We start from the raw sequence: 72,089 nt of genomic DNA, 5'->3' as shown, positions 1-72,089 counted from the left end.
TGCACTCAATCCAATTTCTCTCTTTGAAGAGAGTGTTGCAATCCAGAGATTTGGGTGGCTGTGGAGGGAGATGTTCATGGAAAAAGCACTATTTCTCTTCCTCCGTCTCACTCTTTCCTTCTCTCATTGTCAGCCAGTGGTCTCTCTGGAGATCCCCCCGAAACAAAGGGAGGAATAAAACAGTATTTTTAGACCCTTTCATTTTTCATTACCATAATGATTTGGGCTTTGTAGAATCTTTTCATGTATATTTGACTGCGTGTGTGTTTATGTTTGTGTGTGTTCAACAGGGTGTGCAGGGTGTTTCTTTTGCCGCACTGCCGCTCTCCCCACTCGGGAGCCCAGAGGTTGAAAAAGAGAGCACACACACACACCCTGCAAATCAGTCATACTCATCCCCAGCCGTGCCTCCTGTCTATTTATTCCTCGATTCATCCGATTCTTTATTTATTTTACACGCTGCTTCCTAATGCAAATAGGTTTGTCTGCTCCCTGCCGAACTGTGGGAGCAGCATGGGACCCGGAGTGTGTGTTTATGTGTGCGCGCAGGCGAGTAAGTGAATCCGTGTGCATGTGGGAGGACGGGTGAGAGTTTATATGTGTGTGTGTTTGTGTGTGTCTGTGGGACCCAGTGAGTAATAGAGCCAAAGTCCTTATCTGTCACCAGAGAGCTGCCTGGCTCTCTCTCAGCTGTCAATCATCCAGCCCTAGAGACAAACACTCTGCTTCAAACACTATGAGAGGCAGAGAGAGAGAGAGGATGAGGGATGGATGAGGTAAAGAAGAGAGCAGGGAGGGAGGTGGGGAGCGAAGGAGCAGGGAAGAGAAGGAGGGATAAGGAAAAGATGGCAAGAAAGAGAAGAAGTGCGGCGGGAGGAGGCAGGTGTGGAGGGAGAGGAGGAACGTGAAGGACAAAAGGATAGAAGTTGTGATAAAAGTGAGTGTGGAGGAAGGAGGGGGGGAGGGGGTAGGGGGAGAGGTGTTATTTCAACACCTCTGTTGTGTGTTCTTCAGGCCCCGCAGGTAAACGGGGAATGGAAACTTTAAAACACTTCACCTGCATGAATTAGACAGGCCCCTTGAAAATACCCGGGCGACTTTTGAAAAAGCCACTCTTTAGAAAATAAAGTGGGAGAGAAGTGGCGAGGTGCACGCACGGACGTGCTCAAGCACACGCCCACACACAGCCGTGCACCCTCACACATATTCATACACACACATTCTGGCAAAGCTATCAGCACTGAAATATTGGCATGACACACTTCAATATCCTGACGGGAGTGAATAGGATTTTTGATGACCTGGAGGCTTTCTCTTTGGTTTGTGTGCGGGCATGTGTGTGTGTGTGTGTGTGTGTATGCATGTGATTGCACTTATATGTGTCTGTTTGCAATTGACGCAGCCGTCAGCTATAGCCCTAGACCCTGTCTGTCCTACTTTCATGGCCGCATCCCTCCCTGACTGCTCGGACTCCCTGCTCTTGCAGCAGGCTAACTGTTGATTTTACCACGGGGCTCCACCACCCCTGGGTCGAGCTGGGACTGCCGCTCCAGCGCTTTCCCCTAAGCCCTTAAAGCTTCCTTCAGCTGAGAACGGGAGGAGGCGTGAGGGTGGGGGGTGTTAGAGAGCCAAAGAGGAGAGAAAAAAAAAGAGGGAGCAGCAGAGGGTTTGAGCCCCAAATCGCTTCAAGATGCGTTCCACTGGAGTCGGAGTAGCAGAGAGTCTGGGAGTCGGGTAGCGCTGCTCGGAGCCGCTGGGGAAACGGAATGGAAGCCAGGTTCCCATTTCGAATGGTGGATTAAGCACTGCTGCAGATGCACAAGGCCCCTGTTGGGATGCACACAGCAAACATACACATATCCTTGGACTTATATCCTTATGAAAACCTTCTTTTGAGTATAATAATTCCCATACCACAAACTAGCCTTATCCCTAACATAAATGTAGAGATATTTCTTATTGCATTCGTACACTGAAGCTTGAATGGTAAGACATTTGGATAGAACAAAACTTCACCAACAAAAACTATTAGAAACACATTAATCGGCGATGCTGATAAGCTGGGTGATATGTTCCCAACCCAATCGCCAGAAAACATGTTGGCATTATACATTTCTGCAAACTATGGACACGTTCCATTTGTTCTTTATTATGTAGTGCATAAGTTGAAACTTTACATTTCAACAATGCTGTCGTTAGATTAAGGCGCAAAAAAACTGATCATTTAGGGTTAGGAAAAGATCATGATTTGGTTTGAAATACCCAATTGTGGTGGGACTATCCCAGCAGGAAAGGCAGCAATGTCTTGATTAAACAACAGTGTCATTTGTGGTACTGTCCCTGCTGGAAAAACTTTTTGTTCTTTGTCGGTCTCGGACAGTGGTCTGCAGCTTTGCAGGTGACTTGTATAGGTGACACGCCATCCACTAGCCCCTCCACCTCCCGATGACAAAATCACCTCATATATTGCATCACTTCAGAGACACTGATATGAAATGTATAAAACGTGCAACAACATTTTCTTCCGGCAACATTTTCTTCTGGCAACCAGGCTGATGTTCCTTCATTATGATGCTCATAGGCACTGTAGTTAACTTGAAGTCCCCACATACAGTATACCGTCTTGCTACACCCAGTTTGAATATTGTCACTTGATTAAATAGGCACCACAAGTGGTTATCAGCGACATAGATGCGGTTTAGATGGCTCCTGCTACACTGACTAACATGTCTACAGCGTCATTATCAGCGCATTAAACTGCTGTGTTTATTGTTATGCGGCAATAGAGGAAGTCAGGAGAAGTAACATTAGTATAAAGAGCAAGATAGTCCACTTAAGTAGACAGGTCAAACAAAGGACTTTCCCTAGGAGAACAGGGCTTGTGTAAAACCACACGTAAAACCACAACGTTAGGTTATTTTTATTTTAGGGCAAACCATGTTTTTTTCTTAACCTAACTGCATAGTCTCTGAACCTAAATCTAAGGAAAGTGAAGCCTAACAAAACCACTTATGATAGTAATGGTCATTCAGTTGGCTGATAACAGCACTCTAAACCCACTAGTCTGTGCAGAGTCAGTCTGTGGAGCCTTCTAACCCATATCTTTGATGCTGACAACCCCTAATAACCCTCATTTAATTAGCTGATAACATGCAAAATGGATGCTTGCTACCAGAAAAAGTCACTAGAGCAGGATATGCGTATTACTCCACAATTAAAAATAGTCCTCAGCAAAAGCATTTACTCCTGTTTGAGTAATGTTTGCTAAAAACTACAGTACCCAGCTGTTTTAAGAAATGATAATGCCTTTCTAAAACTATATATTTGTGAATGTCTTCACTAGGAACTTAGAGCTGAGTTCACAGGATACAGGAGTTGGAAACTTTACTTGGAGAGACAAGGAAACACTGTTGGTTTTTGTCTTCACTGAGATTTGCTGACATTAAGAAAAATATAGAATAACACCAGCCTTATCTTTCACGCTAAGGTTCCAGCACAAATAAACATAAATATACTACTGGCATGCACTTTTGCTCACACACTTAGCAGCTTTGTAAAAAAAGAAAAAAATGTCCCAGGGGTCCTGCATATTTGGTGGCCCCTAGGGGCCCCCTATGGATTACACTGCTCTCCTGACACCGTGGCCTGACGGAGCTTAAGTTGAGTCGCCTTTAGCTAAAGTTTCAGACTCCCTACACCCTGTGGCCTCTCCGGAGCAAAGTTGAGCCTACACACACACACGACTGGCCCTTCGGGGTCACAGATGGGGAGAGGGGACCCTCCGGAGAACGCCCACATGCATGAATCCATGTGGAAACACACACACATACGGGGAGCTTTGGAGACGTAGGTGACCCACACTTTGGCAGGTCAGCGTCTCACCTCACTCCTTCACTCCCAGAGGGACGGCTCTTGGATGGTTCTCTTTCTGTGTGTGTGTCTGTGTGAGTGTGTGTGTGAAGCATAGAGAATAAAAGCCACTGCATGCATTATAACCTTCAGTCCTCCAGAGTCCTGAGTGACCTAATTAAATTAGTGAGGTGGTTGGAGTGAAAGAGTTGGAGCTCAAAGACTTTTCCCACAACAGGCATAAACACCAGCTGCCACTATCCATGTATGTGTGCGCACGTATGTCACCATGGGCTATATACTTAAACACACTAAAGACCTCACTGGGAGTTATAGGGGGTCTGTAGCATGTGTTTGTCTCAAGGGTCTCCTTCAGTCGCCGTTGAGGGGTTCACATGTGTAGGTGTATCCATTTGTGAACTGGGGGGGCCCTCTCAATCTCTTCCCCTCTCTCTCCCTCTCTCTCACACACACACACACACACACACACATGCAGAATTGTCAGGACCTGCAGTGCTCTATCACCACACACCTCCACTAGACCACCTTAATGGGCCCAATCCAGACTGCTGCAAATCATCCGGAGTACATGCTGAAAATGGGGAAAGAGGGGGTGGGAGGAAAAGAGACACAGGAGCAGGAGGAAATGGTGGTTTCAGACGGTTTAGGAGTGAGAACAGAAAAAGAAATAGATGGGGGGATATTTTAGCCATGAGGAGGGACGTCAAAAGTATGATTTTAGGTTTTCATGATCCCCCGGAGGAATGGTTGGGTTTCATGGTGGAGCAGCTCCTTCAGTTAGAACACAACATGCCTCCACTGTGGCTTTATGGCTGCTGGTTAGTGCATGTCATCATGTTCAGTTTCAGACAGAAGCATGAAATCCTGCCAATGTTAACTGACACTGTTTAGAAAAATGACAAAATATTCAAGGTTGAACAGTTTCAGACAGGAGGAACATAGCCGATTACTTTTTAATTGATTGGTTAAATGAAAAGTATTTGCTTGTTCCAGCCTCTAAACACTAGGTGCACTCCAGTCACTAGATGAGCATATTGGGAGTGTACAGTCCAGCAAACCACAGATACATTACATTCGTACATTTAATATGTATTATGTTCCTAAAGTGACGTAGTTCTGATAACGTAAATGAGCTGACTTTGTCATTTGGAGGTGGACGGGATGGTGGATGGTGTGACGCTGAGATGGCTGCCAAGATGCAGACCACTGTTCGAGACCAACAACCAACAACACTGGTTGTTTTTAAGTGCATTTCCAGCGAGTAGTGTGCCACTGAAAATGTGTATTTTAAGCCAAAACATCTTTTCCTAACGGTAACGAAGTGGATTTTGTGCCTGTATGTAAAATTTCAACATATCCGTTACAAAATGATGTACAAATGTTACATATCTGTGGTTTCCAGAAACATATAATGTCAATATTTATTTTGGCATTTGGGTTGTAGGTTTCCCTGCGTAATATAACTTTAAATTTAATGTCTTGAATATTGAATATGAAACAATATCTCTGGTTTTGGACTATTAGTTGGACAAAATTAGCCATTTGAAGAGGTGACACGGGGCTCCTGGAAATTTGGATGGATATTTGTCACTGTTTCCTGAATAATCAACCAATTTATGAATAATAAAAGCAATCATTATTGATAGTTGAAGACACGGGAAAACAGTCTTTGACTATTAATTTAGAGATTAATATATAAGTGCAGTCCAATGAAAATCTCTTAACTTTGTGATTTTGAATTTTTCAAATAAACTAAGTCTTCCTTAGTGGGTACTTTTCAACCTGAGTAAACCATTTAAACCAACATATTCACAAAGCTGAAACAGTGATGTTTATTATTAACAAATCAAAAGTAAATGTTGTGGGGATATGTGGTTTTCTCAGGACAGTAACAGCCTTTTTAAAATCAGGCCAGGTTTAGAAAATACCACTGTAATATGTATTAAATTACAATAAAAGTAGCAAGGTTTAATACAGACCATAATACAAAGTAGAACATTATCGATATAAAAATAAATGTTACACCAAAGTAAAAATAGACATTACTGAGCTAAAGCAAGTACGTTTAAAACACTGATATTTAAAAGTATGTTCCTAAAAGGCCCCAGGGGTACCATACTGTGGATTTTAAAGCGCGCTGCGAACGAACATGTAATTATTGAACCATTTGTTTTTAAGTCACATTTTCCTGGCTCACAGAGATATCTAGTTATTTTTGCATTATTCCATTTCCGTACCACTAAAGTGTTTTTGAACGAACTCAAATCAAAGCAAAGCTGCGAACAAGTGAGGTGACATATGATTGGCTGGAAAGAAAAGAAAGACGGGAACGAAGAAAGGTGTAGAGAGACGGAGAAAACAGAACAAGGGGGGAGGCTCGGTGAGACACAGGATTGAATACAGAGCAGTGTGTAGAACTCACTTCTGGCGAATGTTTGGAGGAGTCAAAAGAAGCAACGAACAAAAGTTCTGAGCTGGAGATGCAGGAGCAGAAACATGAAGAGAGAAAAAAAAAACAGGAACAAGGATGCAAATGAGAAAAAGAGATGAGGAAAAAAAGAGAGGGAGGTGTTTGCTTGAGAAAAGTTTCTGTTGACCTGAATATGGATGCGTTGTTCAGCTTTGTTCAAAGAGGAGAAGAAGTCTTTCTCCATAGTTAGTTCTAGTTTCTCTTCATGGTGCAGCTACAAGTTTCAACTTAATGTGATACGCTCATCTGCTGCATTGTATCATATGGAAGGTATTGAGCGCAGCAGGAGCGTAGCATCAAGGGAGATGAAGGGTGTGTGTGTGTTTATAGGAGAGGCAAACACAGTGTGTGTGTGTACGTGCTCTTTACAAATGCCAAGGCATCCAGCGTGCCTCCATCCCGTGTCTCCGTGGTTACGCTGGGTGTGATATGTACTGGATGTGACACAGACGCTGCAGCATTCTGGACCGCCTCTGGACAGGAGGATGAGCGTGTGTGAGAGTGTGTGTATGTGTGTGTGTGTGAGTGTGATGACAAGGACGCAGTTACCTTCAAAGTCCCATGATGCCAACTAACTATTCAAACAAGGCTCTGCATCCCTACCTGCTGACTGCCACCTCCCATCTCTCGCTCCCTCCCTCCCCTCCCAAACAACATCAGTGTCTCTCTACCTTTCTCTCCGCCACCTCTTTTCCTCTCATCCTCCTCTCTCTCTCTCTTTCCCTGCCTCTCTCACCATATGGAAACTATTACCGCCGTTGTCGTTTCTCACCACCAACATTCCTGAGGGCTTTCCAGCGCTCACTGACTTTACATCAACCTTGTGCTCCTCTCTCCTTGTTCACGCTGCTCTTCATCGTTGGCTTATCTCTCATTCTGTCTCTCCGGGTTTTTGTATTTAACTCTTCAACATCCATTTTTCTTCTGTTATTTCCGTATATGTTTTTTCTTTTGGCTACTAGGATTCAATGGAACAGACTGAAAACACAACATTAAAGTATCATCCCCTTGTTACAGCGAATGTTAGCCAACCATTGCAAATTTAGCCATGTTAGCATCAATTATAAGTCGTGCTGTTAGCTTTGTTTTGGCCCACCAACCCCTGAATGGAATACATGTCTCTTTAGCTGCTAGATGCTCCACTATGTTCACCGGCTACTTGTTAACTTTTCTGTCTGCTGCTTGGTGCTGGGCAGGAAGTCGGTTTATTTTTCACAGAAAACAGCTTCCTGCTGTGGCTGGAAATGAGGGTGCTGGAAGCTGAGTTTTTGTGCCAACAAATTCAATATTTGGTATCTTTTGTTAAAATTGGATCTCCACTAGAATTTGAAATACAGTTGTGTGTGTTTGAGGAAAATTTGGCTGCACCGTATCAAGGCTGATTTATAGCTGTATGTAGGCTCTAGGCAGTTGCCTGTGCATTGGTCTACACCACTGCTAGCATTGTGCAGTGGTGTGTCTGTGGCACTCTGCACTTACACCTCCAAAACACTAGTTGGCAGAGGGGTTTCTGTGCCACTGGGTTGAGCTTCCGTGGAGTGCAACAACGTTTAACAAATATAGAAAACTTGTCTCCATTACAGACAAAATTGTTGGCTTTTACTAGACACGTTTTCCCCTCTAATGTAACATGCTATCGTTAATAGCATAAGCCTATGGCATCTTTCATTGCATATATTAGCCTAGCAGCTAGCAGACTTTTCCTCCTCTCTAATGAAGCCAAGGTAAATCACACACAAGACTTCAAATGCTGTTTGTGGGGACTTTATTGTGTCTATGAGATAAAAATAAATACATGGTATGCGTCACCATGGCATTTAGTCACATTTCTGGGGAGATGCACGTCAGGCTATGGTGGAGGCTACGCAGCTACGTTGTAACATAGACTTACTGTATTTGGACTTCACAGTATCGGGCACACTTGACCTTTTGACATACATTATTTTAATAGATACTTTCCATTCCCTTTGACCATCCAAGAAGTATCTACTTCATTCATTTGAGCAAGATAATAGTTTCTCTTTAGAAATGCGTACTGCCCAGGATACCATGAGTTGAGACTGAGAGAAGTACATGTCTGGAGTTCTGACTCTGTGTCTCTTGGTAGTTTTTCGTTATTTCTCTCATATTATTGGTCTCATATTATCATTGACTTGTAAGACCCTCCTCAGGAGACAAATGTTTGAAATACAGTGAGTCTGTGTTACCTACGGTATACCTAAGGCATAGATTCAACACAGAAATATAAACAGGGCTTCAGTTTGAGCTGACTGACCTTCCAGTGGGACAGAGGGGTTGGTGAGGATAAGCTTGTCTTGTAATACAGAAGAAAGCTGATCGAAACTGTTCTGTTTACATCCCCCCTTTTTTCTAACTAAAGGGATCATTTCCAAAACAAAAGTTCTTGGATGGAAATCCTGCTCGTAACTTTCTTTCTCCCTCTCTCTCCCCGTTGAACTCACATCCATTCCACCATTTCATCCATAATAGAAATGTTCGGAGGTATCTGGGCCATGCCTTCTAGAGAGACTCAAATTCTCATCAATTTACATTACAGCTCTCCCCCCCCCCTCTGTCTCTCCCTAACCCCTCTCTGTCTCCCTCTATTTCGTACAAATGTATCTCTATCCCTCTGCAGCTCTATACACACAGTCAAAGACCACTTTCTGCAGCTCTTCTCCAGGGTATATGGTTCTTTAATGAAGACAGTAATCATGATTATGGATATTTTAAAACCGTCTGTCTGCCCTGTGCACTGATGGAAGCAGAGGCTGTCGTGTCTGCATGATGCTGAATTTCAAATAACTAAATCATGATCATTGATTATTAATCCTGAGAACAGCTTAAGATGACAAATATTGTGTCAAAGATGATACAGGAATCGGGAAACGTCCTTTAACTTGAGTGTTACATAAAGCTACAGCGGGGATCCAAGGTACTTCATGATTTTTTAATGAACAATTTAATCCTCTCAGACTGATATATGACTAAATAATTATATAAAAACACGAACATAGCATTAATTCAGTAATATTTCACAGGATGGCCTCACACACTGATACAGCTAAAGATGATAATAGCATTTTTTAATGCAAGGCCTCAAGTTCAACCCGCAAAATGGGCTTCAAACAGGCTTCTGCCAACGTGGAAAAATCCCTTTTCGATTACAGAGCCGATCAAAGATGAGGTCAAGATAAAAGAACGCAACATGAGTAAAATTTAAAAGCTCCTGAATCTTTTATTGTAAACGTATCAGATGGAGCAGCAGGCAGAAGATGTAGGTGAGACGTGCTGAGCACAACAGGTCAATTTGATTCCAACAAATACTGTGTCAAAGACAGATTGTGCATCGGGTGAATACATGTTTTATATACTCCCGACCATATGTTTTACATTATATATGGCTGGTGTGTCTGGGGCTGCACAGCATACAGGGGTACTGATTGCTGCAGCAGAACAGTGGAAAATGATAGCTGCCGCAGTCCCCTCTCTGTGTGGGTGCTCCGCAAAAAATCTCCATCGTAGCAAGTGATTTAATCCAGCACTGAGGCTTAGAATAATATTTTTCTTAAAGTAGGTAAAACAGTCTGTCAGTAGAGTGAGATAATTTTACATATCCAAATCTCTTGAATCATTTTCTTCCTACCAGAGGAGTCGTTTTTGTTCTTTCAAGACTCTAACACTTGTTTGAAAGGAAATTCATTAAAGCAAATGAAAGTGCATTGGAGTAAATTTAATTATGGCGCAGAATTTTCACTTCAAGAGTGAGGTTTAAAAAATTCCATGTGGGCTTAAATGACATGTTCAAAATGGACGTTTTCCGCTGTGTGTGTGTGCGTTTGCTCACTGTGGCATTCTTTGGAAAGCACCTCTCCTGCAAATGAGACCCAGCGGATTTACTTTAGACAGCTACTAGATGGCCTGCAGGTGTTGCAGCTCAGCGGGTGTGTGTGCGTGCACGCTTGTCCTATACAGTGTGTGCTCCTCCCGTAGCCGATCGGTTTGCTACTCTTTAGTGTGCGTGCTCCCCCGCCGTGCGTCTGACAGTGTGTGTACATTAAAAGGGGGGGAGCACTCAGGGCCCCTGTGTGTGTGATTACGCTGTGTATACCATGAGATTAGTGCAGACAGCTTTATGCGCAGGGCCTGCTATAAATCTCCCCCGCCACAGAACCGAATACCGCCATCGTTTATTATTCCCTAATAGATCGGTCCTTTGCTGTCTCTCCTCTGCTTCCCGCTCGCACCAGGTTGTGGTTAGCTCAAGGACAAAACCCCCACAGAGGATGGGGGAGGTCAAAGTTGATGTGGAGTTTCGAGTAAATCCGCCACGCTGATTTCATTTTAGTTTATTTTGCGCTCTCTGCCAAATTCAGTGTCCTTCCCTCTCCCTCCTCTCATCCTCCTTCTGTCCTTTTTTTTACACTAGTTTATTTATCCACATTATGCTCTGTTGCAATCTGTCCAACTTCTTGCTCTCTCTTTGTCCTTATGTGTTTGTTTTCATGCTTTATCACTTTGAATCCCACCTCTTCTCTTTTGTCTCCCACCTAATTCTCTCCACACTATCTTCGGTTTGTTTGGATTTTTCTCTCACGGATTCGATGCTCACACTCGTCTGCCCTCCCTCACCCCGCCTTCATATTCTCATGTTCCTACAGACATACACTGGCACACACACACACACCCTCTCTTGTCCCCCCTCCTCTTCCCCGTCGGCTGCACCTGTGTGCCCGGCTTTGGTCCGGACACATCTCGGGTTGCCACTGTGGAATCTGGGAAATGTTCGAGCTGTCCGATACGCCGCCCAGAGCAGGTACAACTGCAGACAACATGCAGATGGACAAGAGAAAAGACAGAGACAGACACACATGGAGCTCACAGGGGAGGCTGTTGCTGTCTTTACATCTCTTGCGTTCTTTTTTGTCGTTAATTTTTATCGCAAATTTAAAATCAGTTACATCTTACAAGTTTATATGCTGACAACTGCTTTGAAAGGGTGGGAGAGAGTGGTGGGTGAGAAGCAGGAGGTGTAAGAGGTCGAGGGGGAGGTCAGGGAGACTGACACTTGAGTCTTCTCAGTTCAGCTCGGGGGTCGTGGCGGGGCGACGCTTGGGTTGAGAAAATGATGTTTCTGCCCTCATAAAAGAGCCGCGGCGGAGAAAAGAGAGGAAAGCCCCCCCCCATCCCCCTCCCTCCATCTCTTCTTCCTCCTCCACCTCCCCCCCCCCTCAGTGTCACCTCTGCCCCCCTCCAACCCCCCCACACCGTGTTTCAAAGTGTGGCCACATGAATGGCTCTATTGTTAACGGCTGAGAAAAAGGGAAGGGGAGAGAGGGAGAGAGTGGACAGCCAAAAAGAGATGAGGGAGAAGGGGAGAAAAAAAAGCAGACGGAGACAGAGAGAGTGTCTCTCTCAGAGCAAAACGTAGAAAGAAAAGAGGAAAGGGAAAACGTAATGGTGCTCAGGGCTGTGTCTGAATGGGATGATTTATTTAGATGTGGTCACAGACGAACTCTATAAAGTTGTTTATAAGTTCACCTCACTTCACTTCCCCTTCCTCTCTTCTGCACTTCTCCACTGGAAGTGTGTTTGACAGCATCGTGGAGATTCACAAGGCTCGCAAACGGCCTCGCACTTTACACAAGACTTTAAGAGTGGATTTAATACATGTAGTTACAGAGAAAAAAAGCTGCATGTAAGTGACTGTATATCACCATACTTGCTGTTTGAATGCTGTCAAGGTTTGTTGACACTGAGGATGTCACGCAGAAGAGAGGGAAAGTGCGAATTGTGAGATAAATGCTGTTTTTCTTGCTCTACCACATGATTAGATTAGGTCAAGGTGTCCCCACCCCCATCCTGTTTACAGTGCACAAACACACTAGGTTAACTCTGGGTTAACTCAGCAAATCTGACACCCTGAACACGGAGCCTATCAGAAAATTGAGTTCTGTAGCAGGAATATGCTGCAGTTCACTGTCACTGTCTGTCTTTCCTTCTTCTTCTTCTCCATCCCTCTCATTTGTCTGTGTTTTCCTCGTCTTCCATGTGATATTTTAAGGTCTTTCCCTTCTGTGGAGTGTTTTGTCTCCGTTTCCTTTCTGCTTGTTCACCACATTTCTTTGTTGTTGCTACATACCTTGCCTGACATGTTCAATATTTTTTTCTCCACTCCCCTCCCTCTCTCTCACATCACTGATTTCTCCCTCTTTCTTTCTTTTCTTTTTCGAGCACTGCACCTGCCCGGTGGCATTTTACCTTAACACTCATACCGTCCTCTGTGTGTGTGTGTGTGTGTGTGTTTGCTCTGCCATTCTGCAATGCAGCTTGACTGTGACTCAGGCTACCATCAGATACACTCACAGAATGCGTCATGCAGGAAGCAAAAGGTGCTTGTTTTTAGAAGAATGTGTGCATGTGTGTGTGTGTGTGTCAGTGGGTTCCAGCGCTCATGTTTAGGGAAAACTAAACCTGTGTGTTTGGATGTGGGTGGATGTGTTTGGGCAAACCTTTTGTGTTTAGCAGAAGAGCATTTGTATGGGCCTCTGTGTGTGTATGTGTGTGTGTGCTGAATAGATTTTTCTGTTTAGGCTTTGCAGCAGACGCCTCAGGAACCACCACCATGTTTACAGTTCATACTCTATAAATGGTGTGAGTGCCTGCACTCGCCTGTCTGAAGCCGACAGGAAGGTGAAATATGTGCGTACGTGTTGAGTGAAGCTGAGTGCCTGCCTCTCCAGTCTAAGTATTGCCTGATAACCCCGAGTGACCCAGGTAATGAGAAGTGGAACAGTGGCTTCCCAGCAGGCCTCTGGGCCCGCCTCAGCTAAAGCTCCTCCGCCGCTCAAGTCTGCTTTCTCAAGTTCCCCTCCGGTGTGCGCCGGCAGCTAAACACACCAACAGATAAAGCTTACATCTCAATTTACAGCAGGTTTAAGGCTGTTAGCTCGCAGTGCTATAGGGAGATGTAGCCTGCATGGAAGGGGAGGATGTGGTCAGAAAGATGCAGGTACAACAAAGAGACAAAATCCCTCTAATAATGTGTCCTGTATAACCTGATATTGACCTTAATGGTGCTTTAAATAACACAAGTACAGTGTTGTCTCGCAGCATGAACAAAATAGCTGCAAGAATAATGACATTTCTGTCAGCTCCAGGGCATGCATGACCAAGAGGAAAACTGCGGAACAGGAAGTTAAATGAATCTGATTCACGTGGGAACAAAAACAAAGATGATCTGATAACAGCAAGGCTATCAAGCTCCAGGTTAACAAGATTTATTCTGACAGCAAAATCAAGCTCATCTTGCTCTGATGTTCACTGTTAAAATATTGGTGGGTGGGGGTGGGGGGCGTTGAGTCTTTTATTTTTTTTAAATGTCATTTTCAAAGGGGCATTCCACCGATTTTACACATGCAGATCAGTTTACTTGTCAAGGTTCGTGCTACACAGCCTGGGAAAACAGTTTTATGTCTTTTGTGGCTCTGCAGAGAGATTTCACACTAATGATGTCATAGCGATGTCAGTTATCTCATTTTTGGCTTAGAGACCTCAATATTTTTAATTGAAAGCCTGTGTTAAAAGTGAGGGAGTGGAGTTTTACAGATGTGGGCGTGTAGCAGGCAGTGAGGGTCTAACAGAAATGCTATAAAGTTGCATTATGGAAAATGTAGGATCCCGTGTTTTTGGAGCTTGACTCACACCAGGGACCAAAGGCTGATTTATAAATGTAGGCCTACGTAAGCTCTATGCAGGACCTATGCTGTAGCCTATGCAAGGGGCCCACACCATTGTGACGAGTAAAACTTGTGAGGCGTTCTGCAATCACACCTCCCAAACACTAGTTAATAACGTCATTAGTCAGGTTTCTATGCCTCTGGGTTGAGCCTCTGTGAAGTGCAGGAAAGTGTGATTGATTCAATTAACATATGAAACTCACATAAAACATGGCTTGCTAGCGACTATATTAAACAAAAGCACAAAATTCGGAACCATTACAACTCATAAGGTTCATAGATAAACCAACTGCCCTCTGCTAGACATGTTTCCCCTCAAATACAACATGCTAACATTATTAGCATACGCCTATGGCATTTTACATTGCATTAATTACATAAAAGACAAAGCAGACGCACACATCCAAAAGCTGTTTAACGCAGGTGCAGGACAAAAAGAATAGCAATAAACAACATAAAAAATGTCCGCACACTGTTGCTCCCTTAGATGAAATTTATTGGCACATCCAAAAGAAGATTTACCCATAAAACATTTGTCTTACACTTGAAACATTTTCCTAACCTACTGTATACAACATGCTAACATTATTAGCGTAAGCCTTTGACATTATCCTGATGCATAAATTAGCTAATCAGCTATTGGACTTTTTCTTTTACTCATAAGAAGCCAGAATGAATCACACACAAGACTGAAAGTGCTTTTTTGTGGGGGCTTTATTGTCTTCACAATTTATTGTTTCTTATCTGGGAAATAAAAGTAAAGAATATTTCGTTTCCAAAGAGGAAAATGGATTTCAGTTTACATTTCTGGTGAGGTGCACATCAGGCTACAGTGGAAGGTACGAGTCTACGCAGAGCCTATGCTGTAGGTACGGTGTCCATTCAATGCAGAAGTATAAACTCTGCTTGAAATCAAACATATCTCAGCCTCTGTTGCCTCAATTCTTACAGGTATGATGAAAAATCTGCCTCTCGCAAGTCCCTCAACTTTATGGAAGTGAAGTATTACTTCTCTGGACTACCCCTTTAATTTACACAAGTACAACTTATGAGAAACATGCATAAAAAGAGGGTTTATTCTTTACCAGATGAAGTTATACCAGTTAAGATCACTTTGGCCCCTTTCATTATTAGCTAATAATGTGAATAATTACTTGGCATTTATTTGTTTCAGCTTTTGAGGGGAATCCTGAAAGAAAATAGTCACTGATTTAGTCCATCTAGGCAAATACAAGTGTAATTTGTTGCTGAAGTGACATTAGTAGGATTTATTTAGTCTTTTTAACAGAACAGTTACACAACATAATTCTCGCTCTGTTCATGCTTTGTGATCCTGTATTGTTTATTATTTAATGGTCAAACAGTTGTCTGACAGCAGAACAGAGAGAATAATTAAGCAGGTTTGAGTGCTGTGACTCCCAAGCGCTCATGTGGATTTGTTGGAAACAGAAGCAGCGTCTGAGTCAGAGTTAACAGAAAATGGGCTTCTTAACATTACAGGCGTTTGCTTCCTCCCACTTAAACATCAAAGTGTCACTTAGCATTCTGTGAGAATTCTAACAGTCAAGAAAATCCAGCAAATCTCCTCCTCCTTTTTATCTTTTACTACTATAAACACTTTCTCTTCTTTTTCTGCCAGTAGTGACATTTATTTTAACCTGAGATAAAGTCACTATGGGTGTGCATAGACCGCTTTCTGATTTCCCACTGTTAGCCATGCATGCTAGCATGGAGTGTTAAAGCCATCACAGGCCTCGGGAGCTAAGTTGATAACTCATAGTAGTTGGCCTTATCAGCAAGAGATGGCCCTGTGCTGTGAGGGGAATGACAGAGTTTGAGTCATTTGTTGAGTTTATGTCCCTCTGACTGCTGGGTTTCATGTTCTCTGCTCTGGAAAGACCTCTGAAAGCTGTGCAGCCACAGCGAGCCCACCAGCAGTCCTTACTGCAAAAAAAAAAAAAAAAAACACTTGATGTCGGCTTCTAGCTGGATTTTGACCAATTTGGGTTTTTGCAGATATGCACAATTCATTTCCATTTTTATGTGAAATATATTTCTTCAAAACCTACTGCAGTGTTTACCCCAGGAAAGCCATTTAACCTCATTAAGACCATGTTCCATTAGAGCTGTTCACTGAAACACCACAGTTACATTCTAATGATGATGATAATAAACCATACGTCAAACAGTTGTACTGAAGTCACTTCAGGCTGCAGGTTTCCCATACCTGACAGGTGTCAAATCGTCAGCTCGGCTATAAACAAACAGACTGCACATCATTCATATCAGAAGTGGATGACAGACATCAAAACAGCTCATTAGCAAACTAATTAACTGTACATACCTGAGATTTGGCATCGGCAGCCTCGTTCTGCTGATGTGCGGCGATAGTTGTCTGCCTGTTTCTTCCTCTACGGACACGCCTCAGTTCTTACTTCCAAATAGAAGAGCTGAAAACACAAGGAAATTAGTTCTGCAAGAAGTGGAAAAGTAAAAGTTTTCGTTGTTGGTTTGTTGTCTATAATATTTCACTTTCATTTCCCATGCATACATTTACATGTATATGCATTCCAAGTATTTCTGTGCAACCTTTATGTTGGCATAGACACATCCGCTAAGGTTTTGACAACAACAAACAGTGGAGGAGGTCATGATAATGTACCTTTTAATGGAGGCAGCGTTGTAGAATGCGGTTAGGCCATTAAGTACATTGCAACATGTGGATGGTCAATTCTTTATGCAATATTACTGATTTAAATGTCTTTGTCTTGTCTTGTGGTCGTGGCTTGCTTGAACTACTTCACACTGCCCCCATGGTTTCCAGTGGTACTATTCCGTTTCGTCTGTATCCGTAAGCTTTCAGAGAACGTGCAGAAATATGGACGACATGAACGCATGGTACACACAGAAGGCTCCATCAGTGTCCATATGTGTAATCTATCGTTTAGCATAAATGAGCCCTGTACAAGATTTTGATCACTGAAAAACATCTCTAAGCAGAAGGTAATTTTTGTGGGGTAGTTGACAGGGAAAAAGAGATAAGAAATAAGATGTTTTTCTAATAACTGAATTCATTTTGGTTTTGGATTGGTGGTTATTTTCCTCTATGTGGATCATCAACTGGTGGTCATATTTCTCTACTTTCGTCTCCACCACTTCATGAGGTCAGCAGGGGATTACGTGAGATTGTGTGGTACAAATTTATTTGTGCAGTTGATTGCACAGCAGTTCCTCTGTAAAGGCACCTGTTCCCACTGAAGGAGAGAAAATAAGAGAGAAGTAGGAGAAATAAGAGAGGTAAAGGACCCATCTGTTGCTCATTCAGCACCAAGGACAGGTGGCTCTGTACTGGTTTATATTGCAGAGAGCACTTTAATTAATTATTCCCTCCCTCTTCTCTTTTTCTTTCTATTTTCTTGCTCCCTCTCTCCTCCCTCCAGGTTCAGGGACGACAAGGGCTACGTTCTGTACCCTCAGATCGGGGACCGGCTGGACCTCATCTGCCCCCCGCTGGACACCGCCAGGTCCACGCCAGAGTACGAGTTCTACAAGCTCTACCTCGTGTCGTCGCGAGAACAGGCGGACCACTGCGAGGTGACCGGCGCCCCCAACATCGTGCTGACCTGCGACGAGCCCGCCCGCGAACGTCGCTTCACCATCAAGTTCCAGGAGTTCTCGCCCAACCTGTGGGGCCACGAGTTCAAGAGCATGCACGACTACTACATCATCGGTGAGTCGAGGAGGCAGAACGAGCACTGGAGATGAGGGGATGGAGTGTGTGTTGGTGGGCGTGTGTGTTTTGCTTTATTGCAGCAGTGTGTGGGGGGTGACGGGGGGGTTGTTATGATTGCATGGCTGATTTCTGATTGTGCCTGAATGTGTTTGTTTATTTCAGTGATGATGGTGATGATTGGGCGGGTGTGTTTAGAGTAATTAGGTTTGAGAATTGTGTGTGATCCGGTCCATGGGTGGATACAGTAAATGACTTACACTGTAAAAAATGACCAGATAAGCCAGTTGTTTTTGGGATACGTTAGGGTCTTTTACCAAATCAAACCTTGCTGTAGCTGCGGGTTATCTGATTAGCTTTTATTAATGTCACTTGTTTTACTTTTGTGGAATTAAGCAAACTTCCGGCGATGTTTCTTTAAGCAGAAGAAAAACCTACCTTCTATTCTGTTCATTTTTTGCAGCATGTCCCTGGATTTGTCCTTCTGTGCAGCTTGTGTGGGATTTTGTGTTTAGTGAAGTATGGTTACATTTGTGCTTCAGTGTCGTTTCTAAGTGTGTGTGTGTGTGTCTGTCATTGCTAAGTCTTTGTCCTGCTCGGCTGCTGTGCTGGCCTCGGGCCTGTTTACTGTTACTGCCAGCCTCGCAGTGACCGCAAATGGCGCAGCACAGTTTGTTTTGGTTTATCCAGAAGGTTTGTTTGGAGTTAGGCCTGTGTGAAGACCTGATGAGGTCATCAAGGCGAGCCAGGCCAAGCGTTTGTATCGGACGGAACAATCTGCAAGTAAAGGTCGCGTCAACCGAAACCTGTGGGTTGTTTTTAAATACGAACTGAGAGCCAAGAGCGTTCGGCGCTCACAATTGGAGCAAGGCACGCACAAAGCACACACACTCATGCATGTATACACACACTTTTGCACACCCACAAGTTTCCAATACAAACACAGGCACTGTAAAAAACACCCCAGGAGTGAGAGAGTGAGCAGGATAGACAAAGGGAGAGAGAGAGAGAGAGAGAGAGAGAGAGAGAGAGAGAGAGAGAGAGAGAGAGAGAGACCCTGTTTGATTCCCATAGCTCTCCTCCCACACACCTGCAAGCTCTATTCACTCAGGTGTGCAAATGCTCTTTTCACTTCTTTTCATCTGCGAGTTGAAAAAAAAAAAAAACCCCTAAAAACGACGGAACGAGTAGAGCCAGGAGGAGCAGGAAGCTGGGACAGAGATGGAGAGACAGACGGGGATAGAGAGACGGAAAGAGACAAAGAGAATATAAGATCTCTCGAAGTCTGTGAAGTCCCTCATGCCTTTTTGTGTTCTATATTTGTTCGCCGATTTCAGGTGCGCTCGGTTTTTCCACTATCAGTCCTCATACCCGGCGTGTTTGTGAAGAGAGGTGAGGCACTGGGCACATTTCTCCTGCGCCCTGCATCATTATCAACATACAAGTATTTCGCTTAGATTAGATATGAGGAGGTGAGACAGAATGCGGTGGTACAGTAAGCCACCATGTATGCATGTGTGTGTATCAGTGCGCCGCATTTGCACCCAGGGACCCAGCGATACAGGAATTTTGGCGCGATAAGTAGGGAGGAAAATTAATGCAATGTGATACCCTCTGATACCTGATTCAATGACTGACAGATATTGGACAGCCACGTCAAATATGGCTGCAAGAAACACTCACAGCATACATAAACACACTGATAGCTAAATTAGATTATCTTGTCATTTAAAATATGTTATGTTAAAGCACATATGTTAAAAGATTGGCTTATTGATATATTAACATGCATTTTAAATCTACAGTAGTAGTGATGTACAGTTATGTACTGTATCTTTTAAGGTCCACTTTGCACTTTGTGTACAACATTTCGTGTTTCACTGTCCATACCTTGTCGGTATTTTTCCTCACAGATGGACTTAATATGCTATAAATATTTAATGTTGATTTTGGTGTTGTCTCTATTCAGAATTCACACAACCTAAAATTCTGAAGAGTAAAACACATGTGGTGGATTGGTTGCCTAAAAGTACAGAAATCTGCTACTGGGCATCCATAATTTAGAAATACAGTATATATACCTAGTTTGAAGGGAGGTATATTATCCAGAGATGTTGCATTGTCGTGGGGGCCACTGTCAAAATCTGTTGCAAAACATCTTTTGACTGTTATTTTCTGTTGACTGAAAATAACAGGATCTGTTGTTTTAACGCACTGTCCCAGTTTGCTTTCATCTACACTTCAATTTTTTTTATCTTTAATGATTGCACCAGTTTTGTACAATCCAAATGCCAGAATAAATGTTGGCATTGTATATTTCTGCAAGCCACGGACATGTTACATTTGTACGTTTCACATGCAGTGGATATGCTGAAAAAGTACTTTACTTACGTTTCTTTTACGTTAATTTTATGTTGCAACACTGCTGTGGTTAACATGTGGTGAGGTTTACACAGAAACGCTTGGTTTTTGTAAGGCAGTGTTTTGCTTTTAAATACCCGGTGGTGTCGCCACCACTGAAAATGTCCCAACATATTCCTAAAAAATACCCGGTTGTTGTTGCTACAACAAGGGCTTAAAATATACCAACGTTGCCTTAAAAATACCAGGTATTATCGCCAAAACACCACTAAAAATGTGCCAACGTTGCCTTAAAAAAAATCCTGGTTGCTGTCACCACAAATACTGCCGGAAATACAGTGACATCTCCTTGAAAAATACCTGGTAGTTGCTACAAACACTGGAGGAAATGTCACTACGTATCTTTAGAAAACACGGCTGGTCTCAAGATGTCACCCATCCATCATCCCCTCCTCCTAATGAGAAATTCAACATATATACATGTAATCTAAACTACATCACTTCAGAAACATTGATATGATACATATGAATTGTACAAATGTAGTGTATCTGTGTTTGGCGGAAATGTACAATGCTCACATTCTCTTCTGGCAACTGGGCTGGTTGTGTGTCAAACACACCCAGTCGACTGCTTATTGTGCACAAAGCCAGTACACACTGGAGAACTTCCATCAATAAACAAGTCTTTTTTCACAACATCTGTCTTAAACTTGAATTTTATTACATTGCAGTAAAGTAAAAACAGTCATAAAAACCCTTCACACGCTTGGAAATATGCAAACAAAGGGCCAAATGTGGCCCACAGTCTTCATTTTTTACCACCTCTTTTCTGTGCTCAAACCTGGCAACTGAAGTGTCCAGAGATAGAAACACCTTTATCTCCACACACAGACCAGACTGATCGATTGACAGCTCTAGCCCAATCAATGACGGCTGCAACACAAGGTCACACACACACACAAGTGTACTCACACATTTGAAGAGAGAGAGAGAGTTTTGACAGGTGAAGAGACGGGGGTGTAGCTGATCATAAGGAGCATTTGGTGCTGTTATCTTATTGATAACGTCACCAGATAGCTTGCGTGCAGTGTGTCTTTGATCATGTGCTCTTAATGAAGAATTGTATTTAGTCTCTCACCAGAGCTTCTGTGTACTTAATGAGGCTGTGAGATAATTAATAACTGTTAATCCTGCTGCTCATTTAGAGCCACGTATCTGCTGTGGCGTGTGTGTCCTTACTGGCCTTATATGGAAGATTTCATGCATACTGAACACACTGTGGACTGGCTTGTCCCTGACTTCAGTAACAGTAAATGTATGTTTGTGCATGTGTGCGAGGGCACCCGTGTATGTGCAGGCCTCAGGGAAATCGTGTTTTAATTAACCTATAGCATGACGTGATTTAATTTGCACAGTGCAGACCATGCAGGCACACACGGAAAGTGTATGTGCGGTGATGTGGAGGGGTTGGATGGTGGAGCAGCAGGAGGGGACCGGGCAGTGGAGGTTAATTTCAAAGTTAAACCTATTACAGATTACGAGTAACTTGCTTAAAGTCCACTGGGTAATCAGTTTCCTTTGCTGTTTGCCACTGTGATGCACGGTGAGTGATACTAAAAACTCAAAGAAATGTCATTTCCACATCATAATTTGTGCTGACATCATCAACAAGTGGTATCATTGATCACTTGAAGAGAGAATAATGTCCATGTCTTAAGAAAATCAAGGAAGCAGTCTGAAGAAAATCCAAAGTTTCCTTTGTTTTTGCAGCCACTAATGCATCACAGATGCCACTGTTTTGTAATCAGATTACTTGAATCCCATTAAATGTAATTCTTTGCTTCTGTATCCTGTGGAGAGGAGAGAAAGAGTGGGGAAATTGATTAGTTATACTCATTGATTGATGTTTTCATTCATAACACGAGGTCAGAGTTTATGTAAACCCATTTCTCTGTCACACACACACTCTCCCCCTCTCTTTCTCTGTTAGTTTTGTCTGTCTCTCACTCCATCTCTCCACCCTTTTAGTTTCTCCTCTCTCCTTCTTTTTTTCCCCATTCAAATCCCACCACACACACATACACACACACACACACAGACAAGCTCAGTACATCAACCCAAACCGCAGATCAAGCCTTTCACTGCTTTTAATGAATCCTTTGAAAGCAGGCGCCAGGGCCTTGTGTAACACACACTCCGCGCATGCATGCACAAACTCACACACATGTTCGCACACATTCACAATCAGAGTGTGGCCTTGATGACGTGTTTACTTAATGAGAACTGCGAGAGGAAACCGTCTCCGTGCAGCTGATCCGCAACTTAAAGGACAGGGAACACATGGGAGGAATCAGCTGATTTTTAAAGAGTTGGTTTCTCAAATTACCAAAAATGAATAAAATTCTCACATATTCCTTGTGGTATCAAGCCATGCAGATCATTTTAGTTTAATTTGCTCAAGTTTTGAAATATTTCCTCCTGATATTTTTGCTGATATTAAAAAAATCAACAGCAGCATTTTCAGAAACAGCGTCCATGTTGCTCTGGATAATCCACAGACCTCACTGTGAACTGTTTTTACTTAAAGAAATCATCCCTGTACTGTAAAACCTGATGACAACATGTACTGTTTTTGTTAGACAAATTAGGAAAGATATGTTAAAGTTCCAGTGTGTAGAATTTAGTGGCAAATTCTACACACTAAATCATACACACTGGACCTTTAAAATTGGGCAAATTCAAAATAAAATGGCTTACAAGTGTTATTCAATTGTGCCTAAATATACTTTTCTATATATTTTATTATATAAATCATGTTCAGTTTATGGTCCAAAGTGGCAAGCACCTTCTATCCAGTACAAAAATGGACCAAAACAACATTACAAGTAAGAGGCCTGGATAGCTGTCAAACCAATGTCTTTTTCTTTATACACTGAGAGATGGAAGTGAAGGCTGGAAAGATATAGAGTGGCTGAGCGACACAACAAGGAGGAGAGATGGGGAGGATGCGAAGTAAGAGTAACAAAATGTAAGAAGATGTATGTACGGGGATGAAAGGGCAGAAAAGGAGAGGGAGAAAAAAGTAAGAAAGATAGAAGACGATGGCAACAGACAGAGACAGGTCTGTCGTTGTGTGTGTGGCTGATGGCAATGGGATGTGAGTGTCAGTTGACACACAGACACAGCTTCTCATCTGCAGGGTGACACTGAAACAACGCGGCCACTTTCAATCACTGCTGCTGCTGTCAGGAGAATAGGACACACACACACACACACACACACACACATATATATGTTTAAACACAGCAGTGTGCACATCAGCAGTGAATGATTGCAGGCTCACAGTCAACATACATATGACCTCATATGTTCGTGACCTCTCTCTCACTCTCTCTCTCCCTCTCTCTCACTCACACACACACACACACACACACACACACACACACTCACATGTCACTAATCTTCCTTGGTGCTCGAACTAACATATGCATGCTCACATCGCCATACACGGGGGCTTTCTCATAAATATATGCACTCACACACACATTGGCATACAGGCAGGCTTGTGGTTGTAAACACACACACAAATCTGAAAATAGCTCACACACACACAGAAAGATTGGTTGCAGTGAACGGGTCAGTCGCTATGGGACTGCAGTGTTGTTGTTGTTGCATACTCAGACAGATGGCAGTGTGTATGTGTGTGAGTCAGTGAGTGTGTGTGTGTGCACGGGTAGAGGTATGAAATTGTGTGTCTGTTTTGTGTGCGACTATGCGGCTAGCATGTGCATGTATGCCTATGTAGGATGGACATGAAGGTATTTTTCTGTGTCTGTGTGCACATGAATGACTCCCAGCGGTGTGTTTAGGGAGCAGGGCCCCCCGGGGCTTTGCGGAGAGCCTGGTGCTTGCCGTCGCACAATAGCGGAGATAAACAACCCCCTGCTAATATGAATAATAGAAGAGCTGACGGGGGCCTGCACACCTAGAAAAATAAGTGTGTTTGTGCATGTTTGCATGTGTGGGTATGTTTCTAAGTTTTGCGGGAAAGTTAATGGTGTGTTGGTGCGCGTGTGTGTGTTTGTATGGGAGTTGTTTGCATACCATGGTGTCTCAGTCTCTTTTCTGCAAACTTTATTTTCTCTCTCTTTGACTCGGTATTGTTTTCCTCTCCTCCGTCTCTCTGTTTATCTTGCTTGTCCATCCATCTGTCTCTTTTCCCCTGCTGTATTTTTATGCGAATTTGTGTGTCTTTAATGGCAAGTTTTGGTTGGTGTCTCTGTGTGCAACACGGGACAGGGTGGGGCTACATGTGTGTGTGTGAGTGTGTGTGTGTGTGTGTGTGTGTGTGTGTGGTCTAATTGTTGGACAGCACAGGGCCGGCGCAGCGCGTGCAGACAGCAATGTCGAAGTGTTCAATAATGCAGAGGTACTCACTGGTTTATTTATCAGGGTTAAGCTGAAATAAATGACACAGAATCCAGATGGGGGAGAGGGAGGGCAGAAAGAGGGGAGAGAGGAAGAGTGAGAGACAGATGAAGAGAGAGAAAGATGGGGGAACATTAGTGAAACGGAGAGTGAAATAGAGGAGAGAGAAGAGACAATGGAGGAGAGGAAGCGGAGAGAAACACTGCACTGCAGCCTAAATGAGCTGCACCTCTCCGCCACTCCGCGTTAGTTTATGATTCCCCATGTGCATACGTGCGTGGCTGTCTGTGCGAGTGTGTGTATGTTTGTGAGCGGCGCACAACTTTGTTTGCGACTGCAGCGAGGAGAGCAAAAGTGAGAGATTCGAGGGAAGGACGGGCGGAGGGAGCGATGGAAAGCAGCTGGGTGGAAGAGGTGAAGAATCCAGGGACTGTGAGAAATCTATATCTGCTGAATATTTGATCAAGTTTAAGCCCTCAGATTTGAGCCTCCTGCCAGGCTCTAAAGCAAGCAGAGACACAGGGGAGAGAAGAGGAAGCTGCAGGAAAGAGGGAGAAGAGAGGTCGAAGGAGGCAGAAACGAGATGACCACAGTGAGGGGCTTAGAGCGAGGCAAGGGGTTGTTTCATACAGAGTAATCCCACTGAGTTCTAAATGGTTGTGTAGCATCCCATTTTTACTTCTGTCACAGATAAAGAGATAAACTTGAATACGTGTTGGGAAAGTGGTCATACATCTCATTTAAACACGGAGGGTATTGTACACTTCTCTCATTAATTTAATGGTGTTTAATGGTTTTAAGCCCCTTAACAAGCGGCACCTTTGTTTGTGCACTAGCTTTCTTTGGAGTTTATGATCAAAAAGTCCAAATTAATCCAAGTGATACTAAGACAAATCTGCAGCACAGAGAAGGGATGGTGTTTGAAATCTTCTCCTATCCTGATACGTCGTCAGTAGTCGTCAACGGCATTTACGTAAACAGATGCGGCTATGGCAATAATGGTATCATCACAATTACATTTGCCATTTATCTGGTGGAAATAGAAAAGCACAGAAGCTTGCAATTCGTTCACAATCAATCAAACAAGTAATCAAATAAAAAAGAATACTGCTTCATTACCAGGCCACTACCAGAGCTATGTAGGCCAACGTTAGCCACCCATGCTCCCACCCTGCCAGTCTGCACTGATATTAGAGGAGCAGGAACAAGTGCAGCAACTTAGCTGCTGGACTTTAGTTAAATTTCGGGCATCACATGCCATTTAGGGGAGTAATGCAGCATGTAAATATGTCACAATGCAACTCTGTCTTGGCCAAATCATCAATAGCAGTGTAGCCAGTTAGCTAGCTACTTAGACATAAGCATACTACTAGCGCTTATTTTTACCACTGTTATAAAGAAAAGGACCATCATACATTAAAACAACAATCAACTTTGATAATATGATGGTTATCATCATTTTTAAATCTCTGATAATGAAGAAAATATATTTTGTGGGGGAAATCTCTGATAATGAAGAAAATATATTTTGTGGGGGGTTTTTTTGTTGCTTGTGCAGCCATCTTGAATTTTGGACTCTGCCTCTGGAATCCTTTGTTTGGGCCATGTAGCCCTAAAATTGCACCCATCCCTCTATCCCAATAAAAATCAGGGCACCCTACCCCCAGACATGAACGCACAAACCGAAGGGGTAAGGGCTAAGTGGTAGGGGCAAGGAAGTGTATTGGGATTGAGCCTATGACTTGATGAAGGAAAACCCTTACCAAATGAAGTGGCTGATAATGTTAAGGATTTCTTTCCTCTCAGTAAACCGACTTGTTGGTCCTATGCCCTTATGTCATATGACTTTATGATGTGCCAAACCTTTTACCTGTTCATTTTACCACGAGTCTTACTGTACATACAGTGACACACAAGTGAAATTGTGTTACACGTTTTCCGACTCCAACTGTGTTAAAACTTTCACATCTGTTGCAGCCCTCAGGAGACATCATGCCTCGAGTTCGCCCCTGACAGCTATTTTTGAGGTGGACCTGAGACTGCTTTTCTAGCCCGCAACACATTTTTCACACTCCACTAAACACATCGAATTCTTGGGGCAAACCGCTTCAGTTAAACTCTCATGTGTGAAAATGGCCTCAAATAAAGTGCAAAAGTGGAAAATGGAATAGAATAGGCCAGCAGGGGTTTGGTGCAATGGATCCAACTAATTTCCCCTCTAGAGATAAAAGTTTATCTGCATCTCTCAATGGATAAGGGGAAGTGGAGAGTAGGAAAGATGACTCTATTTAAAAAGATTGTACTCAACTCAAGTGTTTTTAATGATTAAGCGTTAGATCGCCCCGAGCTTCACTGTATGCATCTTCATTATATGCATGAGAATATATTCATATACTTAAATACAGTATGCAGATCACTGAGAAAACACTGTAAACATGCAGCATACTGCATGTGACACCTATATTGTGGGATACAAATGAGGCCAAGGTATTTGTGGTACAGATAATAGGGGAGAGGAGAGGGACGGGAGTGAGCTGATGTAAAGTGACACTGGGAGAGAGCGAGGGATATTTGGGCAAGAAAAAAGAAGAGTGAGGGAGAAGAGAAAGGGGAGGAAAAAAGATGAAAAAAAGATGTGTGCTGAGTGTGAGTAAGAGAAAGTGACAGATCGCCTGGCCGATTTAGGTCAGCAATCAGAGCCGCGCTACTGTCTGTGAGATCGGCTGTGTGTGTGTGTGTGTTTTGGTATGTGTGTGATGTTGGTTGGGTGCTTATGTGTGTCTCTTTGGGCGGAGTGTGCATTTGTGGGTGTTGGTGTGTGACTGTGTAGTTTGTGAGAGTTTGCGTACGCATACTTGTGTTTGTGGGGTGGGGGTTGATTGCGTGAGTGAGTGTGAATACGTCTCTGCTGTTAAAGGTCAGACAAGAAGAATCCCTCCCTAATTGGATTGGGCCTGGTTAACATTGTATGATTCATTTAACCTTCCTACACTGTCTGTCTGTCTCACACGCACACACACACACACACACACAGATACACAAACTTTACTCGCTCTCAGCCGCAGCTTGACAGACAAAGGCATCATTGTGCTGTCGCCTTCTGCTGGGGAACCTTTTGCAGAAGGATGTGTTACCCAGCAATCAGAAATGGGGGAGTTCAAAATAAGCGCACCTCTCGGCTGACCTCTGCCATCAGCAGAAGGCATTATCCTGCTAATATAGCTTTGATTTAGTGTCCAGGTTCACGCAAACATGACCCTTGATCAACATAATGAAAACATTCACACAGACAGATGCGTAGCTCAACACGCAGACATGGTGTGTGTGTGTTTGCTTACACACACAGACAAACTTTGTGTTGAAATGTGTCTCGATAAACCATCTGTCCTCCCTTTTTCATTTAATAGAACGGTTCGAAATTTCAGAAAATGCGCCTATTTTCTGTCTTTTTGAGAGTGGAATAAAAAAAAAAGCTGGAGTGAGGGCAGAGTTAGCCTAGCTTAGCATAAAGAGTGGAAACAGATCGAAACTACTAGCCTAGCTCTGTCCATAATAAAAATCAAAACGCAACATTAGTTGATCATTTACACGTATCTATACTTTTTTTTTTTTTTTTCAGAAGGTGAGACAAGAAGACAGCTGGAATTATGCTGTGATTAGCCTAGCTTAGCTGAAAGAGTGAAAACAGCGGAAAAACTGCTAGCCTAGTTAGCTGTCTTATTTACACAGTGTATCTGCTCATGCTTTCTTTTCGAGGTGAGATGAGAAGATAGTTGGAGCAACGCGCAACGAGTGAAAACAGTGGGAAACTAGAAGCATCCTGACTCACAGACACAAAATTGATATCAGACCTCTCTAACTTCCAGAAAGAAAACAAATTAGTATATTTTCCACAATGCTGATCTAGCCCTGCAAGACACAGCAATCTGATGCACACTGCTGGGCTTTTTATGGGCTTGTATGCCAGTAACAGGCGTGATCTTTGCCATGTGTGAGGGAGATTATGGTGCTCTCTGAGATGAATTGGACGCGGCAGCTGTTCAGTGGAAGAAGATGGCGAGGAAGAGGAGGAGCAAGAGGAAGAAAAGTGAGAGAAAGAGAGAGAGTAAATTACAGGGAAACGGACGAGCTAAAATAATTTGAGCGCACAGAAGACGAGAGGGAAGCAGAGGAAGGGTTGTCTGTGGACGGGCTGATGAAAGAGGATTTCTGTGTGCTGTGAGGAGACAGTAGAAGAAGACAGTGTTGACACTCAGTGGAGCAAGAGGGCCCACGGCTCAAAGACACAAGGACAAACAATCAGCTGCAAATCCTTTTTAACCACCATTTAAGCGGCCCTAATTACCCCAAAAAACTCCACAAAGAACATCATTATCAGTCTGTGCTCGTGCACGTGCACACTGGTGCGTGTGTGCACGTGTACTTCACTTGTTTATTGAAGGGAGATTCATTAGCGGACTGGCTGTTTACTTGTTCTCGACTAATCGTCATTGTTGTGAGATACTTTGGGTGCATTTCACAAATACAACAAGGCATTTTCTGCAATTTTTCCCCCCGCCTCTCACCGTCAGAGCCCAAATCTTTCCCCTCCACACACACACACACACCCTCCACCTTTACTGGCAAGAGGATCTCTTTCTCTCTCTCCCAGTCTGGCTTATTTTTACTCTAGGGTCAACTCAAGCCAAAAAAGCTTAATTTGATGCATGTTGTCCGCTCTGGAGAGCCAATGGTTTTGATAATCGCTTAGAATGCGCAAAACGCACGAGCCAAAAAAGCTGGGAAGTGGAACGAGCAGTGGAACTAATGGTTCTGATGTTGTCATGGTCCCTGTAAGTCTGTGTGACGCGCTGCGGGGGCCAGACGGGGCGAGGCTCGACAGTCGCAAATCAGCGACAGGGTTTGGCATCTTGAATGTTGGGAGAGGGGGGGGAGCACTGCATAAGTGATACAGTGAAGAGTTCAGATGAAGACTGCTTCAAGTAGTCCCTGTAGGTCTAATATTAATCCTTACTGTTCCCTCTGGGGGGGGGCTTATCGTCCATATTAGTACCACACATCTGCCGCCGCTATATATGCTTATTATATATTGATGACGCGGCGGGGGTGGATAATTGAATACCCTCATCATGGAGGGGAGTGCTTGGTCTCGTTTCTCCACTTCAGACTACCTCAAGTGGGTGGGGGAAGGTGGAGCTGGCTTGCCACTTCTATGTGTGTGTGTGTGTGTGTGTGTGTTTGTGTGTTATACCCCTTTGTCCGCCTGTACCCACCCCCAGCTCCAGCTTCAGATCCAGGCCCTAACCATGGCTCCAGCCCTGCTAACCACTGGTTTAATATATGCAATTAAGAAGCTAATTAGAGTAATTAATTCAGCCAGGGCCAAGGCCCAGCCTGGCCCCTATTCACAGCTTTGGAACTGCCATAATCCTCCTCCCTCCACAGACAAACACATACACACACTCACACTAACTACACAAAGAATAACACACACTCAGACACCGCTATGCCCTCATTATGAGCGGGGTCTTTGTTGGCTATGTGTGTGTGGTGCCAGAGAAGTCGGAGATGAAGAAAAGGGTGTAAATAAAGACAGAGAAAAAGTGAGGCAGTCAGTTCGGTATAATGAGTGAAAACAGTGAACTAATTCATTGGCACCTCCAGCCTTGCTCGGTTGCTCTCTTGGTGGCGCTGCGAGAGAAGAGGGCCCTGTTGTGGCAAATAGCGTCTTACCTCATCTGTAGCAACTGCTCTGCTGTCATTGCCTCTGGAAGCCAGCCGGCTGGGAGGGAAGACAAGGTTTAATGCCCAGTCTGTTTTATTGGTTTAACCTTTATTTACCCAGGTTTGTCCCTTCGAAGATTTAAGAACTGTTTTTACAAGCCTGACCTTGCCAAGAAAGCACTATTACATTATTGCAGGTCCATTTCAAATTATTTGAAGCTTTAATTAAGAATAAAGTCCTATTTTTTTCTTTTATTTTACAGTATAACAAGGTGAACTGGGTAGTTTGTTAGTCTTTAGTGATTCATACGCACGCCATAAACCTTTGATGGCTCGCATTTGGCTCGGCTCTCGTCGTACAGAAAGAAGAGAGTAAGTAATTCCAGGTTTGTTATTTTTGGAGTGTGATTAGGAAATGTGTGATGAATTGAAGATTAGAGGAGCAGGACAGATTTACGGCACTTGGAGCGCGCTGCTTTAAACGGATTACAGATAAAGTAATCGAAGAAGTTTTGGCGGCGGCACTCGGGGAAGAAAAAGGTCGCTCAACCCACAAATATGACGCCGAGTGACAAATTAGTCATAGTTTATTTAGGGCTGGTGCGTTATGTGAGATGCTAACGCGATTCTGTCTATTTGCTGTGATTTGTGCTCTACCTTTTTTTTTTTTTTTTTTTTTATCACCGAGTACTCCTGTGGAACTGGTATTTTTAGCTAAGTACCCCTCATTGAAGACATTGACGTTGAAGTGCACTCTTTTTGCTCCCCGAGTGTCGAGAGTACATCACACTTATATCAATCCTTACACCACCAAATCAGTTCTTGTTATGTGAGATTTTGACAGTCAGTTTGTGAGTGGAAAATGTCTCCCATCTGCTGTGTTTTGGCATGCTACAGCAGCTTTCTTTTTTTCTAAACCAGGCCTTTAAAAGAGCTGCGAGCAGTCCTTGGAGGTAAGAGTAGTGGGCTTGTGATCCTACGGGAGTTGGATGTGTTGGTGTGTGTGTGAATGGCACGTTTAAAATATGAATTAGCCTGAGCTGTTTTTACACTAGAACCCCATACTTGACCCTGTTAAAAGTTTCACTCAGGTGGGAAACTCTCCTCTGCACCTCTTCTTTCTTCTTCTCTGTTTTTTTTTGTCATCCTGCGTGTCTGTCACTCTCCTCCTCTCTCCCTCACTCTCTCTTTCTGCACAGCGCACTCATTACTCTTTTAGTTGCTCTCTATCCTCTTTAGGTTCTCTGCTGTAACTCGAAGACAGCACGAAAAAGTGAGCGGTGAGGAGATACATGCATTCCTTTTGCTATCAGATCCAGCAGAATAATGACTTTTCCACTTGCAAATTTCACATGCATGAGTCAAAAGATGAAATCAGAAAATGAAATTTTTGCTATAAGTTTCCAGATCAGGACACGACGATAACTTTAAACCATCAAAACATGATGAAAAATACACTTAAAAGAGAATATTAGATTTAAACTTCCTAAAATACAAAGAACTTTTGTAACTCTTTCTGACAAACAAAACTGCATGTGAATAAGATTGTTTCAGCAGATTTGACTTGGAACAAAGACACACAAGCATCCCCCTGCCAAAGTGCTCTTGCACAATGAGCCCATAAGCAGCTCTCCTCCTGCTCTAGCACAAGCTAACACAGCACAAAGGGATCTCAACCTTACTCGTTATATTCTGCTGCTTGGGCAAAAGCCTCACAACAGCAGTTAACATCTGACACCCAGCTGTTAATCTCTCACTGATGTCAAAAAAACAGCCAGACTCTGTCGTTAAAGCTGTTAATAACTGTTGGATAATGTTAGCCATGTGATGCTAACAGTTAGCCCTGTCACTGTGTGTCCGTGCGACTCAGTCCCAAGCACAGAGCTTCGGTCCCACAGTGGTAGTCTCACGATAAAAAGAGGGGGCTGAGAGAATCGATGCACTGCACGCAGCTCCACAATGAAATGACATTTTACCTGTTTTAAATCAGCAAATTTGCGGTAAGGTTGCGGTGAGTGGACAAAATTGCAAGGTTGCACAGAATTCACAGGGATTGGCTGAATTTGTGTTAAATGTTGGAATCACAATATCCTGGCAGGCATGATTATTGAAGCATTATATTCTCGTTCAGTGGCGGATCTTGATGTATTAGTTGCACATTCTCAAGTGGAGTCACATTCCTTCAGTTTCTTTATCATCTACCCATAAAATATTTGTGACACATGAATGTTCTGTGTTTTTAGTATGATTTACAGTAATAGTTGCCACACAGGTTTGTTCTCACTTGTTTTCATCAACCTTGACAGATTCAGCGTTGTGTACTTTACTATGGCAGCGCGCAAATGATCTTATCAGGCTAATAAAGCTTGTTGAACTTGAAACTGAGGTGGCAGGGAGAGACAGACAGATGTCATTCAGCTGTCAGATGAAATAAAGTCTCCATCAAACAGACAAGAATGCAAACAAACCTCAGGACGGCGTCGAGAGCTACCTTGTGTTAATGAGCACACACACACGGCAGCACACACAGGTTTTTCCAGTCCCATGTGCACCAGACATCCGAGGATGATTTCACTTAAGCAAACGAGACCAGGAGATTAGACGTTTAAAACACACATTTGGGGAGGAGGTGCTGACAGACTGCAGCACACACACACACACACACACACATGCTTGCATGCATCAACCCCAAGACCCTCCCATGACTCAAAACTGAAGACAAACTGACACATGCAGAGTGCAAATACACCCTCGTTTCTGAAAAGCAGAGACAAAGATGCATGTGCACACACACACATGTAGCACACACACACGCACACGCTAAAAAACAGACAGACTGCTGTACAGCTAAGCACACAGCTTCTAGCGGGCTGCTTTAATCACAGAGGAACTAAACAAACACAACTGTCATCACTCCCATTCTCTCACTGTTGCACACATATAGAAACATACACTGACACACACATTTAGTATACATGCACGCACACACACAAACAGTATATAATTGCCCTGTGCTTTCTGCTGTCCATCATCCCTCCCTTCATATCTCACCCTTCTTCTTTCCACTTTCTCCCTCTCCAATCTCTCCCCCGAGCAGTATGCAGGCACAGATGTCAAGATGTATTATTTCGGCTGGCTGGCTCTCATGTTCTGTGTATGTGTGTGTGTGTTTCCCCTGCTTTCCTCTTTTGGAAACAAGAATAATGGTGGGGGGGAGGTGAGGAATAGGAAGGGGGCCTGTACTGGTAAAGATTAGTCAAACATTTCTGAATTACAACGTATGTGCCCGTATAGGCTAATGCGTACATTACAAAGGAAAGGCACACACACACACACACATACACACATGCAGGCAAATGCAAGATTCAAGTATTACAGTCATGGTTCAAGGACATTTAAGGCGAGTATGCACACACTGGCGCATTGAATTGAGTCTGTGTTGATCCATTAGAAGGACCTCCATGCTCGTCAGGATTGTGTTATAGCTCAGTCTTGGCTGGTGCATTTAAACACTCAAACTGAGCCAGGTTTAAAGTGCTTCTGTGTGTATGTGTGTGTGCGCGTGTGTGTGTGTGTGTACACAGTGTCTACAGTCTATGACATAGCCGCTGGTTGAAAGAAAGGCATGTAATGAAAGAAGGAAACTTAATGGAGAAAGAAAAGAGAGACTGTTTTCTGTGTCTCCAGTGTTTCTTGATCTATGAATTGGGGCCCTAAAATGGATGGTGGCGGTGGCCCCTGAAATGGAAAGAAATAATAATAGAAAAAGTAAAAGTAGGAGTAATAGAATAATGATAATAGCAGTAATAGTTAAACCACCTAAATGAAGAATTCCAGTATGTTATTTCCGTAGCCGAAAGTCCTATTGGTATGTGTGAACATGAGCTGCTCTCCCTCAAACTTGTGATGTCATAGGGTTTGAAATATGGAGCTTCTCTTTAGACAATGAATGGGAGACTTATTTTGTGGACCCACAGGATGTTTGTCCTCTTTTTTCTACCCGAATGAGCTTTATTCTATTGTAGTGTTCTCAGTTCTGAAACAGAAGATGTATCCATATACTCAGATCATTCCCTTGGGGGCTCTCAGTGTCATCTATAACGTCTTTCCCTATTCATTGTCTATGGAGCAGCTCCAGACTTCATACCCTATGTGTTTAAGCAGTTTAGTTTATGGATTTGGGAGACAGTTGCTCATGTTTATTATTATTTTCGGACTGTCTTAGACCATAGGAATAACATGTATGAATTTTGAGAGCATAGTTCCCCTATAAAGTGGATATCAAGTTTTTTGCTTCAACTTATCATTATGAAGTAAAGGTTGATTGTACAGTGTAATGGCTATACAATAATGACACCATCAGTGCTTTGATTGGTTCCCTATAAGCCTCGCTTTCACTATGCAGCGGGTAAGATCTCCCGGCAAAATGAAGGCTCAGTTTACGACAGAAAGGAAGTGCAATAACCATTGCTCAACTAAACAGGAACAGGATAACGTATTTGTTTTTCCCGGTAGCTATCGGTAGCAGGGGCGGATTATCAGACAGTTGGCCCCTGGGCACGGATATGCAAAAGGCCCCCTGCAGGTCCTATATAAGAGGACAAACATAATAGTTGTTTAGCCCTTTTTTTCATCTCTTCGTAGCAGTAATGCACCTTTTTGTGTTTTGTGCCTCTTTTGGGCAATTTTGTGTCGTTTTTGGTTGTTTTGTGTCTCTTTGCAGTTCCTTTGTACCTCTTTGTGGCCATTTTGAATCTCTTCCTGGTCAGTATGTGTTAAATTGAGTGACATTTTGCAGGTGAGTGCCAGGGGGTCCCCCTTATACTCTGTGCCTGGCAGACCCCTTTAGTCAAACATCCATGTGACCCATCGGTACCTATCCCCAGTTGCCAAAGAGTATCAATATACGTTTTTTTTGCAGTTCCTATCTTCGGTAGAGGAAATGGTGGAAACTGTGGTAGTTGCCAGGCTCTGAGGAAAACTGAACACGATCCGGTTGTCCTTATGACAGCAGTGGCAACAATAATACTAACTGGAAACACCAAGGGGTGAACAGTGGGGAAAGTTCTCTGTATCTACTTTAAAAAGTGTCAGTGCTTTTAACAGATCTTCTTTATATCAGCAGAGAAAAAGTGAGAATTATTTTTTGTACTTTGGGTGAACTGACCCTTTAAAAACTACACAACTGGGATTGTACCCTGTGCCGCCTTTACACATGATTTAGCACAGCCACCCGAAATCAAACAAGATTTGATTCTGGTTATCGCCCTGTATCTGCCACTAGATCAAGACCTAACACTTTTTTCCAGCCTTAGAGTGCAATCTATTTTCCTATACCTGGCCAGCCATCAAGAGAGTGCAGCCAAGAGTTTCAGCAGCCGAGCTTAATGATGTATAATGCAGATTAGCTCTCTGTTGTTAAGCATTTAAACTAAAATCTTAAATAAAGTTTTCCTTAATGGCAAATCCAATTGTTCCAAAGGTCTTTCCTATAGGTCCGGTCACGCTTCTGCAGTGGGCAGAGCTTTAACACTTCATCACCATAGAGAGTGGGACAGGAATAATTAGTCTTTGTGCGTGTGTGTGTGTGTGTGTGTTGCAGTAAGAAACGAGAGACCCAGGTACGCATGTTTATTAGACGGTGGACCTCAAAGCTGCACTCGGGCTCATTAAAATGTTTGATTGTGTTGCCGTTCATGCGCACGTTCTTCCTCGAGCGCATCATTTATCACACACACACGCAAACAAACACGCACACGTTCCGTCGGGCTGGCGGTTTTTGTCCTTTCTGAGCTCTGGTGGAGTTCATTAAAAGCCTTAATTAGACTGACAGTTATGTGTAATTACAGTCTTTAAGATGTACAGCTCCTCTGCAGGCCCACTCCTTCACTGCCTCCTTTCAAAAGTCATTGTCTGAAGGCAGGAAAAAAGTCTGTGTTTGGGAGCGTTCATACATGTGTTTGTGTGTATTTAGGGGACCTAACCTCCTGTAAGTTCTGACATTTGCCATTAATATCATCCAGAAAGGAGTGACATTTATGAGGCCATTTTCTCTAACAGCTCCTGCCTCCCGTGGACTCTCTCCTTTTTCCCATCTTTCCTTCACATTTTCACCCTCACTCTTCTTCCTCCTCCTCCTCCTTCACACCCTTCTGCTTCCCTTCTTCTTAATTTAGAAACCCCTCCCTTCTCCCTGCCGCCATCTTCCCACTTGCTTTCGCTTCCTTTCTCTCCTGCTACGTGTCACAGATCGCTGTCACGTTCCTCCCTTCAGACCGTTGACCCACTTCCCTCTTTTTTTTTTTTTTTGCATCGTTCCTAGCTTCCTGTTTTACCAGACGTTTGTCCTTCAGTCGAGCAAATTCTCCCCTTCCTGTTCCCCCTGTACTGCCAATTTCTATTTCACCAAAAGAGGCATAACCCAGATATCAAGCCCAAAAGCGAGAAATAGGCCCGGCGCTATTTGACCGCCTGTCCTTCAGAGAGGTTTTATATAATCTCAGAATTACTTGATGTTCCAACATGATGGTGCTTTTTAGGGTTTTCTTTAGAATTTTGCGCGATTGATATTAAAAATGGATATTAGCCAGTGCCGGATGGACGTGACGCAGTTCAAAGTGTTGTTTCAAATGCATTTCAAGGGAACACTGAATCCTGAGTTCTGTTTTGATTTTAAAAAAGAATAGAAAGATACAAGCCAATAAATGAATCCAAAAATAACCATGAGGGTCAAACTGTATTCTCACCGCTCCCTAAACAGTATCGCGCCAATTTCTCAGCAATATCTCTATTGTCTAAAAGTCACCATCAGCTACAAAGTTGACTCAAAGTCACTTATATTAAGGCAATCTGACAGCTCAGTGTCCCAGAGGGAAGTTTTGGCTTCAGATACATCCAGTGTTTCGTGAGTTGTTTTTCTAGTCAGAGGGTTTGTACCCCGTGGCAGAGCAGAATGCACGCGGCGTAAGGGTCGCCTCCTCCGCGTCTTCGGCATGTTCGTGGCGAGGCGCCAATGCTGTAATCCCGCAATGACAGACAATGTCACAGCTAGGTTCTGCCTGAGAGGAAGCCCCTACAAAGAGGGGGACAGCAGGAAGGCTGGAAACATAAAGGCAATAATTGAAAGGAGAGGCAGAGGGAAATGTTGGAGAGGAGGGAAAGCAAGAGCTACCGAGTGATTGCTGCAACAGACGGCTTTTTTTTTTCTCCTTCCTCCCCCCTGATGAAAGTATGACAAAGTGACAGAAGACGTGGAACTGCGAGTTAGGTGTAGTTGTCTCCTGTTTTCCTCTTCACTGCACAGAATTCATGCTTAAATTGAGACAGTAAATCAGGCTAATGCGAGACTGAGAGCTTTTATTCGGTGATTGTGCGCTCGCACAGGTGTGTTTGTGTGTGCGGGAGTGTGTGCGTACATGGGAGAGTGGAGGGGAGGGTTTTGAGGGCAACTTACTGGCCCAAAAAAGACAACAGGATGAATAATGGAGGCATTAATGTTAAGAAAGGGAGAAGGAGAAATCTCTCCAGTACTATTAGTCATGACTGTGGTATCCTGTTACCTGTGTCGTGTCTCACCCCCTCCAACTGGTTTTGCAACAGGTGTGTGTGGGCGTGTGTGAGTAAGACTGTGACCACCTTGACGAAACACTTAGCTCCGGTCACCATGAACCAGGCCCTGAGCTATAGGTTGAACGAAGACACCAAGTATGGTGGACCATGGGCGGATTATGAGACAATGGGCCCCTGGGCTCAGACATGCAGAAGGCCCCACCACCTCCCCCACAGACACACAGACCTTGAGGTGGTTTTGCTTGTTTAGTTATTAGTTATTTTTTTGTCTTTTTGTTGTTTTGTGTCTCCTCATAGTTGTTTTTTGTCTCTTTAAGGTACCTTTTGTCTCTCTTTGGTCCTTTTGTGTCTCTTTGTAGTTGTTTTATGTCTCTTTCAGGTAATTTTTTGTCTTTTTTGTTGTTTTGTGTCTCTTGGTAGTTGTTTTATGTCGCCTTTAGGTGATTTTTTTGTCTTTTTTTGGTCATTTTGTGTCTCTTTGTAGTTGATTTGCATCTCCTTGTGGTTGTTTTGTGTCACTTTGGGGTATTTTTTTGATTTGTGTCTCTTTGTGGTTGTTTTGTGTCTCTTTAGGGTATTTTTTGTAAATTTTGGTTATGTGTCTCTTTGTAGTTGATTTGTGTCTCCTTGTGGTTTTTTTGTGTCTTTTGTGGTCGTTTTTGTAGTTATTTTGTGTTTCATTTCAGCTCATTTGCACTCTTTGTGGTATTTTTTTGGCTCTCTGTAGTCTTGGTGTCATTTTAAGTCTGGCTGTGCTGGTCAGGTAAAAGTCAGGGAAGGGGGATTGAGGGGTGCTGACACTTTAGGCCCCTGTGCCCGACAGGCCTGCGAAGTAATCCATCCACGACTGTGACATGTTTTCACTTGAGACATAGAAGTCGGCTCAGCAACATGACAAATGTACATTCATCAAAATCATCATTGTTGATCATAACACTGTTCAACAGTGCTCATGTTCATGCCTTCTTCAATCTTACTGTCAGGAGATGGCAAGTGTTTCACCGTAATTGGAAAAAGAGAAAGGAAGGAGGGGGAACAGGGGAGCGAGTGATGGACTTCTCCGGTTTAACCCAGATCCAGGCAGCCGCAGGAGGAGTGGACAACCGGAGGTGTTTCGTTTTTATTCTGGGAGCGACTTGGGAATAAAAGAGGCTGGGAAAGAAAAAAAAAACACATGAGCAAAGAGCAGGAGAGACAGCGAGAGGGAACGACAAGGCTGGCGCTGACCCATTTCTCCAGGCCTCCAATCTAGTGTCTGATATAATGCACAACGGCTACCCACACGCACACACAAACCTTAAGACGGACACATGCCACCAGACACCAGCAGACGAGGACACACATGCACAGACAGTCTGCAAGCAGCCAGATTCCTCGCGATATCTTCACGTGTTACTTCTCATTCTGTGCGACTGCAGCAAATCAGCTCACCTCAGCCGGCACTGGAAAATCTCACATTCAGACATTCAAACGCGACCGTGAACTCACCAGGCCCCGCTCAGCCTCCTCTTTTCTACCCCGCCGATGTTAGGGTGTGTTACGTACCGAGCCGCATCTAAAAAGGCTCCGCATGCCTTTTTAAAAGCCTTTAAAAAAAATCAGTGCTGTAGAAGTCACTCAGGGATTCACTGATAAGTATTCATTAAGTATTGATAAGTAGTCATTGAAGTATTCATTCAATATGCATGGAGGTCCACTCAGAGGTGCACTTGACAGGGATTGCAGGGATAGCAGTTTCTAGCAGGTTTGTGGAAGTTAACAGATAGATACTCACTACACACATACACACACACACAAAAAAAAACACACAGAATGCCCTCGCTGCCCCAGGATGGGAACATTGACCCAGTTGTAAGGAACATTGGTCGTGACTGTCCTACATGGCTAGCACTTTACTGACGTTACACAAGGCTCATCCACCCAGTCACTAGGCCTCTTTTTAATGGCTCCCTCTTTTCTTTTGCTTTTTTTTTTCCCTCCCTCGCTTTGTGCCTGCCTTTCTTTTGGTCCATTATGCATGTCTATGCTCTGGCGGTCACATCTATTCGGCGTGGATTATTTTCCGAATCGGGCAGTCAGACTTATTACATTTGGTCGTCCACGATTTGTTTCTCGCCATTTAATTAACGTGAGAATGAATGGGAAGAATTTGGTCGCTGTGTTTATGCCTACTGATGACTTATCCCCACCCCCCACACTCTCTCTGACAGTGACAATGACCCCTTCCTGCCCTATATATATCTCTTATAGAGGCTATAAGCAGCTTTAGGGGCTTGTGTGTAGATTGTTTATTGATGTGCAGAGACACAGCAACCATACTGTGTTAATGCTGCGTTCGACAGTCATCATTATGCTGCTGTTTATCAAACCAGATTATGAACTGCAGCTGGGGCATAATCACAATACAGTTCAGAAAATATCAATTTGTCCCCCTACTCCCCGATAATATATAGATTTTTGACCATTTTTAGGCTCGTATAACATGCATAAAATGTCGCACTAATTGACACAAATTTCCAGCACATGGTGAACCTTTAAATGCATTTAACGAGAACACACTGATCTGGCATCAAAGGAGAGAGAATCAACACTTGCTCGGGTTGTGGCTAGACTGGATACTCGTTCTGTCAAGACTGCAAAGCATAGGTTACATAATCAGTGACCTTATTTTTGAAATATTTTTAAACTGAACAGCAAAGTGATGCTGGGGTAAGCCTACATTCTACTAATATAAATAAACAGCTGGCATGAGCTCCCAGCCATTTCTCAAGCTCTTGCAAGAAATCTGCAGTCTTGCGTGCCCAGTATTTGCACTTTGGCCTTTTAGCCTGTGTTTGACGCCATAACGATAACCCCAGAAGCGAACAAGGACGTCAGGCTTGTCTTTGGAAAACCACAAAAGCGAGTGAACTGAAAAAGGAAAATAAGCAGCTGATTCCATAGCTGTGGAAGTTTCTTATATTAACCAAGTTGCTTTTTGTGGCATGTTAACTTTGTTATAAAGTAGCAAACTAAAAGGAGAAAGGAGAAGAGAGATGGCAGCAGAGGAGGGGAATAAGAGAGGATCAGCCTAAAGCTTCAGAAGGAAACAACCTACATTCACCTAACGTCATCCATCATGTAGCCCCATGCTGCATAAATATGAACAGCATGCAATAGTTTACCAAATACTGTCATGTTGACCCTTGTGGACTCGGTGGACAGAGAGGCCGACAGAGGGAGTGACAGAGAAAGGGCAGACACAGGTAGCGTGGAGGAAGTGAGTGAGTCTTCAGGCCAGCTTAGACACACAGTCACTGACAGTCTCATATTTGCTCCAGATGAATCAGGGGGAGAAGGAAGGTGAAGACAGGGCAGCACAGGTGACTTTGAGGAGGTGAACATAGACACCTGTTAGACTTTGTGTACTTGACAATATATTGTCTACATCTACATTTAAAGACCAAAGAGTTTTGGGATTTGTTCGTGGCTCAATGATTTGTTCAAGTCTGATCTTAAGGTGGACAGGGACTCTTGGACAATGTGTAAATAAAAGTTAAATAAAACTTGGAAACACATGAAGAAGTCTAGAATATTGGGATGCTTTATATTAAGGTACACGAGTTTTCAAGTAGGGCCATAAGACCCTTTAGAGTAAGGTATCTTTTCTCATATAGAATTTTAAAAATAAATGTCAAAACACACACTTACCTAAATTGTTTTACCCTGATCTGTGAGTAGGCTTTGTAATGCCGAGCATCTGAAACTTTGCCTGCAACTTTTGAACATCCAACCAGCATTTCAACAGAAATCAATCACCTTTCTGACCTCACTCCTTTCGATTTGACCCCATTTTTCCCAACATGTTAATGAGACTGTTATAGACTGTTAGAACATGGTTTGATCAACCAGAATCACCAACCATTCAGGAGAAAGGGGCTTTCAAAGTTGACCCACCCCTACTAACGACACCGATATCAAAAAATAAACATATCGGTATGCTTCTCTGATTATTGGAAAGCTCATGAACAAGGTTATCCATAATTTCAATATATATATGTATATATATTTCTATTTTGTCATAGGATAGACACTTGTTTACATCTTCTGAAGTTTTCATGTTGTGCCCGCTGTCGGCTGTGGGATGGTCAGTCTGACGCATGAATCGTTAATGTTCCCATGATTTGATATTTCACCTCAATTATTAGACTGTCCTCCACCCAAAAAACAACAACCCCATAGTTCATTTGCTGTGAAGCAGCCTGTTATGACCCATACTGACAGTGGGCTTTAGTGGCTGTGGTAATTATGATGGGAGCAAAGGAGGAAGTCAGGTGATATAGCATAAAGAGTCACAAAGTCCATGTAGGGGGCAAATCAGGGTGGTTGGATGGTTCAGACAAACACAGGACTTTAACCCAGGAGACAGCAGTTAATGTCCCATCTAAAAACCAAAAGTCACCTTTGACTTATTTTAATTTACATATGTAAGTTAACTTATATCATATAGGTAACATAAGTTAACAGTCTTAACAGTCATATATGATGTTTTGGGAGTCATTGACAAACAGTATTCTGTTGTTTAGGTATAAGGACGTGTTGATTTCCTCCCAGCAGTAGAGGTGTTAATGTAGGAAACACTCCTGTGTGTGGTATTAGAGGGTAGGAACAAATTAGCTTTGTGGTCGAATGGGTTCGAGGACTTGTTGAATGTTACATACGTTTTCCCCTCTATGATCATAACAGCTTAACCTTTTAAGAAACATTACATAAATCACATAGGATTTTCAAAATGCTTTAGAGTGGTGAGTTTAGCTGTTCTCCCTGGGAAACTCCCCCCAGATCCCTCCAGGGGGGTTTCATCACAGAAGATGCACATTGAAAATGATCTCCCCACCCCCCACGGTTAAATGGGTGATTACAGCCCTACATACATACACATACACACATGTGACCTTTGTACACATCCGCAAACATTTAGATGTAAGGGAATGCATAAGTGAGGTCACACACACACACAGCATGACAACACCCAACTAGATTATCACAAGCAACACTGGCTCATAAATCATGATAAGAATTCAGTCAAAGGCAAACAACAATGTGACAGAAAACAGCAGCATTTTTCAGGCCTCCAACAATATTTTTTGCTCACCGCCTCAGAACTAAATCATAAAATGGCAGCGGATCTGTCACAAGCAATCAAAGTCCCTCTCAGCGCCGTGCATGCATGTGTGTGTTTGTCAGATGTAGAGATCAGGTGCGCTCCACACTCCAGTCCTCCTTTTCGGGACTCTGATGGGCGGTAGGAGGGGGAGTAGGGGGGTGGAGGCTGCTGTGCTGTGGCCCAGTTTGTTGTGTGTTTTGGTGCTGGAGGTTAATGCGATGTGATTCTGAGTCGCCCACCCTCCAAGCGCACGGGACACGGAAAGACGGAGAGACAGAGGGAGGGAGGGGTAGAGGAGAGAGAGAGGGCGAATAAAGAGGCGGGGGGGGGGATGATTGTAATAGAACGGGATGGATGGAAAGCGAATAACTGCTGAGAATTAAAATGTCATCGGGCACAGAGGAGAGATCAACCGCACGCAAGCAAAGACACTGAGATCATTTTCCCCTGGTGGATTGGGTGTGTGAGTGTGTGTGTGTGTGTATGTGACATGTCCAGATTTTGTGGTATGGTGTCCTCTGTGGATGCATGTGTGAAATTGGGGGCTTGCGTGAGATTATTACTGAATGTATGTGTGTATGTGTCTTTTTGGTCAGCATGTGACACATCATGTGAGTCTAACCTGTGACCATGACTTGGCTCCCGATGGCGGCCTGTCCAGGTCCCATTGCCTCTGGTGCTCTCTCACAAAAGCTTGTGCAGGACACAGGTTAAAGGGAAAGTTACGGGGGTTTTTTAGATAGGGTTGTATGAGGTACATATCCATAAACAGTATATTACATACAGTAGATATGTCAGGCACGCCCCCAGTTTGGAGAAGCAAGCTGGAGTCTGACATAGGAGCTAAGCTATCTACTGCTAAGGAGGGGTCAGCAACAAAATGTATTTTTGACCACCAAAAAAAAGTCCAACCTAAAACAATCCGTATCAGCTCGAGCGTATGATATATTTAGAATACTTTCACGCCTTTACCTTTCCATCAGACAGTGATTTCCAGCAGGAAAATGAAGCTGTTACATAGCTCTCTTCAAAGCCAGACTCCATTGAGAAATACAGTGATTTAATACTGCTGAACACAGGAGCTGCCGGTTTACCGCTGCCTGGAACAGTTAATTAGTTTGTCTTAATGTGTGACTTTGGCATTTAAGAATATTAGTTCGGATTCAGCAAAGTCACACAATGACTCACTAACTAATTGAAGCAGCAGTAGACCAGCAGCTCAAGTATTCAGTTAGAGTTAGCTAAAATTACTATTTTTCTCAATGGAGTCTGGTGGCTTTGACGAGAGCATAGATGGGGAAATTAAGCCATTAACGGCTTCTCTGTTGGAACAGGCTGTCTGACAGAAAGGTTAAGCTCTGAAAACACTCTCAATGTAATATACACTTAAACTGATAATGATTTTTTTAAGGTGGGATTTCTTTAAGGTGGCTAAAATACATTTTGTAGCTGGTCCCCATCCTCGGACTCACATTGACATCTATTGTTTGTAATTTACTGGCTATGGGTAAGTACCCCATACAACCCAACTTCATAAAATCAAAACTACCCCTTTAAAATGGCACAGATTGCATTAGCAAGTTTTCTTTAATACAAGTACAAATTTTATACTTTGTCTGCACTTTAAATCACATTATTGCAGAGTACAAATGAAAAATGAAGACGTCCCATCAGGGATCAGCCAGTTTGGTTGCCAGCAGAAATATGGCTTTAATTTTTTCGTGCACTTTAGGTAGTAAAGTAATTAGATTTATCTAACCCTTTCAGTGTTGCATGGGTCAGATTAAATATTCTCTTCTGAAGAAAACGACAAGTAAGAAGATTTTCAAACAGTAACCATAGTAACTAAAGTATCTTTAAATGCCATATTTTGGTGCTCTTTCCACTCTAAGCACAGCATGTCGCCTAAGGTATAAGAGGCACTTTAACAAGCCAACAGTTCAACAACGCAAGTCTTTATCAGCACAAATCTCTTCCCATTCTCGCATTGGCTCATGTAACAAACACATCATCATACTTGTCCTGTCTCCAAACCACACATACATACCGTCATGTCGCTGTGTAACAGAGGCGCCAAACATGCAGACGTCTTTGTGTCGTCCTCGTTTGTAGCCGGTCCCATTTGTGGATCAAGTGCTACCACAACACAGTCAACAGTGGGCCTTTGTGTGCAACAAAAGAACAAGAAACCTGCACTCTTAGCAGAAAAAAAGTTTGGAAAACCTCATGCTAGGTTGGAAGTAATGTAGTGTGTTGTGTTTTTGGAGGTGGAATGTGAAAATAATACTTGGCCGGTGTGTTTTTTCGAGGGGGAGCTAAAATAATGCCGGTTCTGTTTCAGTACACAACTTAATGCCTTCTCCCCTCTTTGCCGCCGCCACGAGGTAATGGCTTGTGATCGCTTCGTTAATGCGTCATAGCCAGGTTATAAAAGCGCCATAGGAGATTTATGAAGACGTTTTTAGTTACAGGAAATTTCGATGGCGAGATCCAGGAGTTTTTGGGGGGCAGCTCGGACTTGAGAGAGAAAATGAATCCTTCAGCTTTGCCTCAAGGGAAAGGGGATCAGGTTATATGCTCTTCATCATCTAGGTGACACACATGGAGCTCATGGAACCTCTGGAGAGTGAGGACTACAAATTTAAACAGGAAGGCAACTGTAAATCCCACCCCCAAGTACTCTCTGCACCCACACACACACTCACACTCGCACTCACAGTCCACCCGAGTGACAAACTTAGTTTCGTGGTGGAGAATGTGGTCCAAAAGCCAAACAAGTGGAACTAAATGGGGGATTTTAAAGGCAAAGCTGCTGTGGAGCAACACATTGGTTTTAGGTTGATTCGCACAGATGGGAACACTTTGCACACACACACACACACACACACACACACTGACACAAACACACACACAGAAATACACACTCAAACCTCTCCAGCCTTAGCATGCAACACCGTGCCCCGAGCAAAACAAAAACACCCACTTGCATTCGTGTCTTTCACGTTGCATTTGCATTCGAGATCATCGCGTTCGTTAACCTGACACACTCGTGACGCGGCTAACACGCCATCACACACCAGAGGCTAGCGGGGGCGCCGCTGTGCTCGTGGAACGTGAGACAGCACAGCGCGAGCGAGCTTTGTTCCTCCCTGGCCCTTGTTTGCTTGTTTATTCATTCCGTTTGTTGTTTAATCTGCTGTTTTGCTGCGTACCACATTCTCAGCTTTGCTCCCTTTAATCTGTCTGTCATCGGAAAAGATGTTTCCACTTCACGCTCCAGGCATGTGTGTGTAATTTGATGTGTGTATGTGATACAGTAGCGAGCTTGGACTGTTGCAATAGCTTGGCCACACATACAGTATTTATGCACAAGAGCAGTACTTGGACAGCTACACCTCAATCTCTCCTATCATAAAAAAACCTGCAGCTTCATAGCGTTTTTAATGACATTAATCTGCCTGGGGCCCCTGGGGAAAAATTGAGCTGCGGGCCCCTGCTTACCCCCCTTCCTCTCAGTGCATTATGTATTCTGTCATCTTCAAGTAAAACATATTGAACACATATTTATTTAACAGCCATTTTATTGCCCCAGTTTTGCCTTCCAGGCTACATACAGGTTGCTGCCCTAACTACAGGCTGAGAGGAAGACTGCAGGCACTACTTTGGATGTAAAAAATACTAAAAATGTTTTCCTTGTATTTAAAAAAAAAAGAGACAGAAAACCGAAAACACATTTTATTCAACTTGATATCCAGCATAGGTGTGGATTTCAGGGGGGACGCAGGGGACACGTCCCTCTCAATATTTCCAACATGTGCATTTGACCCCCCGATAAAAACATGACAGTAGCAGAGGTTTTTATTTACAAATTGGTATATAAAAATTCACTAGAATCTGTGTCGTCTGTGTTCCCCCAATTGTTGAAATGAAACCCACACCCTTGATCTCCAGTCAGTATTCTGAATAGATGCTAGAACTAAACATTAATTCAGCACAAGGACATAGCTGTTTGAAGCACAGATGCAAATGTTTTTTATTAAATATGTTCATTATAAAGTACGTGATCTCTATGAAAGAGAACAATGTGATGTTTATTAGTAATACTGCAATGTGCAAAGCATTTCAATCAATTGGAAAATCCCAATCCAATTTAAGCCTCAATAACGAGTCTGTTTACCCCCACCTCTAAAACCAAAGCTACGCTTTTGGGCACAGGGACCCTCAGCATGACAGCACATCAGGATTAAGTGACAATATTAGCTATAGCCACTTATCTTTTCATTTCTGTTATGAATTGTTGGATATTCTTCAAAGATTTTGACTTTTGGGGCCTCTGTGTTTGTGGTCCCTTGGGGCAGCTGCCCACTTTCCCTGGTTGATAATGCAGCTTTGGAGCAGTACATTTTGGGCTTAATCACCCCCAAAAAAACCTTGTTTCCATTTCCTAACACAACATATTGCGCCAAACCCTGGACTGTATACACCGTGTCCCACTGTAAAATCCAATTTCAACCAGAAATATGTGAAATCAAGCAGTAAAACAGCACTCCTCGTGACTTTTGAGCAAAGTGAAATGTGAGTCGTGTCCCAAAGTAGACAGAAGGACGTGATGGAAATAACAACATCAGCATGTACACAAATTCACATCACTCACATAGGAGCAAGTGTTTTGCTGCGGGAGGCCGGCTGTCACTCAGCATGTGCGGAATATACAACCAGGGCTGCAAGACACACCGCAGGAGGGGGAAGGAATAGAGTGGGATGGCAAACATTGAGGTCCGGGGCTGCGTCTTTATGCAAATGAAGTTGCTTTGCATAGTCCACTGCAGACGGTGGCAGTCAATATAGAGCTGAACGCATGTCAGACGTGGGGGTTTAAGTCGCGCAATGAATGAACGATGTGAGATATGATTCCGCTGGGGTCATCTTCCACTTTTACGTAACAGTAGGGCCAACTTCAGCAGCGAGAATGGAGGCAGAGGCGAGGTTTGGCCCAGCACTGACCTTGGTAATAACAAGAGAGACACAAAGAAAGACTCTCATCCACTCTGTGATCTTTTCTATGGACTAGATACACACTCCTCCCCCGGCCTGCCTGGCTGCCTGCCTCCTTGTGTGCAGGGCCGCGGCGCTGTGCAGTCTGATTGAGGTTGACTGCGGTATTATTTCATTAATTAAGTTTTTCCACTTCCTCCGCCTCTCCCTCCTGTCTTCCTGTCGAACGAGGGTGGCGGAGCGACGCCCTTCCTCTCCTCTGTCCTCTGGCGCTTCACATCCCCCCCATCACTGCTGATCATTGTCTCAATTACTCATCCCTCCTCTCCCTCCCCTGTCTCCCTCTTTCTCTCTCTCCGTTGTTCTCCCTCCCTTTCTCCTCTTATCTCATCCCAAATTGCTCTCCTCCCCACTCTCTTTTTTTTCTCTCTCTCTCTGTCCTCCGAAAGTGAGGCGGGAAAGATTTGACGCCATTTCTACATCTCTCCATCTTTCCCGCTCTCATCTCTGTCTCTCATCAGGATTTCACAGATGTTCTGTGATTATTTCTACCTTGATTCTGTGATATCTATTCCCCCTCAAGTGCGAGGAAAAATTTCCGCATTTGCTGTGTTTAGAAACCAAGATTGGGTAAAGGGGAATATTTTCGATCCAAGGACAAAGCACCCATGATCTCTTTGTTCACTCCGTTCCTGTGAAATTGAGATTTACAGAAATAGTGGCACCTGTAACACGCCTAATGGATTTAAGAGGATTTGTGGTGATACAGTTCACTGTTTTAACAAAAATTGCCTTTGTGGTATTTGTGACCTGTTGATTACGATGTTAAAAAAAATAACTTGCATTTGCAAAATCACATATGTGGAGGCTCTCCTGGTTCAATTTGGCTCCCCTGCTCTCAGTCTCTGTCTCCCCCTTCTTTGTATCCATTACCGCACCACTTTTCCATAATGGAGACATTAGACTCTTTTACCTCTCCGCTATCTATCATGTCATTTAAACTCTTTCCTTACTTTCTGTTTTTAACTTCTGTCTCTTCTACCACTTTCCCCTCTCTCTATGAATCTTGTCAGCCTCCCTCCTTCTCCTCTCCTCTCCTCTTCGTCCACTGGGCTGTGGGTCATCTCGATCGTCTCACATAGTCTCCTGTCCCCATCATATCACCAACAGCTTGTCACAGGCAATCAGTCTCCCCGCCTCGCTTCCCTGCATGGCCTCCTCCTCCTTTCCTCGCCCTCGTCTTCCTCACCACCCTCGTCTCCCGTCACCTTCTTGTCCTCCTTCGTGTGTCAGGAGTTATTACTCTCAGGAATCATAGTCCTCAGCACGTCTCTCTCAGACCGGTTAAGGGTATTTACTCCATGCTTCATCCATTTCTTTAGTCAGAGCCTGAGCGCTTGGTTTTTGCCCCTCGGCCCATCTTCATCACATTGGTACCCTGTTGTCCAGGGATGCAGTGTAGGGTAGAACTATGTTTTCTAGCTTTAAGACAGTTAAGATAGATGATAAATATTAAATCATTCATATACTAACCGAGTCATTTTGTCCTCATACACTATGCCTCTGCACAAGAATATGTAGTTAATGTTTTCTTTATGTTTCATTAGTTATTAGGACCACATGTGTCTGCCTCTTTAATGTCTATTTTATTATGCTTTAAAATGAAACAGTTATGGTAATTTTTGTTTGAAAAAAATAGCATAATGGTGTCTTAAACACTTAAGTACAAGTTGTGAAATTAAACGAAATATCAGATGGGGCATAAATTGAGATGGAGTGGGTGGAGAGTAAATGTGCTATATACTGTTATACTGTTTCATCCAATACATTGGGCCTTGTGCATGAATAGATTTGTAATTTTATCGCAAACCTCTCTTACTTTGTTTCTGTGACGTTGCTCGTATGAGTGTTACAAGTCAGACTCACCAACAGCACAAACCTGGTGCCACCTGTTTATGAAAGGTGCACATTGTAAGATGTCTCACACACACACTTTAAGAATAGTGGTTCTTGCATGAGGCCCAATCTTTAATATATCTGGAATGCCTCTGAGCATCCCTGAATAATGTTCAAAATATGTTGCTACAACCGGAATTTGGCATCTGAGCAGCCAGAGATATTTTAGAAAAGTATTTTTGCCCTGATGAAACTAGAGCTGCTCTGAATTTGGCACACTCCATTTCCATTTATTTGAACTTCATTGAAATAAATTTAATTTTCCTCCTACATTAGTGTAGCAGAAATTATTGCACAGGTCTCACACAGGGAAAAAATACTATAATTTAAAATACTTTGGTGACACAACAAATAGTAGCAAAACTTGAGAAACTTTTCACAGCACTCCATTTAAACCTTCTTTATTTATCCCTTCATCCATCCCAGTCTCCTGGTTTTCCCACCGTACTGCTGTTCGCCTTGACCCCCGCCTGCTTCTCTCCTCCTCCTGCTTTCACACTCTGCATCCTGCGGAGATGGAGGGAGAGAGAGTGACGGAGGTGTTAGAAGTAAAGCTGCCTCTTTTTCACACCTTCCCTTCTCTCCCTCCATCTCTCTCTCCAGAGCCATCCGCCATCCCTCCCTCTTTGCCTCGCTTCAGACAGGCTAATCTATAGCCTGAAGCCAAGTGGTGGGGGGAAAATGATTTTTTATATTTCTTTAAGGAGACAAGGTGAGGGTTAGCCCCGAGGGCTAACGCGGGGAAAATAAGGATAGACGGGTGGTGTGTGCAGGGGTGTTTGGGCGAGCTGGTAGACGGAGGAAGAATATGTTTTCTGTATTTTCTACCAGCCACTCTGGCTACACATCAGCAAGAACTGTTTTTAATGTGATCGAACGGCTGTAGTGATGAGTGAACATTCGTGTGCAGCTGCAGAGGTGTGATTCTCACTTTGAAGGCCTCACTCCTCTTTCCATCCTCCTTTCATTTGTCTGACCTCTGTCACACAGTTCCCAGTAAATTACCGGGATAAGCTTTCAAGCCGTACTAGTGATTTTCACTGTTCACACATGCGCTACATTCATGAATATTTTCATCTTGCGCCTTTTCACACATGCCGTGGCAATGCCGGGAAATAGATGGAGTAAGGGACAGTACAGCAGATGGCTGTAATGCAACACTCAAAACCACAGAAGAATAGAAGAAGAAGATGGGGTGAGGTCGGATGCATTCTTGAAAAGCTTCTTAGCAGAGGTGATCCTAGACTATGGGGGAGCCCTAGACAAAGAAGCCCCTCAAGGCCCCTAGCTTTTAGCTTGGACACCAGATCCTCTGCCACCATCTTGTTGGTGAGTTCTCATCACTCTCATCACATGATGACAGAAATCTGACTCCTGCGACTGAAGCATCTGTCCAAACAAGTGTTGAGATTAAAAAAGCAAAGCAACAGCAGGGGCAGTGGGCAAGTAATGTAATCAGTGTACGCCATGTAACACCAGCTACCCCGGCAAGCCTAATTTATTGTTGTCGTTGCCAAAATGTGCCAATGTTGTGTAATCAGGGGCCCCATTTCAGGGATGGACTGCAGGCGTGAAAGGGGCCTTTACACTCATCCCTGCATCTTCATCTCTCCATCCCTCCACTTTTTCTGTCTGATCCCTCCATTCTGATTCTCTCTGTGTCTTCCTCCCTCCTCCTCCAGCCTCTGTGACCTGCAGACCAGTGATCTGTAATGCTTTCGCTGACATGCTTTATGTAAGAATAAGTGTTAGAGTGTTACAGGGACTCATGCGCGCACACACACTCCCTCTTGCCTCTGCACTTAGTCAACACTGCTTGACCTCCTTCAGCCTTCTTCCTGGCTCCCCTAGAAGGAAGCTTGTTCGATATACGGGTTAGGGTGTTGATTTGAAATGTGACACTGCCGTTCTGATTGAATTGTTTCAATTTTTTCAGTGTAATAATAGCGCTAATAGCTTAAAAATGCATATTAAATCCGTCATTGCCTGTATTACCACATCAGTCCCTCAATTTCAAATCGAAAAATTCCCTTTAATTCGCGTAATTAAAACATAAGCAGTGATAGTAATGGGGTATTTAAAACTGGAGCTCTCACTCATTCAACACAGTCTGTATTCTAACCGGTCCAGTTTCTTTCTACACACAGTGTTTTGTGTCTCAGGGGCTCCATTTTATTTTATATGCGCCCTTGATTGGATTACCATCCCCTTTTTTTCCATCAGCCAGTCTATGCCTGTCTAGATTACCCCCCTCTCCTGCTATTTTCCCAGCCCCAGCAGCAATTGCATTCGACTGAAAGCGGTTGAGTCCATGCGGCGCGACGGGGGTGTTAATGCATTCCAGCGGACTGCTAAATGAGGACTTATTAAAGTGCTGCCGCCTCGTAGTTTGACATTTCAGAGCTTCTGGTGGAGTTTTAAATCGCTGCCTCTGCAAATGTCACTCGCTGACTCTGGAATGGCTGACCATATGAATAGAAGCTGTTGTTGGCGTCGGCTATAGATTGAGAGAGAGAGTGAATTTGTGTGGCTTTAATGGATGGGTTTTCACTGTGTGTGTGCGTGTGTGTATGCCACCCTGCTACTTGGCTAATTGTGCAATTTTGTGTTTCCTCCCCTCCAGCTACATCAGATGGGACGCGTCAAGGCCTGGATAGCATGAGAGGAGGAGTGTGTGCCACGCAAGGCATGAAGGTGGTCCTGAAAGTGGGGCAGAGTAAGTCCTCTCAACTCTCTCGTCCTACATTACTTTTTCACTCTCTCACACACACACGTGAGCTCTCCCATATGTGTAACTCCTGGACGCCACCACACATGGACCCTTCTTCACACACTCCCTCATAACACACACATTGTTATTCATGCATCACGCACAACCGCTCACTTAACACACAGTGTGACTACAACCATTGGCTCCAGTCCACCGCATCTCACACCATCTCCCATCTGTACAGCACCGAGCGGTACACATTCCTTATCTGACACGCAGCCTCCTCCACTTTTTAAGCCATCCCTCTTATCTCCCGCTCTCTTACACACACATACAAAACGCACACACACACACGTACATCACTTCTCGGCGCGCGTGTGTTCTCTCTGAGCATATTAGGAATCATTAAGTGGTGAGAACAGCGGAGAAGTGTGGGATCAGTCAGCTCTAATGAGCCCTGTTGACTCCCTTTTCACTCTGCCTTTTAACTACCACTGACTCACGCTGGACACACACACTCAAACCCACACTTTGACACTCACACATCCCTGCGCGGGACTCATATTACAGGTATAAACATTAGCTCACATACGCGAGGGCATGAGCGCACACATGGGGCGCAGACATGCAAACTGAGGTGCTCATGCAGGCGTGCGGACACACCAGAACACACACATTTCCCCTCACAGCTGACCTGCCAGGAGCAAGCACGATAACAAAATGACTCCATTCAGTGTTAAAGCACGCAGTCAGGGATTTTTAATGACTCGTAGCTGCGCACACTTCTAATTTGTTTGGAGAAATATTCACAGGTAATGACCCTCACATGCAGGCTTTTCAGAGAGGCGGCAGGAAAAAAGGTGCATTTAAGCATTTTCACTGACCTGCGCATTCCTGCACATAATAGGCACCTGTCCTTCACACGACCCCCCTCACACACACATGACACACACACTCGCCTATTTCTATTTCTTTAGCCTATCCTGTGTTATCAGGCCTTATGTATTGTTGGTGATCTTCAGCAAAAGAGCCAAGTGGCGCTGCTGTGGCTCTATCAGGCCACAACATCAGCATCGTCAGCTCGGCTCAATAGAAACACACACTTTCTTCTTCCCATGGCTTTTTCACCACATGGGCGATGGAAATGCTACCTTCCCCCCACACACACACACATTCAAGCCTCTCTGCCACTTTTACACAACTACTACTATGAAGAGGCACACACACCTCTTTTTAATTTGTCATCTTGCCTTTTTTCCTCCTCTGTCCTTCCTCCACTTCTTCTCGATTCCCTCTGCATTTGCCTTTTTGCTTTTTTTTAACCCCTTTTCATTCAAGAAACATTGCTTGCTTCCTTTTTAAATTCCCCTTTTCCCCGTCCTCATCACTTCCCTTTCACTTTGCATGCCAGCCATCTCTTCTTCCAACTCTCCCTCTCAGTCCCCCCTCTCTGTTATTTCCACTCTTCCTCTGTCTTTCTGTCTTATCTGCTATGTGGCTGAAAGGTCACGTCTGTGTTGTTTGTCATCTAAATAAGCGGCGTGCTGCCTTGTGGTGATCTCTGATGAGATATGCCGCTCTGCTTCGCTCCGAGGGACACACACACACTCGTGAAACACACATTTGCACCCTTGCCCCACACACACACACACACACACACACACACACACACACTGACTTGTCTTCTCTTATTTTATTCTTTATCTATCTTGCTTGCTCTCCGTCTCTGTCACACACACACACACACACACACACACTCTCTCAGACACACACAGCCTGAACCTCCCTCCGCTAGCCCCTGTTGACCACACAGCAGTTTCTATTGATCCAGACAGCACCGCCCCTAACTTCTGTTTGGTCGACTGTCATGAGGGAGCAACCAGCCAATAGCCTCACACTTCTCTAAATGTCAGTATGTATAGGTTGATGGCTGTGCACACACACACACACACACACACATTCACCAGATTGTGCATGGGCGTGACGCAGTGAGCGGTTTCTGTGGGTTTATTGTACAGTTTTATCCATAAGCACCCCATCGTCATATCCATTTAGCTCTCCCCTGCTGCTGCAATGACCAATAACAGCCTTTCTTCTTAAAATGTTGCATAAACGGCAGAGCTGAATAGTCATATCCCGATATAAAACTCTATTCCTGCAGCCTACTGTTAGCCAGATGGCTCAGAAGCGAGCAAAATTAGTATTTTCTGAACCATCTCTTTCAGCGGTGAGGAGTGACACTTGTACAATGGTTGCATCTGTGTGTGTGTGTGCGTGCGTGCGTGCGTGCGTGCGTGCGTGCGTGCGTGCATGCGTGCATGCGTGCATGTGCTTGCATGTGTCACATAAACGCACTTTAATGCCATCACCATTACTGAGGGCTTGCTAGACAGATGGCCTGATTTAGCGACTACAGATTACAAGCCGTTATGGCCTTGTGTAAATTCACTCTGGCCAAAACAACAAACGGCCTCTCTTTAGTTCCCCATTCAAACAAATGGAAAAGTGCTCATACACGGCACATTGAAGCCCAATCAATATGTGCTCTCCTATAATGGGAATGGAAGGGAGGGAAGCCTTTATTAAAGCTCCTGTGTCGCTATTTCTCTTTCTGGCTGGCTCCCTCTTCGCTAATGTCACTTATTGGTTCCAATTCCGAGAGCCTTGGCTGTCGCAGAAGATAGTCTCGGTAGATAGTCTCGGTATTTCTTCCACTCTGCTCATATTCCACCCTTATTTTTTCCCTCCACAGGCCCATATGGGCTGCCTCCGAAGAAGGAGCCGCCAGCGGGACGCACCACCAGCAGAAACCCAGGTAAGCAGGAGACCAAGTGAAGATAATCCACAGCGGATCCATACACAAAATGGATGGAGGGAGTAAGCAAAGACTGGTAGATAGAAAGAAAAGCAGTGGGGAGAGGGGAGGGAGAAGGCGACAGATGGAGAATGTGCAGCGGTGACATCTGTGGATCTCTCTATTTAATTCCATATCTCTCTCTCTCTCCCCTGCTCTCTTTCCCTCTCCTCCCGGTCTCTGCGCCCGGCCCCTCCGAGCTAAGTGCTGCAGGCGGGGAATGGATGGCTAATAGCTACCTTGGGAGAAGGACAAGAAAAAGAGAGGGAGGAAGAAAGAGGCAGGGAAAGGGAGAGAGGGCGGCAGGAGAGAGGGCTAGACCGGCGGCGACATTTCAGAGAGTTATTATTGTCATTAGTTTGGGTGGCCTGGATTCTGTAGTTCCGTCAAGAGAGAAAAAGAAAGAAAGAAATGAGAATTACGGAAAGATGAGGGGAGAGAGACGAAGAGACAGGGGAGTGATGGAAGGGAGTGGGTAGAAGTGGGAGGCACATAAGGAGGAAAAAGAAAAGAATAATTGAAAAGCAAAGAGGAGAAGGGAATAGAACAAGGAGATGGAAATGGAGAGAGGCTAGATTCATGCTCTCCCTCAAAGTCATTCAGTGGTGGAGAGAGAACATGATCTGCTCTCAGCTGTGTTCATTTCTCCCTCTCTCCTTTTCCCCCCCCGTTTTTGGTGGTGAATTTGTGTACAATGCCAAATGCATGAATCAGGGCATTCACACATTGTCCCATCACTTGTCCATACCTCACGTAGGTGAGAACTGCATGTGTGAAGGAAGCAACAATAGTATGCATTGTTTTTACTAGAATGAGACAAACAGCACTGGACGCACTGCAGGACTGATTTACATCACACACATAATGAGGGATTTTACACATTCGTGACGCTCCGACGAGGACATATTAGCACACACTTGTCTGAAATGATTGTTTTGACTCCTGACATGATAGTTATGCCAGAATTTCTAATCCTCATGTGAATCATCTCAGCTAATAACTGGAATATTGCTGGCTATCCGCAGTCGTTTTGTTTGTTTGTCTCATCTGGTCCTCTCTAGGGATGTAAACAAATGCATGATTGGGATATGAACAGATAGCGCTCTACAAACAAAACCAAACTCCTCCTCAGAGTCATAACTCAGTCAAATCAAAACACACAGACATCACATACACAGACCAATAACTCACTCTTTACAGTGGTGGCTGGATCTGAGTTGTCTGTTGGGGATAAATGTCCGTGAATCTGTTTAGAAATCACAGAAAATAGGTGCTCCTTAAAACTTAAGAGCTTGTCTTTGTTCAGTATCACAGTAATCCAGTTGATTGTCAATGTAAAGAGGAGCTGCTAGTAAGTAAAGCAGCATGATTTGTCATGGTGCAGGTTTGCACAATGTCAACTAATAGCCTGCAGCATGGAGGTGTAGGTAGTTTAAAGGGACACTTTGAATCCCCAAATGACCATTTATGCATCAATTACTCACCCCGTGTTACTTTGAATTCATGAAGAAAGCTTTGTTTTTCTTGCATGCCTCCACGGTGAAGAAAGGATACAGAAACAGAGAAAGTTCTTGATGAATTGAAGTCATAGGGGTCCACGTTTAACAACAGCAAAACTATATCAAAACATCCGTTTACAAACTCTGACACAACTCGTGCACTATGATCCAAGTCTCATTTATCCAGTCATATGCTGAGTACTTCCAGAACAGAGAGCCCTTTCCAATGGGAGCCTGATTTAAGTGAAACTTATCTATGCTCTCTTCAAAGCCAGACTCCATTGACAAAAACAGTAATTTTACCTCACTGGACACGGGAGCTGCTGGTCTACCACTGCCTAGATCGGTAATTTGTTGGTGTTATTGTGTGACTTTGGTGAATCCAAACTAACCCTTCAAAACACCAAAGTCACACAATAACACAAACAAACTAACAGATCAAGGCAGCGATGGACCAGCAGCTCCTGTATTCAGCAAGGTAAAATTACAGTTTTTGTCAATGGAGTCTGGCTTTGAAGAGCGTATACTTTAGTTAGGATCCCCATCAACAGGACTGTCTGTTTAAAAAGTACTGAGCGTACAACTGGGTAAATAAGACTTGGATTATACCGCACAAGTTGTGTTAGAGTTTGTAAATTGATGTTTTGATATAATTTTTCAGGTGTTAAACATGGACCCAATGCCTTCAGTCAATCAGGAATTTTTGGATTCTTTGTTTATCATGGAGGCATGCAAGTAAAGCAAAGTTTTCTATAGAAATTCAACATAACACTCAGTGAGTAATTGATGCACAAATGGTTATTTGGAGGGTGAAGTATCCTTTTCAGTTTTAATATTCAGGCATTTGGCAAGATTAATTCTCAACAAGTTTTTATCACATTAGTTGAACCGTGCAGGATGAAGCTCACTGTTGTTGCACAGGTGATAGTTTTACCTCATGATCTGATATTGAAGCCTGGCACTGTGCACAACTTGACAGTAATAAGACATTGATGGAAGTTTAACACAGCAATGAGCAATCTAATCATTTTTAACAGCTTCCAACCTAGACCACACTTACCTCCAGTATAAAGCTGAATACAGACATTTGTGTGAAATAAACAGATATAGATTGATAGCATCTTTGCATAACACCCCATATCCAATCAATCCAAGACGTGAATCACCTCAAATTCAACCCTTATTGCCATAGTCAATGGGGCAGTTCCTCATTTTGAGACTGTGCTTTTCAGATAACATGAGTGAAACTGTGAGAATTTTTTATCCAAAAGTACTAAAAAGATAGAATGGATGGATTTTTCAAACGCGCTGCTTCTGCATCTTTTATTGTATAAAAATAAAAGGTATTCATTAGGAACAAAAAAAAAAACAGAAAGAGCAAGGGTGTCAGGAGTGTATGCAACCGCAAAGTCCCCGGTGCAAGGCCAGGCAGGGGCCCTTGGTGCACATCAAGCTCTCTCTGTATCACCATAGTGGTTGATAAAACACCACAGAGCACACATGGATAGAGACAAATTAATTCACACAAAAAAAAGCTATCTTGTGTGGGAAGCTGCGATGAAATGCCACGATGCATCAGAGTTACTGGTGCTCCATTAATTATGTAATCTTCTCGGATCCTCCTGAATGTATTCATATAAAGGTTGTTGATGGAAACACGCACTGATTCACACTTTATGCTGACAAAATCTTCAGATATTTGCATAAAACATGTGCAACACTTTGGTGGGAAATGATAGTGTCTGTAGCATTATAAAACAGTTCCAAAAAATATGTTTAAAAAACTGTATATATGATTGACTGTGTGAATCACACTCAAGAAATAGAGGGGGAAGTACAGCTGGCTCAACAGCGAGGACAAAACTATGTTATCACCTTGACCTTTTCTTTCATTTTTGACCTGTTGAACGTCTCTGTCTGAGGTGAAATCCACTAATGAAATAAAAAAGTGGAATCAAGGGGAAAAGAAGGTGTCAAAGTCTGGACTTGCAAGATGAAAAAAAGGAAACACAGGAGGGAGTGAGAGGTGGAAAATAGGGGGAGCGAGAAGAGAAGGCGGAGGAGGAGAGGTGAAGGAAGAGGATATAATAAAGAGAGCCGGTGAAAGGCGGCGATCATAATGGAGATGGAGAATGAGGGATGTTGGGTTAATGGAGGGAGGAAGACAGCGGGAGGACGAGAAGGGAGTGTAATCGACGTCTGGTATTAGCGCTGCTCTCCCAGTCAGTCCAGCCCAACAGGGGGGCCCAGCAAGGTGGTGTGTTTGCATGTATTTCCTTGCGTGGTTGTGTATATTCAGACCTTAGTGTGTCCGTGTGTGTTTTGTGTTGCTAGGCACTGAGCTCAGAGCAAGGTAGGTCATTACAGCTACAATAACCCGAAGATAGAGAGAACCACGGAGCGAGGGAGGGCGAGGAAGCAGAGGAGACGCAGGAGAGAGACGGACAGGGAGAGAAGAAAGCGATGTGTGCCAAGAATAATGATAGACCAATCCAAAGGCTCTATATAGCAGGGACTCACATTACCGGCCTTAAGCAGTACGCCACACACATTCACACGGTCCTGTGCCAGAGCCTTAGACCCCCCCACCCCACCTCACTCTATAAACATACACACACACAAAGATGCACATACGCACGTCCAGACCATCATTCACCTGCTGAGTTCTGACCCGACCTCCTGCAGAGAAAACTCGGAGCTCCAAGGCTGTGAAGATCTTAGGTTTCAGGCAGACACACAACAGGCAGAGGGAGCAATCGGGCTGACAAACAGAAAGATAGCGTGACAGACGGTTTGATAAACAGACAGACAGATAGAAAGACAGACAGGCAGGCGGGAAGGCCAGCAGGCAGGCAGAGTGTGTGGTCTGGTGGTAGGAGCTGAACCGGGGAGGCTCTCTTCATGTGGTCGGCTGTAATGCTAAGTAAATACAGTTGTTAAGGTTAGGGAAATAGAGTGTGTTACCTTGATACACACTGTGGCTTCGCCAGGCTGTCCACAGGAGTATATACTGCACGGGGCTCTCTCATTCCAAGTCTATGGACATCCCTCTCCATTTTACAAGCGCTGCTGTCCACTTCATTACATCAATAAAGAGACCACATATAAGCGTCTGTGAGATTTGCTGCATACTTGCCGCATTCCACTGGGTTAAGTCTCCGCAGCCTTCACTAGCAGAGCTAACCCAGTGCCATTACTCATGTCATTGTGGTTCAGAACCATAAGGATTGGTATGTTTGTTTAAAAGCTCATGAAAACACAAATTGTGAAAGCAAGCTGTGTTATTGCTCTGATATATTCATGATGATTCATATGCATATATAAATCAAAGAGAAAGCAGCTTGTGATACTGTGGATGTTGGAGTAAGATTGCTCTGATTTGTTTCAGGCGGAGCAGGGAACTCCACCCAGTCTCGAGGACCCAACAGCTTTGGGAGCGAGGGCAGCGGTGAGAACGGGCCCCTTCAACCCTCCAACATCGCCCTCATTGCCGGCGCGGCAGGAGGCTCTGCCTTCCTCCTGCTGGTGACCGCCGTGATCTGCGTGGTGTGCTACAGGCGGCGGCACGCTAAGCACTCGGACACCCACCACCCTCCGCTGTCGCTGTCCTCGCTCACCAGCCCCAAGCGGGGAGGGGGCGGAGGCATCAGCAGCTCCAACAACAACGGTTCCGAACCCAGCGACATCATCATCCCACTGAGGACGTCGGACTCAGCCTACTGCCCGCACTACGAGAAGGTGAGCGGAGACTACGGGCACCCCGTCTACATCGTCCAGGAGATGCCGCCTCAGAGCCCGGCCAATATCTACTACAAAGTATGAGACGGCCGCTGCTCTGGCCGACTGGACACATCCACCTCCCTCTACCCGTTACCGACCAATCCCCTGCTCCAAATGAAGCCACAGCAAAGCTCACCATCACAGCTCCGACCCTGAGCCTCTCAATACTACCAGTATTGCCCCATGGACCCTCCCCCAAATCACTGCCCCGTGAGCCCGGCCACAGTTGTGTTTTAGCTGAATAAACCACCCCACCCCATTCCCACACAACTGGGCCACCAAGCGTGTGTTAAGGGCAAAGTCGTAGCCCTTCTTAACAAGGCCCTCACGAATGGGCAAGAGCCTCTGAGTGCCCCCTTCTTGTTAACTCAGAGCTAAACGAGACCCACCCGTGCTGAATTGAAGAGTCGTCCCCATACCGCCAGCGTGTGTATGTGTGTGTGGCAACACACTTTGTTTCTAGGAGTATGGACCTGGCGTTGGGACTTGAGATGTTTTACAAAAGAAAAAGAAAAAGAAAAGGACTACAACTAAAAAAAACTACACCCTTGATCCCACTTAGCGCCAGAGAACTCTGATTCCCAGAGGCCATACCTGCCTAGCCCAACGCCCCACCCCTCAGAGCTCCATCAGCCAACCAGAGACCGGCCCCTGCCACTAACTCACCAATAGGATTCTAGTTTGTTTGTGTTCGTTTCTCCTGAGAAAATAGGGGGCCTCGGACTCACTCAATCAGCAAGCCCCGGGCGGCGGTCACATGACCAGGCCCAGGCCTGAGGAGGTCTGACCAATTGGTGACACTCAGAATCTTGTATATTTTAATAATGTGCGTGTGTGACGGCGCGAGTGTGCATACAACTTGGATAATAATTATGGCGCTGCTGCTCCACATTAGACGTGTGCGTGCAGTTAGTGTGCTTTCAGTACAGCAAGTCTGCATATGAGTTTGCATATGCACGCGTGGGGTTTAGTTTGTGTGTGTGTGTACGCTTTGTGTGTGAGTGACTGTGCGTACGCGTGCGTTCTTTAGACTTGTCTTAAATACCAAAACACAAAATAGTGAGCGAATATCAAAAAAGTGAGATTTTTTATCGCTATCAACACTTATAGATTATATATATGAATATCCAGTAAATAATTTCTAGATGTTTTTTTTCTGTTTTCTATTGTTTTTATTATTTTTACCCACTCTCTTAAACTACACTTCTGTTGCTAGACATTTTTTTATCTGCTGTTTTTGTTTTTTTTCCACAACTTAGAACGACCTTGTTTCCTGCCTTTTCCCTTTGCGTTGTATATTAATTTAATCCCTTTTTAATTTTCCCGGCGAACAGAGGTTGTGTCTCTCTTCCTCTCTTCCCTCTCTCATTCACTCCCTCCCTCCCTTTTTCTCCCCACCCCCCCTCCCACCCCTCTAGGGTCTCTGAACTCTGTGTATATTTTTATAGCTCCTTGTACTATGCTGTAGTTTTGAAGTTTAGACCTCGTTTGTGGAAGTGTTGAGGTAGAACCATCTATGAAAGTTTTTTTTTTTTTTTTTCAAACGCTTTTTTTCAAACGCAGAAGTGAAAAGAAGTGAGGGGGGGGAGGGGTGGTGATGGCGGGGTAGAGGGGGGGTGAGAGGGGATGAAATGAAAAAGAAGAATAAAGGGAAAAGAACAGGGCGAGAGAGAGTGCTGTCTGGGGAGGAGGAATAAAGCGGCGTCTGAATGCAGAACTTTAAAAAAAAAAGAGAGAGAGAAAGAGAGGAAGGGAGGGAGGGAGACAAGGAAAGAAAAGACTGTGAAGGAATTGCACACTAAAGAAAAAGAAGCTGAGGGGAGGGGAAGGATGGGAGCGGCAGGAGTGAGAGATGAAGGATCCCAAGGAAGGAAGGATGGAGAGAGCAGATGACACAGGGACTGGCGAAAGGAGAGAAACATTTTCTTTGAACAGAGGGGTCTGAGCCTCCTCAACGAAGGCGACGGAACCAACAGCCAAAACGGATTTCGGAGGAGTTGAACTTTAACCACGGAAAGGAGAGATCTCATCACTCACTCTCTCACACACACAGACACACATCTACTGTGACTCGGTCACACTTAACGTGAGGTGGCACATTTCAGATTTGCTCCTCCTTTTCCGCCAAAATTTGTGTTGAAATGCATCTCACACACACACACACACACACGCTCTCTCGTTTATTATAACGACACACACACAGTACAGTCCTAGCTGCGGACGCACACAGGAGAAATCACACAGGAGAACTCCCCCCCAGCAGTCGGTACACTCTGTTTGACACACACCCCCCCTCCCACAAAACCTAACACAAATTTCACACCTTTTAATGACTGTCACAAATGCCTACTGATTGCATTGAATGACATACATTCTCTCTCGCTGCCGCTTGCTTTCTCACACACTTTCACCCACACTTGACAGAAACGCTGATTGCTTTCATATGACTCTATTTCTGTGATTAAGACTAACCCGATGGACACGGGAGGGATGAAAAGAGCGTTTGTGTGCCGTGTGTTTTCTCCTCTCTTTCACACGCCCTCACGCACACACACTCACACAAACACGCAGTGCCCAGCACCTCGACCTCGAGGGCAATAACACAACGCTGTGTTCAGAGGTGCAATATGTTCACATGTGCATACTAAAAAAAAGCTGTTTTGTGTTGCTCAAACATGTTTATGGCTTATGTGTAAAATGGGTGGCAGTGGAGAGCTTAAGCTTTTTATTTTTCCTTTCAGACACATAAGGCCTCCAGTGATGTAGCCATGTTTTCTGTGTGAAGCCAGTGTTAAATCTGGACCTTACAACATTTCTCAGCTGTGTTTTGTATCAGTATCTAACATCATATAATGAGATATCTTTCATACTTAAGTGTCACATTCGTCCCAAATGACTTTGTTCAAAACACGATGATGATGTTCAGATATGTTTTTATACCATGAATGAGTTTGGATTGTATTTGACTGTATCGAAATTGATTTCAAAGATGAAAATGAGGCTGGAAACACCTCAAATTCTTCTTTTTGTACAACTACCGACTTGTGTTTTGTTTCTTTTTTATGTATGCTGTTAAGTCTATGTCTATTTAAACATGCTCAGAGTACCTAAAATATCCTCCAAGCCAAATGAAGTGTCTGTTTCTCTCTCTTCAACAACTTCTGCAACTCTTTGGAGCACTCCGATCCAAAATGACAGTGTTTTTCATCCGAAAATGGCCTCTGCCTGCGAGGGGGGAAGCAAATCTCCTCGGACTTTACGGCGTCAACTCTGACGAAGAAGCCACTGCCCCGTTTTCAGTCCATTTCGCTCCCTGTCCCCCCTCCCCCTCAGCAGAATGTCAAGTATCTCTCGGACTCAGTTTTTTTTCCTTTCTATTGTTTGATTTCCATGTCGATGTTATTTCAAGTTGTGTCTCTGGCTCTCACTGTTTGTGTTTGACTGGTCGACTCAACGTGTTTCTAAAAACCACGGACACAGCCACTGGTTGTCATGTTGAAAAGAGAAAGAAGAAAAGTGCTGTTTCTATGGAACGGGGGAGAGAGAGAAAAAAAAGCAGCAGCTACCGCCTAGCTCCCTCACCTCTACCGTTGGTGAAAGTGTGTATGTGTGTGTACATGTGTGTGAGTGTGCGTGTGTGTTTTTTTTGTGCCAATAGACAGCAAGCGGAGGCCGCGGAGCGAAGGTGGCTCTCGTATGTAACGTGTTGAGACTTTGTATTTGGGACACCTCTGTGTGAGAAGGGTTTTTTTGTGTCCTCTCCTCCTCTTCTTCTCTCCTCCTTACCCCTTTGTCTACTCATCACAGCGACCCCTTCCTTCCTCCCCTCCCTCCCTGCCCCTCCCCCCCAACACACCTCAAAAGAGAGGAAAAAACTAGTACATTCCTGGTTTGGAAAAAAAGGTTGAATAAAAAAAACAAACAAAAATGTTTAAGCACCACTCTTTGGGTCCTGTTGTGTGATTCATTATTGTGTGAGGGTCTGCTGAGGTCTTTTGTTCTAGTGTGTGTGTGTGTGTGTGTGTGTGTGTGTGTGAGTGTGAGAGAGTGTGAGAGAGCGAGCAAGAGTTCCTGAGGCCCACAAGTAACCCTGCCTTTAATAGAAGGTCTCTCCCCTTATCTCTGCTTTGGGCTTGTCTCAGCAGGGGCTCTTTCACTGCCTCTGCTAATAACACCGCCATTACACACACACACACACACACACACACACTGGCTCCCCCACTGGTGTTATCAACAAGTTATCAAACCCAGCTTCGTTAGTGTTGAGTGTTGCTTGGCAACGTATTGACAGAGCTGATTTCACTCTCTATCTCCCCCTCTAACACCCCTCTTCTTCTTCTATTTCCCCCTCTTTCCCTCTGGCTTTGTGGCACGTTTCTATGGTAACTGGTAGCGTCTTTTGCTCCCTTCCGAAATCTGCCTCATCCGGTTGTGGATGTACATCTGTGTGTGTGTGTTTTAAAGGCCCTTCCATAGCGTGGTGTGCCACCAGGGTGGCCTCGGGTGAGATGACCAGGCAGCTGCCTTTACCCTTTGATCTGTGATGTGTGAGAGTAGATCACATGCCACACACACACTCACATTCACTGACCTCAACTACACAAACACTAGCACATGTCGGTGTGTTGTCTTTCACACTGCAGCACACCGGCATTGATCCTAGTAGACACTTGTCACTGCCTCTGCCATGACAACCTGTCACTGAAACTGAGGGCAAGTACAATGAAAGTTGGCAAACAGTAAACCTCCATTTACCAGCAACCTGCTAAGGCTGCTAATCTACCTTCAGTCAGTGCCACTGCTTCCTTCTGCAGCAATTTTGTCATTTCCTCCCCTTTTCTTCCCTTTTTAAATTCACTTCAGCAGCAAGTTATTTAACCATAATCTCATAAACCATAATCATAACCTGTCTGTAAACAAAACTGGTTATTTACTGTGACTAGCGTTTGGAATTCAGAAGTGGTTTCTAATTAGAGCTTGGCCAAATTTAAACCACTTCCTGTCATTTCCTGCAGCGTCTGTGGGGCCTTTCTTTCACAGCAGACATTTTGACTTGTCACAGTAGGAAAAGCACAGGTGTTACTAATAACATTACCGATGGCTCTGTTCTTTTCAAGTGTCCCAGTAAGCCATGGCTGTGTGACAGTGAGCCAGCATGCTCCGTAACCAGGACCCTGGAACTGAAGCAGGTAAATGCAATTCGGTCATGATTAATTTGATTATGTACCCCTGTGCTTTGCCTACTGTGACATGTCAAAATGTGCTCTGTTAAAAAAAACAAAAAAAAACCTATGTATTACTATAACGCCATTGCACATTGGAAACATTAAAGCTCCTACACACCCAATGTACACTCATTTTACCTTAATAGACCTCTTCTTAGGAGTGTGGTCATGTGCAAACTGGGCTTGATTTACATCTACTTCACACTTGTTGCACCTGAGATCTTACACCTCTGTAATGTATATTTATACATTTAGTTTGGTGACATCACATTAAACCCTGCATAGCTCCACCCAACTTCAACCTGAGCAGAGGTCTGCAACAGCAACATCACATGTAATCATATAACCTACAAATCCAGTGAAATGTAATCCTGTCAATTCCCTCAACTGTAGTCAGTGAACAACAATCTGACATAGCTAGGGGATATGGGGTGGTGTGGAGGATGTGTGCTATGGCCTGTTTGGTAGATTGGTTGGCATGGAAGGCAAACTGTAGTGGGTCCAGTGTGTTGGGTAGTGAGGAGCAGATGTAACCCTTGAACAGCTGTTCAAAGCACTTCATCACTACAGCGGTAAGTGCCACTGGGCAGTAGTCATTCATACCCCTTTTCCACTAAATTAGCTGTGGTTCGTGAACAGGTTACATTCAGGATTCTAGCCAACCAGCCCGTGTGTCTACCATTTTAAAAAAGAGCCACTGTAATCAAGGATGTGTCATCAACACATAGTGCTGCACAATGCACAACAGGAGTAAACAGTAGTAACAAAATTGCAGCTAGCATTGATTATCTGTGAGATTTTGTTCTGTTATTACAGGTGATTAATTTTGTCCAAAAAATAAGCATGGACCAACTTTTGAGAACACTGGCTGCTCTTTTTTCTGACAACACTTCCTCAATTGACTTCTCCTTTATTTCCTTCTCTATACTCTCTTCCCAGCGCATAGATTATGACACACCCACTGATGTCATCACAGTTCACTCCTCAGGTTAAGAAAAAACTGCCATTTTTTGGTGCAAGCTGAGAACCAACTTTGTGGGTTGTGAACCAATTTATTTTTGGTCTAAATTCACCGAACAGTTCAAAATTAGGTCAGGAACTGTAACAGAACCCATTCTATGTTGTAGGAAAAGGGGTGTTAAACAGGCTGATCTTTTTTCCCTGGGCACAGGAATGATGGTGGACTTTATGATGCACAAGGGTATGACGGACTCAGTTGTGTCTTGTAATCTTTATAATAATAATAATACATTTTATTTAAAAAGCGCCTTTCTCAACACTCAAGGACACTTACAGAGCATTAAAAACACAATTAAAATCACAATTAAAATAAATAAAAACAACAGACAAGAGTGACACAAAGTAAAAATGGATGTGGGCAATTAAAGGGAATATGGGTGGGTTTTGAGTTGTGATTTGAAATGGGATAGAGAGTCTTTGATAGTTCGTAGACCTTTCCACATGCTTCTGGGGTTGCTGTCTTAGAACTGCAGATCCACTTTCTTCCCATAGTCCTTTTTTTGCCTCTTTAACTGCTCTTAATACATTATAGGTGGCTGCTTTATAATTGTCCATGTTTCCAGATTGCAGCCTGAAGTTGTAGGCTGCANTTTGGTTCTCGTAATCCATGGTTTCTGGTTGTGGAATGATTTAACTGTAGTTTTGGATACAGTTGCCTCTTTTGATTGACAAATAAAATCCACCACAGACTCAGTAAATCCATTGATGTCATCAGTGACGTTGAAAGTGGTGCCCTGGTTTGGTGGTGTCATTCCTGTTTATGTCATCTACAGTATATAAGCATACCGTAACTGGTGCTTTTATTTGGGTGAGCAGTAACTGTTTTTTTTTCTCCAAAGTGATGCAAAATATGGAGAATAAAGTAAGTGCAGAGCCCTAAAATTGAGAGCCTTTATATTTCTATGGCCCTTCATAACAAGTAACTTATACTACTTTTACAGTCCATAATAGTCTTATGCAATGTTATTTGGCTTATTTTCATCCCATGCTTCCTATACTCAGAAAAAAAGCCAGTGGGTCAGTAGTCCATTAGTTCTACCCGTAGAGTACCTGGATGATCGGTATGCATTTCTAATCTGCAAAAACCAACCCTGACTGGATAGTAATAGGAAACAGCTGGTCGCTGCCAACAAATCACTAACTGTAATACCAAACCAGTAGTGATGATGTTCCTTGAATGGCTCACCACTGTTGCTAATCCATGGAAACCAGCAGCAATATTCCCTTCAAAGAGGAACTAATGCTAATCTAATGGCTGTTAAGCCGTAATGAGTTTGCTTGCCTCTTTCCAGTCGGGTTTAAAGGAGGCCTGTTTAGACTATCGGGACTGCTGTGGTCCCCTTATCATTACATGCTCATCATTACTCCTGCTAATCTGTTCTGCTCAATGCACACACAGATGAATATTAATGCCATGGAGGATGATAGCCGTGTGTGTGTGTGTGTGTGTGTGCTGCATGAACACACACAGACAGATGCAGATAGGCGCCAAAAAGTTGGAACGACACACGCGGCGGCACACAAAGACGAACACGCGCAATCTTGCGTGCTCTCTGTGCTTTGCCAAGTGAGACGGCTGAGCCTCCTCTTCAACTCCGTGGAGGAAGGAAAGCTTGATACGTCGCACACACAGAAACACACACGCTGCTTCCTTCCCTGATACTTTATCACAGCAGCAGAAGGATGGAAAGAGAAAAGAATCAGTTTTAAGTGAAATCAATAGAGAGATAATCCCCTAAATTAGATTTTGAAAAGCTTTGGCGCTGATGCGCAACTTAAAACCTAAGGATTGGCCCACTTGACTTACCAACGAAACAATCCTCGAGTAAGACGCAGTTACCATGGGAATGAGCGAAGGTCAAGGATAAGAGGAGAGTAAGGCAGAAGTGGGGAGAGAGGGAGACAACGCTCTAAATCAAAGAAATATACCCAGGAATCTGCATACTGAATCAGGGTAAAACTGCTGTGATTACAATGTCACTGTGATTAATGTAGTGTAGCGCCTTAACACCCCGAGGAGAGCTGCACAGAGTGCACGGATGGCTCGCACCTGACAGACCTGAAATGTCATGTCATGATTGGAGAAGAGATGAAGGGTTAAAAGGTCAAGCTGTTTGATTGGATGCAAAGGCCTTTAGTGTGTGGCCAGACCTGGAGGCGGACAGATAGCTCTGGCAGAGGGTAATTAAACCTCAGCAGAGGAGGAATTATCGTAGAAAATCCATGATTTTACAGTACTGATGCTGGCAGCTATTTCTCTCTGCCTCAAGATTGCTCTCATTGCCCTCCTCCCTCCCTCCACCATTCTCTGCTCTCCGTCTAACTCAGTCTCTCTCCTCTTTCACCACCTGTCTCTCACTCGTCTTTTGTCTTTTTTTTCTCCTGTTCTCTCTCCCCACCTCCCCGAATCTTTCCCTTTCTGTACCTTTCCCTCCATCTCAGAGTGAGAAAAATGTTGCAGTTAATAACAGGCCTGATGACAAGTGCAGCTGCGATCTGCAAATGCAGAGCTGATGGAGAGAGTGAAAGGGAGGGATGGGAAAACGGTTAGAAAATAGCTTGGTTGCACAGTGGGGGGGTGGGGGGGAGCATGTTGTACATTATGTGTTTGGCTTCAGGATATAACGGCATTAATTTCAGATGATTAACTTGTTAATATTCCTGAGTGGATTGCGCCACTGCAGCCCTCGTTGTTAGAGACAAGCAAAAGTTCTGTAATGCCTCTGCCTGTCACGCAAACAACTCCCCCAAAGTCCCCCACCCCCTCTACCACACATACACATGCACACACAGACACACACACACACACACACCATTATGCACACAACTCAAGCCGCAGGAAATAAACAAAGTAGGTTGTGTTCAATTAAAAAGCCTTGCCTCTAAATTTGATCCTCAGCTGCTTTAGAAAGATCTCATCATTATTCCCGACTGCTTTTAGGCCTAGTTTTTTTTCTCTTTCTTTGCATTTAAAAAATAAGACATAATAGGAGGCATGATATTCTGGTCCAGGGAGTAATCACATCAAATTGACCATTTGGTTAAACCCTCCACAGAACTTGTCCAATCATAACTTAGCAACTGTAACTAGGCACAGCAGCTCTGTCATGCTTTGGATTTCTTCACATGTTGAAGCAGTGTCCATAAGGCTTTAAAAACACAAATGTAAAGGACAGATTAAGCCTCCAGGAAGTGCGCTGAGCTGAGCTGAGCTGAAGTCAATTTTACATAGTGGCCAAAAGTCAAATTACAATGACCTTTGCGAAATAACTTGTTTCACTAGCAGGATTTGATCCTTTCGGTTGGCTAACTAAATCGCTTTGTTTCCATTCAGGTTAGTGGAGGGCCAAACTGGAAGTCAGCCACTTGGCTCTAGCACGGCCTGCTCTATGGGCCCCACAAGACTTTATGAATCCTATGATACTGAAGGAATGGCAATCCTTACTCTGCCTTATTCTGATTTGCTTACCCTGATATAACCTAACCCTAACCAATCCCACTCTTCTTGCCTACACCTAAGCAATCCAACCAACAAAGGCAGCGGGTACTAGCCAATCATAGGAAAAGTAGGGCAGGTCATTCCTTCACTATTCTAGGATTCGCAAATTTGCGGGTCCCAGGTAAGATGTAAACATTAGCACATCTGGCTAACTACCTTCCTAGGCTACCTATCATAATAACATACTGAAGTTGTGTTGTTTTCCAAGGCTTATTAGCACATCAGTGGCTTGTGCTGCACTAGCTATTTTGTAGGGGTACAAGTCACATTAGAAAATGCCCTGTTCAGAAATGAAGCTTCAGCTGGAAACTGTAATTTCAACTAAGTCAGCGTTAGCATTGATTTGCTAGCTAGCTAGCTACAGCTGATAAAATCTGCAAGCAACAGATAGAAAAAATGTCAGTTTGATCAGAGATGAGAAACCAGCTTTTGTCTACCTCTGGGTAAAACCAGGGAATCACTTATTTCAAAAATTACCATAAATTTTGAGTTTTAAATCTGCCTATTATTGTAAACTGTGACATGCAAGAACAGAAAACTTGACAGGGGCTGGCTGGCTGACGTCATAATATGGGCAAACATGGTGGGTGAAAATACATTTGGCTGATGTTAAGGAACAATTTTATATGTTGCATATTCATTTTTGCTCACATGTAATTTCTTAAGTTGTAACCATTAGTTGTGTCCATGTAGGGTGACCTAGATTAGTTATAAAGTTAATTTATCAGCATTAACTCTGAACCCTGATAACAAAAAGGCAAAGCAATATTTTGTTGTAGGGAATGTACTGGTGCAACAACTCTTACTTTGTAATATAAAATTTCAAACTATTTTACGATACTTAGATAGCAGCTTAAATCTTCATTAGGGTTTTAAATGTTCTAAGCAATAAAATGCATTAGTCTAAATGCTATGTAATGCTAAATGCTGCAAGTAGTAATAGCCTAATTTACCAACTTTACATAAGAGTACTTTTTATGTGGTTATTGTGGCAATAGCACTTTACAATGTAATATTTTGCAGTGGGATGAATTAATTCCAGTTGGCCATGTGGAGATTTCAAATGAAAACTGTGAAACTAATCTGGTTATAAAACCTAAAACCTGTATATTATCTCACTAATTCTATTTTTATCCAGGTATTGTAAGTAATTATACTGTGAAAGTACTTTTCCAGGTGTCACTTTCTCTTACACACACACACACACACACACACACACACACACACTCACACAAAAGAACAACACAGGACTCCAGCACAGCCAGATACTGTACACAAATACATTCCACACTCATACACAGACATCCAGAGCAGATAAACAAACTGGAGCAGACTTTACATAAACCGCACTCTCAGAGACATTCCAATCTAACCCTGCAAAACAAACCCTACATACTGGTGAGCGGGTGTGTCACGACTGAAGTTTATTTCCAAAACACCCTCCTATTGTTTCATCTGACAGTTTACCAGGAACCTCATTTATTAAAAAAATCTTCTTAGATTTCAAGTTCATT

At 43.8% G+C, this 72,089-nt stretch overlaps 1 protein-coding gene across 1 annotated transcript; it reads left to right on the top strand.

The window, feature by feature from the left end:
• Window positions 1-16,966: 16,966 nt before the first annotated feature.
• On the top strand, window positions 16,967-64,766 carry efnb3b (ephrin-B3b). The gene is made up of 5 exons (XM_050068052.1): window positions 16,967-16,977; window positions 17,520-17,809; window positions 52,612-52,704; window positions 55,451-55,513; window positions 60,440-64,766. Exons 1-5 carry the CDS (start codon window positions 16,967-16,969, stop codon window positions 60,871-60,873), a joined length of 891 nt encoding a protein of 296 aa, XP_049924009.1. The 3' UTR covers window positions 60,874-64,766.
• Window positions 64,767-72,089: the final 7,323 nt, after the last annotated feature.

The sequence above is a fragment of the Epinephelus moara genome, chromosome 17 (assembly GCF_006386435.1).
Source record: "Epinephelus moara isolate mb chromosome 17, YSFRI_EMoa_1.0, whole genome shotgun sequence".
In the NCBI taxonomy this organism is placed as follows: Eukaryota; Metazoa; Chordata; class Actinopteri; order Perciformes; family Serranidae; genus Epinephelus; species Epinephelus moara.
The sequence above is the reverse complement of the archived record's forward strand: the minus strand, read 5'-3'. Positions and strand labels throughout refer to the sequence as shown.

Excerpts from the sequence above, each read along its gene's own strand:
- efnb3b (XM_050068052.1), top strand. Across the intron at positions 17,810-52,611 it reads GCACGACTACTACATCATCG|CTACATCAGATGGGACGCGT; the intron begins GTGAGTCGAGGA and ends CCTCCCCTCCAG. Across the intron at positions 52,705-55,450 it reads GGTCCTGAAAGTGGGGCAGA|GCCCATATGGGCTGCCTCCG; the intron begins GTAAGTCCTCTC and ends TTCCCTCCACAG.